This window comes from Zalophus californianus, chromosome 4, assembly GCF_009762305.2.
Source record: "Zalophus californianus isolate mZalCal1 chromosome 4, mZalCal1.pri.v2, whole genome shotgun sequence".
Taxonomy (NCBI): domain Eukaryota; kingdom Metazoa; phylum Chordata; class Mammalia; order Carnivora; family Otariidae; genus Zalophus; species Zalophus californianus.
In genome coordinates, this window is record NC_045598.1 from 191,401,468 (window position 1) to 191,463,803 (window position 62,336).

Sequence of the window (62,336 nt, forward strand, 5' to 3'; positions counted from 1 at the left end):
CGAGAGAATGAGAGACAGAGAGCACGAGAAGCAGACTCCCCGCTGAGCAGGGAGCCCGATGCAGGACTCGATCCCGGGACTCCAGGATCATGACCTGAGCCGAAGGCAGTCGCTTAACCAACTGAGCCACCCAGACGCCCCTAGCATACAGCTCTTGATTTTGGCTCAGGTCATGATCTCATGGTCCCGGGTTTGAGCCCCACGTTAGGCTCTGCCCTCAACACAGTCTGCTGGAGATTATCTCCCTCTCCCTCTGCTCCTCACCCTGCTCTTGCTCTCTCTCTCTAAAATAAAGAAAATATTAAAAAAAAATTATCCCCCTCTCCCTTTGCACCCTGCCCCTTCTAGTGCTCTCTCTTTCTCAAAACAAAAAGATCCTTTGGGGAGCTTGGGTGGTGCAGTTGGTTGAGTATCCAACTCTTGGCTTTGGCTCAGAACATGAGCCCTGGGTTGTGGGATCGAGCCCCCTCTGCGTGGAGTGGGCTTGAGACTCTCTCTCCTTTGATTCCCCCCCCCACATGCACTCTCTCTTTCTCAAAAAAATAATCTTTTTAAAAAAGTTATGTTTATGCGGTACCCTATTAAGTGTGCAATAGCATTATATCTAAAAAAGCAACATACACACTTTATTTTTTTTTAAGATTTATTTATTTATTTATTTGACAGAGAGATACACAGCGAGACAGGGAACACAAGCAGGGGGAGTGGGAGAGGGAGAAGCAGGCTCCCCAGTGAGCAGGGAGCCCAATGTGGGGCTCGATCCCAGGACCCCGGGATCATGACCTGAGCCGAAGGCAGATGCTTAAGGACTCAGCCACCCAGGTGCCCCAACATACACACTTTAATTTTAAAATATTTTATTGCTGGGACACCAGGGAGGCTTAGTTAGTTGAGTGTCTGCCTTCCACGTGGGTCATGATCCCCTCGCTCTGCCTGCTACTTACCCTGCTTGAGCTCTCTCTCTCTGACAAATAAATAAAATCTTTAAAAAATATCTTATTGCTAAAAAAGGTAAATCATTATCTGAGCTTTCAGCGAGTTCAATTACTGGTCACAGATCACCATAACAAATACAATAATAATGAAAAAGCTTAAAATATTTTAAGAATTGGGACACTTGGGTGGCTCAGTCATTAAGCGTCTGCCTTCGATCCTGGGGGTCATGGGGTCGAGGGCCCCCCCGAATTGGGCTCCCTGCTCAGCGGGGAGCCTGCTTCTCCTTCTCCTGTCAAAGAAATAAATAGATAAATAAATAAAATCTTTAAAAAAATTTTTTTAAGAATTATCAAAATGTAGGGGCGCCTGGGTGGCTCAGTCAGTTAAGCATCTGCCTTCGGCTCAGGTCATGATCTCAGGGTCCTGGGTCTGAGTCCTGCATCGGGCTCCCTGCTCAGCGGGGAGTCTGCTTCTCCCTCTCCCTCCGCCCCTCCCCCTGCTCTTGTGCTCTCACTCTCAAATAAATTTTTAAAAATCTTTAAAAAAAAAGAATTATCAAAATGTGACAGATGCAAATGAGCGAATGCTATTGGAAATAGGGCACCAATAGACTTGCTCAACTCAGGGTTGCCACAAACCTTTAATTTATAAAAAACACAGTATCTGCAAAGCACAATAAAACAAGCTATGCCTGTTTACATACATATATAACCTTCCAGCATATATATTCAGCTACTAAAAGCATGCATGAAGAAGTGATTTATCTTTTTTCACTTAAATTTTGTTAGGTTTGTCTCAACATGTATATTTTCCTTCATTTTTTGTTTTGCTTTGTATATTTATATGTAAGAATTTCCTTTTACTCCAACTTTACCCCAGGTATTAGCTGGGCTCCCCTTTTCTGCATAGAGATACAGGCTTGGATACCACCCCTCCCATAGCTTTTGGACATCCCAGGAATTTTTACCGGTTTTCATGCACATTTTTTAAAAAAAACATCATTTTTAAAAGTAGATACATAGAAAGGAATTACAAATACCTTCAGCATAGTGCACGATGATTTTTCACAAAGTACCCTATGAAACTAGCACCCATTTCAACAAGCTGATTTTGCCTGGAGACCTCAAAGCCTTGTGGGGCTCTCTTCTGGTCACACTCAGATGACCTTTCCTTTTTTTTTTTTTTTAAAGATTTTATTTATTTATTTGACAGAGAGAGACACAGCAAGAGAGGGAACACAAGCAGGGGGAGTGGGAGAGGGAGAAGCAGGCTTCCGCCGAGTAGGGAGCCCGATGCAGGGCTTGATCCCAGGACCCTGGGACCATGACCTGAGCTGAAGGCAGATGCTTAACGACTGAGCCACCCAGGCGCCCCAGATGACCTTTCCTGGTTGGTGCCCAAGTGTAGCCACTCTGACTTCCTTAGCCCTGATGATTTTTGTAGGCGCACTTTATGTCCTTTGTGTATATTCACTGATTTAACTCACAATAACCCTATGAAAGATAGTATTATTGTTCTCATATAAAAGATGACGAATAGTGTTCTGCTAAGGGCAACTGATGCTGGGCATGGGGAGTCAAGTGGAACAAGACAGGAGAGGGTCATGGGCACACATGTTTATACCAAATTATTCTTCTGTGTACGTAGCAAGAAACATTTTCTTTTTAAATAGCCTCCATGCCCAATTTGGGGCTTGAACTCATGACCCTGAGATTCAGAGTTGCATGCTCTACCCTCTGAGCCAGCCAGGCACCGACCCCTCTTTTTTAAAAAACAACTTTAAAAGGAAATAAAGAATTTCTTTTTCTTTCTTTCCCTCCTTTCTTCCTTCCTTCCTTCCTTCCTTCTTCTTTCTTTCTTTCCTTTCTTTCAGAGAGAAAGCATGAGTGGGAGGGGCAGAAGGAGGAGAGAATCTCAAGCCGACTCCATGCTGAGTGCAGAGCCAGATGCACAGCTTGATCTCATGACCCTGAGATCATGACCTGAGCTGAAATCAAGAGTTGAACACTTAACTGACTGAGCCACCCAGGTGCCCTGGAAATAAAGAATTTCAACGAATAAAGTTTGAATCGCTGGGAAGAGGTGACCTTTGATGGTTAGAAAAGGGTGGTGGGCTCACCAGCAGGAGTAAAGGTACCTTGTGGGGAGGGTCCCATCTGATGGTAGAGGCAAGTGGGCCCCTCTTGGAGGCCTGAGAACCCCATGCCCAGTGTGGCTGTCCCTAGAGAGGCCCCCAACATCAGGTGACTCAGATTTATGGAGTCTCTGCTGTGTGCCAAGCTTGCTGGCCTCTCACATTGAGGTTGACATTCAGGCTAGTGAGATGGAGCCAAGCAGAGGTCTCTGGACTTTGAAGGGGGGGGCCACCAGCCAGGAACCCCATCTCTGCAAGGACAGATGCACTGACCATGAGGCAGGGCACCTCCAAGAGCCCCAGTACTGGCTGCCCTCCCTTGAGTCCATGCCTGCCATCTCCAGGTAGGCCTTCAGGAGGAGCCCAAGCATACAAGCCCCCTGGAGCAGCACTTCTTGAGGGTTCCCTGGTCCCAGCTTTGGAACTCGGGCTGGCATTGCAGACCATTTCACCGCAGACTGTGGCACTGACTGATGTAGGAAAGATAGGGTTCGAAGCTGAAGACCAAGAAAGAATTCTTGAGACATCTTTGGTGCAAAAAGGTGGGTTTTATCAAAGCACAGGGACAGGATCCGTGGGCAGAAAGAGCTGCACTGGAGGCAGGAGTGGCCCACTATATACTATCAAGTTGGGAGGGGGTCAGAGATAGCCTAAGTCTCTAAGGAATTTCGGAAGCAAGGTTTCCAGGACCTCGAGGGGGGTAGCTATTGTTGGGAAAAGGTCATTTATTACTGTTTCATAAAACCTCAGTCATGAGACCCTTCAGATGTATATTGGTGGGTCATATGCTTGCGGGGGGGGGGGTGATTGCCAACATGTATCTTGGTGGGTAGAGACAAAGGAAGTTTCCAAAGGCTTTTTTTTTTTTTAAGATTTTATTTATTTATTTGAGAGACAACCAGAGAGGGAGAGCACAAGCAGGGGGAGTAGCAGGAGAGGGAGAAGCAGGCTCCCTGCTGAGCAGGGTGCAGGACATGGGGCTTGATCCCAGGACCCCAAAATCATGACCTGAGCCAAAGGCAGACACTTGACTGAGGCACTCAGGCACCCCTCCAAAGACATTTTTATATGTTCAAGTAGACTTACAAGATCCCGGGGGTCAGGCTAAGATTGCCTTTTGTCTTTAGCAAGGTATTACCATTGAGGCAGCTGAGCTCCTAGAGGACTATCACTCTGCCTGTTTTGAAGACTTGTCAATGGGCTGTAGGTAGTAAGGAAATTTAATGATTTTTCTTCTGCCTTTGTTTCTCACATAACTGACCATCTACCAATGGTAAGGCTCTGAACACTCGTCCTGCAGTGGGCCTGGTTAGTCACCTGGCTGCGTCCAGCTCCAGGAAAGGGAGAGTAGAGGGCCTCTCCCCTACCATATCCCATCGCGGAGACCCATGGGACCTTCTTCTGGACCCCGCAGTCTGAGTGTCCAAGTACTGTCCCCACCTCCATTCCACTCTCTCTCTCTGCCTTTCTGGTCCTCTGCTCCTATCCCAGGCTGACCTCAAAACCCCCAATTCTACCCCAAGGAGGCCCAGGTGCCCCTCAGCCCCCGGCCCTGCCTGGGCTGCGCCTGATCCCCCATCCCTGCCAACCCACCTGTTGCCTCTCTTGGGGCCTCACCAGTCGACGCTGCTCCTCTGTAGGTTCGGCATGTGGCCACGTGGCCCCCCCTCCTCACTGCCTTACCTTCCCACCATGTCATTCTTGCCGCCACCCCTCCAAGGCCCCCCTGACCACCCTGGTGCTAACAAACACCCGACCCCAAAGTCCTGAGTGCAAGCCTCTGTCCCCTGGGACCTCTGCCTTCACTCCCCTCCCACTGTCTCTCCCCTACTGGCCTCACCTGCACACCCACGTCCCTGGTCAAGCTCTACCTTGACCTGCCTGTGGGCAGTTCTTTCAGGGACCCCACCTCCAGGCACCCTCTCCTGAAGGCCCCTCCCACTCCTCCGTGTAACTCCAGGAAGCCCTCACTCAGCGGCTTATGCCCGCAAACCCAACCCCGCCCTGGCAGACCTGCGCTTTACCTCCAGTTCACACCCCCAGGGCTCTCGTTCCCGTTCTCCGCTCCAACCCCATCCACCCCTCCCCACAGGGTTCTGGGCAGGGTCATCGCGTTCCCTCACCCCAGGGTCACTTATCCAGTCTCCCTTTGCTCACCCCCTTCTTCTCCCCCCTCCCAACCCCCAGTTTTGCTCTATTTCCTGGGCTGGCTTCCCCTCCTCCACCAGCCTGGGAGGGGCCCACCATCCCAACAGAGATTCCCGCACCTCGCCCGTCGCCCAGTCTCTCCACGGCAACCATCTCCACCCCCACAGAGGTCCCATGCCGCGCCCAAGTTCTCCAAGCAACCAGGATGTCCCTGTCTCCCCAACACTCACATCCAGGGACGGCCTCTTTGAGCTTTCCGAAAACCCAGCAGGGCACAAAGTCCCAGCGTCCCCGGAGCGGCCGCACTGGCGGTAGTCGGGCATTTGCTGTCGTCCAGACCCCCGTTTTCTGTGAACCGTCACGTTCTCCCAAACGGTCCACCCGTTTCCTTAAAAGGGGGCCCTCACCCTACGAGGAAGCGCCTCACTCTAGAAAGGGGCCCTCGCCCTACCAGAGAGCCCATTATCTGGCAAGGAGTCTCTAGTCATAGAAGGGGGCCTTCACCAGGCCAAGAGGGGAGCCCTGCGACCCCACGCCCGGAGCGAGTCGCTCTGGAAAGTCGCTCTAGCTCTCCGGGCCTCCTCGGCTGCTCAGCGGGCGAGGGTCGCCCGCCGGGAGACTACTGTGAGGTCCCGACTGCCCTCCAACCTCCCTCCCGGGCGCGCCGCCCACACGCTAACCACGCGGCGGGAGAGCGGGTCTCCGGCCAGATATCCGCCAGACGTCCGGACAGCTGGACTCCGCTGGACCGGTCATCCCAACGCGCCTGCGCAGAGGCCCCCGGGCCGCAAGGCTCCGGCCGGAAGAGTACGAATCCCGGCGTGCACCGGGCACACGCCGAGCCGGAAGGTCAAGCGGCTCTCGGCCCCGCCCCGGAAGATAAGGCGGCTCTGGCCTGCCGCGTCTCCTCTTCCGGCCGCGCTCGGCAGCAGGTAGGATGTGTGTGTGGTATGGTGGCCCTGGCGCCATCCGCCGCCATCGGCCGCCCTGGGGCCCGCTAGGGACTCCGGCGGGACTCCGGAGAGAGAGCTGGGGCGCACGGCCAGGGATGGGGGCGCGGTGGGGTCGTGACCTGGAGGGAGGATGCTGGGGAGCTTGGACCCTGAAGCCGGGGTGGCGGGGGTGCCTGGGCCGTTTGGGCGCTGACCGTGAGCCACCTCCAGACCGCCATGGGCCGTGTCATCCGTGGGCAGAGAAAGGGCGCCGGCTCGGTATTCCGCGCGCACGTGAAGCACCGCAAGGGCGCCGCGCGTCTGCGCGCCGTGGACTTCGCCGAGCGGCACGGCTACATCAAGGGCATTGTGAAGGTGCGGGGAGCCCCCCTCGCCGGGCGGGTGGGGGTTCGGGGAGCCCCACGGGGACCCGCCGCTCATGCGCCCTCGGCCCGCAGGACATCATCCACGACCCGGGCCGCGGTGCACCCCTCGCCAAGGTCGTCTTCCGGGATCCGTACCGGTTTAAGAAGCGAACGGAGCTGTTCATCGCCGCCGAGGGCATCCACACCGGCCAGTTCGTGTACTGCGGCAAGAAGGGTGAGCTTCGTGTTGGAAGGTCGGGGCGGAGAGGGAACGGGTGCTTGCTTGAGGAGGCCCGTCCAGGCGGAAGTCTCACGTAGTGCGGCCGGTTTGGCTTAACGTACCGGCTGGGGCGCCCAGACCGCTGTAGGAGGCTGCCGGACGCGGAGTGCTGTGCCGGTCTTTCTGCGTAGCCGGGCTTTCCTGACCTGCAGTGCTTCTCCTCGCAGCCCAGCTCAACATAGGCAATGTGCTCCCGGTGGGCACTATGCCCGAGGGCACTATCGTGTGCTGTCTGGAAGAGAAGCCTGGTGACCGGGGCAAGTTGGCCCGAGCTTCCGGAAACTATGCCACTGTCATCTCCCACAACCCAGAGACCAAGAAGACCCGAGTGAAGCTGCCCTCAGGCTCAAAGAAGGTCATTTCTTCAGCCAACAGAGCTGTGGTCGGTGAGTGGCCAGCAGCCGTGGGATGCTCTGGGCGATGCGTTGCTTGTGAAAAATCAACAGCTGGACCCCGGCTAGTATCTGTGAAGTGGGCATCACTAGTTGGGAGTTGAGTGAGTCTGGGACTGGGACTTGTTAGGCAGACTTGTCTGTAGTCAAGCATGATACGGACTTCCACGATTCATACTCCCACATCCACAGGGATTAGTAGTCAGTCTTTTCAGGGATATGTGACCTTAAGCTACCTAGTAAGTGCCTTAAGAAGGATTTGAAACCTGATTTGTTCATTTGGTGTTACGACAACACCTTTGAATTGTGGCAGACCCAAGGAATGTTTGTTCTTTTTTCCTTCCTCTCTCTCCCTCTCTTTCGTTTTTTTTTTTTTTAAGATTTTATTTATTTATTTGACAAAGACACAGTGAGAGAGGGAACACAAGCAGGGGGAGTGGGAGAGGGAGAAGCAGGCCTCCCGTGGAGCAGGGAGCCTGATGCGGGGCTCCATCCCAGGACCCTGGGATCATGACCTGAGCCAAAGGCAGACGCTTAACGACTGAGCCACCCAGGCGCCCCTCTTTCTTTCATTTTTTAAAAGAGTTGTATTTTTGAGGGGCACCTGGGTGGCCAAGTCTGCCTTTGCCTCAGGTCATGATCCCAAGGTCCTGGGGTCAAGCCCAGCCGCAGACTGCCTGCTCAGTGGGGAGTCCGCTCTCTCCCTCTGCACCCCCGCAATGCTCACTCTCTCAAATCTTAAAAAAAAAAGATTTATTTGAGAAAGTGTATGCATGAGAGGGGTAGAGGGAGAGTATTCAAGCAGACTCCCCGCTAGAACCTATGACCCATGAGGTCACGACCAGAGCCAAGAGCTGGATCCTTAACAGACTGAGCAACCCAGGTGCCCCAGCCAAGGAACGTTCTTGGGTGTATGTTGAAGCAACACTGGTTGAGATGTGTGTGACAGACTGAGTCAGCCTTTTTGTTGGCATTTGGAGGTTAGATTGAGTGACCTGCTTGGTGAGACAGGGTAAATAAAGTGGGGCTTCCCTGGAGAGAACCATAGGTCGAGATAGCCATTGCAGATGGTGTGGGCAAAGGCCTGGCTTGGCTGCCCCAGCAATCTTGAAGAAACTTGATGTCATCTGCTAGACTGTAAAGGCATTTACTGCTTGGTGGTAGTTGGGAAGATGTTAGTGAGATTTTGGACACCATATGATCGTGTGTGAGTAAAGTGAGAGGGTGATCAGTATGGGGGTGGGGCACTGGTAAGGATGCTCTGCCTGATAGGGTCCTGAAGTTCAGGGAAGGTATGGTGCACTTTGCTGAGGTGCCTGATCTTCCCAACAGGTGTGGTGGCTGGAGGTGGCCGCATTGACAAGCCCATTCTGAAGGCTGGCCGTGCCTACCACAAGTATAAGGCAAAGAGGAATTGCTGGCCACGTGTGCGGGGTGTGGCCATGAACGTAAGTAGCCCAGAAGTGGGCAGTTGGGTGTTCAGGGATTGGGGACTGGGAGGCTAGATGGACCAGTCCTTTCCTGGAGTGTCTCCCTTCTATGACAGAAGGTCTGTAGTATAAGGCTCTGGGTTATGGTTTGTTGGCACAGGTCAGTTGATTCTGTTCTTACCCAGGTCCTGAGGTGGGTGGGTCCACGCTCCTATATTAATGCCACCTTGTTCTGTCTGCAGCCTGTGGAGCATCCTTTCGGAGGTGGCAACCACCAGCACATCGGCAAACCTTCTACTATCCGCAGAGATGCCCCTGCTGGCCGCAAAGTGGGTCTTATTGCTGCCCGCCGGACCGGGCGTCTCCGGGGAACCAAGACTGTGCAGGAGAAGGAGAACTAGGGCTGAGGGTCTCAATAAAGTCTGTCCTTTCACTAAGCTGTGCTTGCCCATGGTTTCAGAGGGAAGGATCCTTGCGGGGAGGACTGCCATGGAGCTTTTGGCGTAGGAAGGAGAAAGATGAAGTTGGATGTGCCAGTGAATAGTGAAAGCTCTGGAGAGAAGGGGGTGGTGCTAGGTATCTTCACACCCTAATTCCTGGAACACCTTCCCCTCCCCAGATACCAGCACAGGGAACAGAGGATCTCGTCTCACATCTGCATTAACTTGAGCACTTGGAGGATCTGGGTGAGGGTGTGGGTGCTTCAGGGTGAGAGTGGTGCTCCTGAAGCCACAGGTTGGAGAGCCAGGAAGCTGTTTTGTGGTGGAAGGACCAGGACGGAGTCAAACTAGTTTCTCAACAAATGGGCTTCCTGTTTTTGTCCATGGTACCTTGTCCCAAACTTGGCCTCATCAAAACTAGTAAAACCAGGGCAGATGCTGCTGAGCCAATGAGGCATAGAGATGGTAGTGGAGGTTCATTAGTGCCTCAGGACCAGGACACTTTGCTTCCCAGAGGCCACCCAGATTCCCCTGCCCCAGTGGTTCCCCTCATGAGCCAGTGCGAAAGTAGGGGCTGCAGGCCACTGTGCCAAACTAATCACAGAGACAAGAAGGTTGGGGGACCGGGATGCCTGAGTGGCTCCGTTGGTTAAGTGGCTGCCTTGGGCTCAGTTCATGATCCCAGCGTACTGGGATCAAGTCCAGCATCGGGCTCCTTGCTATGCAGGGAGTCGGCTTCCTCTGCTTGCCGCTCCCCCTGCTTTTGTGCTTGCTCTGTCTCTGACAAAAAGTTGCGGGATAACAGGGTTAAGTGGCTGGCAGAGGTAGAATGCCCCTTGTTCAGACTGCAGGTGGAAAGGCAGTGGACCCAGAGTTCCTGGAGACCCATCTACCTGAGAAGGATTTTCTGTGGCTGCCACGTAGCTCTTTGCTGTCAGGGTCCACACTTGTCTCTAGTATGAACCTTGCCGTTCTGGTTTCCACTTGACCACCCACCACAGCCTAGGTGTGGTGGAGAAAATAGGAGGGGCTGGGCTTGGTTCCCTGGATGAAGATGACCTGCCATTTTTTCACCCTCCTGGATGAAGTGGTCTGGGACCTTGGCCAAGAGGTGGCCATCAGGGAGGGTGTGCTCCAGTAAGCAGGCATCCAAGGAAGCCCAACCCCCTAGAGTGAACCCAGCTCCAGCTGGGGCTGGGTTCAGTGTGCTAAAACAAAGTGACCAGTAAGCGACCTCTTTTCCTGGTCATCACATGGCTTCTCTACCCAACTAAAGGAAAGGGACTGGTACTTTTTTGGCTGCAGTGCCTTTAGCGGCTCACTAGAGCGAGCTTCCCCCTGAAAATCAGCCGCTCACCCAGCCTCGGGTCTGTAGCTTCGGGGTTGTGGTTCCAGACTGCCACCTAGTGGTAGCGCACCCGACTTGCGACTGCATGTCCCATTCTTCAAGGAGGCTGGCTACCGAGACATGAAGTCCTTTCCTAGAGCGGCCCGAGGGTGCCTCCGGTTAGGATGCGGGGTGAGGGCGTCACTTCCGGTCGGTTTCGATTGGCGCGGCGGGTGGGGCTAGCGGGGCCTGACCCAGCGGCGGCTCCTCTGCGGCGCTGAGGTGAGTGTGGGCCGGGCGGGGGAAGTGGTGACCGCGAGGTCTCCCGGGCGCGGGGCACCGGCCCTTCCCTGTAACCGCCGAGATGCTCCGTCCGGGGCCCGCCCCGCGGTCCACAATATCTCTGGCCCAGGCGTCCGTCGGGCGGGCCCCGTTTCCACTCTCGGAGCCCCCTCGAGAAGCCCTGTCCCCGCTTCGTGGTTTCCGATGGGCCCCAAGCCCCGACTGGCGCCCTCCCCAGCCCGGCGTCCGCTGTCCGCCTGCTCCGGCCCGGGGTTCTTCCTTGCCGGGCCCCGGCCCCGCCCGAGAGTCTGAGGACTCGGGGAACCCCGGGGTCTCCCCACCGGATTCTCTTCCCAGGTCGTCCCAAGGGGCTGCTTCTGCGTCCCGGGGTGCCCGGGCCCCTCAAGGCCTGGTGACTCGAGGCCCTTTCCCTTCCCGGCGCCTCTCCGCCCGGCAGACGGTCACCAGCTCTCCAAACTCAGCCCGCGACCGCAGCCCCCAGCATGAGCCGGGCCTTTCCCTCGCTTCTGGGTCCAGGTTGTACTCCCCGCTCTCCCCCAGCCCTCCCCCCCGCCCCATTTCCCTCCTCACCTGGTCTCTAGCTTGGAGCAGTTAACGCCTAAACACACTTTCTTGTCCGCTCTTACATTAATCGTCTTCCCCATTTACCTGCCCCCATCCCGTGCCCCCTGCAGTTTCTGTGCTTCCTCGTGCCTTCAGTAATTCCCAAAATGCCTGTCCCACTGCATGTACCTTCCTGCCTTCCCACCCTTTTTTGCTTCTGATGCTCCAAGGCCTTTCTCCCAGTAGCCAGATTTTTGTTTTTCTTTAGAGCCTTTATTCAAGGTCTGACACTGAAGACTTTTTAAATAAAAAATGCACCGTGTCTTTGTTTTGAAAATATGTTAAAAAAAAAAAAAAGCTTTTAGAGAAAACTTTAAAGTACAGAGAATGGATTGCCAAACACTAGTGACTGGGTTCGCCACATGTATTTAAAGATTGTAGTTAAGGCGCGCCTGGGTGGCTCAACTGGTTGAGCGTCTGCCTTGGGCTCAGGTCATGATCTCAGCTTCCTGAGATCGCTTCCTAGGTCGGGCTCCCTGCTCAGCTGGGAGCCTGCTTCTCCCTCTCCCTCTGCCCCTTCACGCTGCTCCTGCGTGCTCTCTCTCTAAATAAATAAAACCGTGAAGAAAGAAAGGATTGTAGTTAGAAACAAAACAAAAACGGGCGCCTGGGTGGCTCAGTCGGTTGGGCATCTGCCTTTGCTTCAGGTCATGATCCCTGAGTCCCGGGATTGAGCCCTGCGCTGGGCTTCTACCCTGCTTGTCCTCTCTAGCTCTCTCTGTCTCTCAAATAAATAAATAAAATCATTAAAAAAACAAAACAAAAACATATATATAATCTCTGTGGCCAACGTGGGGCTTGAACTCACCACTCTGAGATGAAGACTCACATGCTCTACTGACTGAACCAGCCAGGCACCCCCCTCAACTTTTTTAAAGAAAGCTGTTGAAGCAGAATTGCTCTTAGATGCAGGCTCACCAGTCCCATTTTCTTCCCTAAGCAACCCTTATTTTGAACAACAGCATTTTTGTTTGTTTATTTTTATTGAGGTGTAATTGATAAACAGAAATTCTATAAATTTTAGGTGTGCACTTACGGTATATGCGTTCATTGTAAAATAATCACATTCAATCTAATTGGCATGTTCCTCATCTCACATAGGTACCATTTTCTTTTTTTGTTTTCTTTGTGGTGAGGATATTTAAGATCTACCCTCTTAGGAAATTTCAAAGTTACAATACAGTAATGTTGACTGTAGTCTCAGTGCTATACATTAGATCTCCACAACTTACTCACCTTGCATAGCGGAAAGTTTGTACTCTGACCGACCTCTCTCCATTTTCCCCAACCCTCAAACCTTGGCAGCCAACCATTCCACTCTCTGCTTCTATGATTTGGACTCTCTTGGATACCACATATCAGTGAAATCATGTAGTATTTGTCTTTCTGTGTCTGGTTTATTTCACTTAGCACAATGTCCTCCAGGTTCATCCATGTTGTAGCAAATGGCAAGATCTCGTTCTTTATGGCTGAGTAGTATTCCATTGTGTGTATATACCACATTCTGTATCCATTTATCTATCGTTGGACACTTAGGTTGTTTCCATATCTTGTCTATTGTGAATAATGCTGCAATGAGCATAGGAGTGCTGGTTTGTCTTTGAGGCAGTGATTTCATTTCCTGTGGATAGTATAACCAGAAGTGGGATTACTGGATCATGTCGTAGTTCTGTTTTCAACTTTTTGAGGCACCTCCACACTGTTTTCCACAGTGCATTCCCACCAACGGTGCCCTTTTCTCCACATCCTCGCCGACACTTATCTTTTGCTTTTTGATAATTCTCGTTCTGACAGGCGTGAGGTGATAGCTCATTGTGGTTTTTATTTGCAGTTCTCTAATTAGGTTGAGCACCTTTTCACGTACCTGTTGGTCATTTGTATGTGTTTTATGGAGAAATTTAGGTTCTTTGCCCATTTTAAACCCATTGGGTTTTGGGTTTTCGTTTTTTTTTTCTCTTGAGCTGTGTGAGGTCTTTATATATTTTAGATCTGAATTTCTAATCAGATACATGGTTTGCACATATTTTCTCCCATTCCTCAGTTGCTTTTTCACTCTCTTATTTTGCTGTCAGCACATTTTCTTACACCTCTACACACCTACTAGTGTTTTAAAATCTACATACATAATATACTATTGATATTTTACACTTAACTGTTTCACTCAGCCTTAAAGCATTCGCGGCCTCTGACATTGATGTGGTTCATTTCTTCCGACCACTGTGACCTTGACTGTTCCCTGATGATGGATATTGAGGTTGTTTCCCTTTTTTTCTTATACACAGGCACGTGGTAACATTCTGGTGTATTTTCTTGTGTTCATTAGCAAGAGTTTCTTTTGGGCACATACCTAGAATTAGGTGTCCTGACTGAATTTGCAGGGTTAAAGCTCTGCCAGGTGGTGCCAGATGGGTTTCCAGAGTGACTATACTAGTTTCCTATAGGACTCTGAGAATCTCTATTTTTCCTTATGTCTTCAACATTTGCTATTGTGAAGCATTTTATGTTTTCCCCAGTCTGTGGGGAGAGAGAAGTCTTGAATTTGCATTTCCTTAATTCTTAATGACATTGAAGATCTTTTCAGATTTTTCAAAAAGATTTTACTTATTTGAGAGAGAGAGCACGAGGGGGGCGGCCAGAGGGAGAAGCAGACTCCTCGCTGAGCAGGGAGCCTGATGCAGGACTCAGTCTCAGGACCCTGAGATCATGACCTGAGCCGAAGGCAGATGCTTAACTGACTGAGCCACCCAGGCGCCCCTCTTTGATTTCATTATCTGATTTCCCAAGTCATCCTGTGTTCATTTTTTTAAATAAATGGTCTTTTTTGGTGCACTCTGAAAGATATTTTATATATATATTTTTATGTATTAAGTATGTTTGCAAATATCGTTCACTCTGCATCTTGTCTTTTAATATTGTGGTGTCTTGTACAGAAATTTTTGGAGTAAAATTAAACAATTTTTCCTTCATGTACTATATTTTGCATACTATTTTCTTATAACAGCTGTAAATTTTAAACACTTAGGTCTTCAATGTGCTTAAAATATATTTTTGTGTGCCATAGAAGGCAGCGATTGAATTTTACTTTCCTATGGAAAATCAGTTGTGTTGGTACCATTTTGAATAGCATGCCATTATGTCATTAACATATACATGGATCTGTTCCTTATTTTCTTTACTGTGCTTAAACCTCACTTTTATTACCATAGCCTTACGGTAAATCTTGATATGTGGTAGGGCATGCCTCTGCCTACCTTATTTCTTTTTTGGCATTGCCTTAGTTAATCTTGGATCATTATTATGATATTGAGTCATTTTGGTCAGATTTCATGTTATGTCCTGTTGTAATTTTGATTGTACAGAATTAATAGATTTATTTGGGGAGAATTGACTTTTTTTTTTAAGATTTTATTATTTATTTGCAAGCGAGAGAAAGAGAGAGAGAGAGAGAGATTGAGTGCACAAGCAGGGGGAGCAGTAGGCAGAGGGAGAAGCAGGCACCTCGCCGAGCAAGAAGCTGGATGCGGGACTGGATCCCAGGACCCTGGGATCATGACCTGAGCCGAAGGCAGATGCTTAACGACTGAGCCACCCAGGTGTCCCGAGAATTGACATTTTTATGATACTGAGTTCTCCTATTTATGAACACTGTTTCTCCATAAGTCTTCTTGATGTCCTTCAATAAAGTTTTATCATTTTGTCCCCAGGGTCTTGGACTGCACTCTGATAACTGTTGCTGCATGTATGGTATGTAGAATTATGTCCCCTTTTTTGTTCTTAGTATTTCTTTTTCCATCTCTTTTCTGCCCACCCCCCATTGGACTTGCCAGATGTTCATGTGTTTTATTAGCAGTGTTGAGATTATGTTCTGTTTCTTTAAATCAAGTATTCTTTATTTTCCTCCATCTTTTCTTGAATCACTTTTCTTTGTGTCTAATTTCTTATTGAATGTTTAGATCATTTATTTCAGTCTCTCGTGCTAAAATAAGGGCACTAAGAAGGCACATTTTTCCTTAGGTAGCCTCTGTTTCCATTTCTGTGTTTTTCTTGGAGGGGGTACTTTGTATTATTTTTTTCTTAAGATTTTATATATTTATTTGAGAGAGCATGCATGAGTGGGGGGGAAGGGCAGAGGGAGAGGGAGAAGCAGAATCCTCGCTGAGCAAGGAGCCTGACTTGGGGCTCCATTCCAGGACCCTGAGATCATGACCTGAGCCAAAGGCAGACGCTTCACCGACTGAGCCACCCAGGCTCCCCTGAGGTGGTACTTTTTTATCATATATTTCCAGAATAACAGCAGTGGTGAGAGAATATTTTGCTAAATGGTATCAGTCTTTGGAATTTGTTGAAACTTTCATTGTTGCGTCATTTGTGGTATTTTCTTAATAGTTTTGAATATATATCTGGAAAAATGTGTATTCTCTATGTTTCGAGTAACTGTTCTCTACTTGTTCCACTTGTTTCTGAGGGAAGTGTGTTGAAATCTCTCATTCCAGGGGAGGTTTGCCAGTTGCTCTTTGCTACTTCAGTTAGCATTGGCTTTCTACATTTTGAGTTTCTTGGTAGATACACACTTGTCTGTAATTACAGCTTCTGGGTGGATTTTCCTTTTATTAATATGTATTATTCATTTTTGTTCCTATTAATGATTTTTACTTTCTGTTCTGTTTTGATTGGTATAAATACTGCTAAACCACACATAGCAATGCATATTTAAGCTCAGAAGCATCACGATGAAGGGAAAAAGCCAGAGGAGTATAGACAGCATATTTGCTTTGATAAAGTTCACCAGAAGCACAGCTGGTGGAAGTCAGGATGCAGGCTCACTTTTGGGAGTTGAGGAAGGAAGTAGAGCCTGCAGGGGCAGGAGGGCTGACGTGGGTGCTGGTTCTGTGGGTGCAGGCCCTTTGTGACTGCCCCTTGATCTGTGTGGTCAGGATTTGTCGACTCTTCTGCATAAATGTCATATTTCAATAAAGAGCGTTAAAGGTAAAGAAAATGTGGGCGCCTGGGTGGCTCAGTTGGTTAAGCAACTGCCTTCGGCTCGGGTCATGATCCTGGAGTCCTGGGATCGAGTCCCATATCGGGCTCCCTGTTCAGCAGAGAGTCTGCTTCTCCCTCTGACCCTCTTCCCTCTCATGCTCTCTATCTCTCATTCTCTCTCTCAAATAAATAAATAAAATCTTAAAAAAAATAAAAAAATAAAAAATAAAAAAAAAAAAAAAAAAAAAAAAAAAAAAAAAAAGAAAATGTAGGGGCGCCTGGGTGGCTCAGTTGGTTAAGCCTCTGCCTTCAGCTCAAGTCATGATCCTGGGGTCCTGAGATTGAGCCCCACATCTGGCTCCCTGCTCAGTGGGGAGTCTGCTTCTCTCTCCCTCTGCCCCTCCCCCGGCTCGTGCATGCATGTAGTCTCTCTCTCTGTCTCTTAAATGAATAAATCAAATCTTTAAAAAAAAGAAAAGAAAAGGTATATAGCTACTTTTTATTTTAATTAGCGTTTGTGTGGTCTAGCTTATATTCAGCCTTTCTGTGTTACTTTATTTTAGGTTATGCAGGTGCATTTTGTGTATCTGTCAGAGAATCTTGTGCTTCTAGTGGGTGAGTTTAATCCTTTTATTTCTTACCATTACTCAGCTGCTGAGCTTGTTTCTATAGTGTTGTATATTTTACCATCTATACTTTGACTTTGTTCTGTACCTTCTATTGTTTTTTTGTTTTTTGTTTTTTTTTTTTACTTCTTTTTCTCCTCAACACTTAACAAGTTGTCTTTATTCTTTCATATAAAGTGAGTGAGTATCGCCATCTTCCTCCTGAATGAGACAGCTTGGTGTGTCAGGTTGAGGGGAACAGATGACCTGAAGAGTTGGGCACCTGTACCTGCAGTGGGGGCAGGGTAGGGCAGGACAGCCCCAGGCAGGAGCGGAATCTGCCCGGGAGACCAGCTGTGCCCCGATGGGGATGAGTGTGGCTCTGAAGTTGCCCTCAGGAGGGGCCAGGTTGGGCCTCCATGTGTTCCTTTCTCTTCCCTCAGCACCAGTGTGACTCACTGCTGACTCCTCCCCTGGGAAGTCCAGGGTACCAGGTGATGGCGGCTTTGCACCTGTCTGCCCTGCCCCAGGTGAGCATCCATTTTCCCTGAGAGGTCTGAAATCTCCACATAGGGCTTCCCTGCCTGCTCTGCCTTAGTAGACACTGTCAGGCATCTTGGTCTGGGGTATTGAGCAGAGGATGGTTGACGCTGGGACTCCCCCAGCCTTCTGGAGTTACTGGTTTAGTGACCAGGGGCTCAGGCCACTCCCCTGGGCCGTACTGGGGGATCATGCCTTTAGTCACCCCTGTGCTACTACTTCTGGTATGCTTCTGCTCCCACCCCCAGGGCCCACCCTGAGCCACACCTGGGCCTGCAGCAGCCCCTGTCATTCCAGGCTGAGGTGACCTTTGAGGACGTGGCCGTGCTATTCTCCCGGGAGGAGTGGGGCCGTCTGGGCCCTGCTCAGAGGGGCCTCTACAGGGACGTGATGCTGGAGACCTACAGGAATCTGGTCTCCCTGGGTAAGGCCCCTCACTAGGATGCTGGTCAGGAGCCCTCGGGACTGATGGTTCAGCAGGGGCTGGGCTGGGGGCTTCACCCTCTGGTCCTAGGCAGTCCTGGTCTATACAGAGGAGGGGCCAAGTGGGGCTGGGTCAGTGATTCTCTATCTCTGAGCTCCCAGATAAGATGGCCTCCCTGCCCCAGGCCCAAGACAGACCCCTCTCAGGAGGGATTGCATACCTCCAGGTGGAGAGAGCAGGGCTCTCTTGTTCCCTGTGCTCAGGTCTCATCTTCACGACCATCCCCAACCCTCCAGAGTGTCCAGACTTTGCATCACCCCACTTTGCCTGTGGTTCTGCTTCCCGCCACAGTTCCAGATGAGAATCCACTCAGCGCAGCCCTGCATCCTTGGGACCAACCCTAGGCCCCGTTTTCTTCCCAGGAGCTGGACCTGCAGGTCCCAAGCCTGGGGTGATCACACAGTTGGAGCGAGGGGATGAGCCGTGGGTCCTGGATGCACAGGGCGCCAAGGGGAAAGAGCGACTGAGAGTCAGTATCTCAGGTGCGTGAGGGGGGCCACTTCCCTAACAGTTGCTGAATAAGCATTTGTTAGGGTCCAAGATGTGCAGTTAATGACTCAGGCATTTAGAACAAGGTGTATCAGGGGCAGCATGACAACCCTGGGAGTAGCCTGTGCTGAAGTCCAGGTCACCTCCATCAGCCTAGGTGCCTCAGTGTGGTGATTTTTGAGCTGAATCTTCTAGGAGGCTAAGAGGGGGCGTTGTTGGCAGAGGAGAGGAGGGAAGGCTGGACCCCCAGGACCCCATGGAGCCCTGCCCTTCAGAGCTCATGCCCTGTGAGGAGGGTCAGATGGGGCCATGGTGATAGAGACCATTGCTTCATTCTCCTTTTCTAAATTACCCACTTGACAATTACAGACTGTTAAAAGAAAGAATATCTCATCACCCACATACCAGTGTGTTCTGTCGTGTGCCTGCTATCCCCTTTCTAGTGCTCTCTGTTCTACACCCATATACGAAGGTCACTTCTTGACAGGAATGCAGCGATCCTATGTGTACTGCTGTCATCTCATGTCTTTTTTCACTCAGTGAGTGTCCATTTTTATACACGTGAGTCTCAGTCGCCACTTTTGCTGGAAGTGCCAGTGGGAAGGGTGCTGTCTAGTTTCATTGCTGTGGACAACTCTGATAAGTATTATTTTGCACGTCTTAATGTCCTAAGAAGCATCTACTGGCTAAAGGACTTGAATTTCTCTTTTGTAAATTTGTTTATTCAGATACCAATACTTAGTATTGGTATAAATAAACCAATTGGAATAAAATAAACCAAATCCTAAGTTTATAACTCAGTGAATTTTTATAAAAACCATCTTCCAAATCAAAATGCAGAACATTTCTAGTTCCCTGGGAACCCACTAGGCCTCCTCTGTCATTTCCCACTGCTCCTCACAGGGTCCTTCTCTCTGACTTCTGGAGGCCACTCTGCCTCTTAGCTCTGTGTCTGGTCTCATTTGGGGCATCTGAATGTTGTGAGGGCTGCCATGTTGTACAAAGTATGTTCTATTCCATTGCCATACGGTGTTTTATCATATGAATATACCACAAATTATTTTCCATTTTTGTTAATATTTGGTTGTCCCCATTTTGGGATTATTGTGACTGTTTCTCTTCCTCACAGAGAATGCATTTCTGGTGGTGTGTTTCTGCAAGTGGAGTTGATGTGTGAATGTCTAGGCAAGAAGTAAGGAATGGAGGCTTGAGGGTATCAGGAGGCATTCTGTATGGCATCTTGAGTTTAAGGGGCTGGTGGCTAACTGGGTTGCCTCTCAGGCCTCTGAGAAAAGCCCAAAGAATGGGTTCAGCTTGCTAGGGAGAGCTCAGGGTCATGGTGTGCCCTTCTGTCCATGGTTGGCACAACGTTGGCCCTCTGCTGTTCTGGGGAGGCAACTGATTTTCCTACCATGGATTTTAGGGTGGATTAGCTGTTGTTAGGTAGCCTTAGGTTCACTTTTTTGTCTGTCAGATGTCCTCCGTGACTTTCAGGGCCCCTCTGGTGGTACAAAACTTCTGTCTTCTTTCCTTTTCTAGTGAGGACTGGAATCCTACAGTCCCACTTAGGCAGAAGGCAGGCAGGAAGAATTGGTCAGGCCTGGGTTGAAATACTTGCACTACTGCAAGATTGCAGCCTTGGGTGAGGTCTTTAAGCCTCTGAGCTGCAGGCTCTCATCTCTGTAAGGCGTTGTGACTTTGGAGATGATGGAATTGGTACTGTACAGGTAGTCAGCAGCATCTCCACATATTCCTTCTCAGGTCAGAACAGGTGGTCCTAAGATGTTGTGTTCATTGTTCCAGGTCATGGGACCAGGACTGAGTACAAGGAGTTGTCTTCAGGGGAGATGCTTGATGAGGAAGAACTGGATCAACTCCAGAGGGCTGTTCCCCAGGGACCTGATCCTGGAGAGACCCATGCATGTGTCTGGGAGCCAGAGGAGAGCCTGGACAAGCTTGTGGAGCAGAGAGGCCCGAGGCCAGTCACATTGACCAATGAGGATAGTGTCCAGGGGTCTGGGGGAAGCCTCAGGTTTCGGTCAAGCCCTATCTCTGATCAGAGACCTCACAAATGCGATATATGTGAACAAAGTTTTGAACAGAGATCATACCTTAATAACCATAAGCGAGTACACAGGTCAAAAAAGACAACTACAGTCCATGATTCTGGGGAATTCTTCCCTGCAAATTTAGTTGTTAAAGACGATCAGAAAATTCCTCTTGGGAAAAAATTGCATTATTGTGGTTACTGTGGGAAAGCCTTCAGGTACAGTGCTAACCTTGTCAAACACCAGCGGCTTCATAGTGAAGAGAAGCCCTACAAGTGTGACGAGTGTGGGAAAGCCTTCAGCCAGAGCTGCGAGTTCATCAATCACCGAAGGATGCACTCAGGGGAGATCCCCTACCGATGCGGTGAGTGCGGGAAGACATTCAACCAGAGGCCCAACCTCATGAAACATCAGAGGATTCACACCGGGGAGAAGCCGTATAAGTGTGGTGATTGTGGGAAACACTTCAGCGCCTATTCGTCCCTTATTTATCACCAGAGAATCCACACTGGAGAGAAACCCTATAAGTGCAACGACTGTGGGAAAGCCTTCAGTGACGGCTCAATCCTTATCCGACATCGTCGGACCCACACTGGGGAGAAGCCATTTGAGTGTAAAGAATGTGGCAAAGGCTTTACCCAAAGTTCTAACCTTATCCAACATCAAAGAATTCACACTGGGGAGAAACCCTATAAATGTAATGAATGTGAGAAGGCCTTCATCCAAAAAACCAAACTTGTTGAACATCAGAGAAGCCACACTGGAGAGAAGCCCTATGAATGTAATGACTGTGGCAAAGTCTTCAGCCAGAGCACACACCTTATCCAGCATCAGAGGATCCACACAGGAGAGAAGCCGTACAAGTGTAGTGAGTGTGGGAAAGCCTTCCACAACAGTTCCAGACTCATCCACCACCAAAGGTCGCACCATGGAGAGAAGCCGTACAAATGCAGCGATTGCAAGAAAGCCTTTAGCCAGGGTACTTACCTCATCCAGCACCGGAGGATCCACACTGGAGAGAAGCCCTACAAGTGTAGCAAGTGTGGGAAGGCCTTCCGGCACAGTTCCAACATGTGCCAGCATCAGAGGATTCACCTCCGGGAAGACTTCTCGAGGTGACCGTGGAGAAGGGCCCATGAGTTCCACTGTGCAATTCCTCCTTATGACCCACCCCACCCCTTTATTTATTGTCCACACAGTGTTGTTACAGATGAAGGGCATTTCTAATTAAAAACAAACAAACAAAACTCTTTTCTTAAACCAAAAGTAGTGCATGTTCATTTTGGAGAAATTGAGACAGGTAAGCAAAAAGTAGTTCTCCCCCACTTAGAAAAAGAATCCATCACTGTTGATTTAATATACGCTTCCTTTCACACATAGTTAAGAGCATTTTAAAAAAAGTACTGTGTGCTTGTCATTGCAGGACATAGGATCTTTCGCCTTTGCTATTTCCTCAATCCTAGAAAACACTGGAAAGAATTCTACATATTTACATATCTTTACATGTTGTAAATTTAAAAAATTAACAGTCATACTTTTCTGTGTGTCTTTATAATAGAGTTGATAATTGCCATTTTTATTGTGGTAAAATATACATAACAAAATTTACTATTTTAACTATTTTTAGGTGTATAGTTCAGTGGCATTAAATACATTTACAGTGTTGTATAACCATCACCACTGTTTTATTATCTGAAACAGAAAATCTGTACCCATTAAAAATAACTCTCCTTTTCCCCTTTGTCTCACATCTGCTGACAATCTCTGTTCTATTTTCTGTCTCTGAATTTGCCTATTCTAGTTTTCTCATAAGTGGAATAATACAATATTTGCCCTTTATAGCTGACTTATTTCACTTTGCATAATGTTCTCAAGGTTCATCCATTTTGTAGCCTGTATCAGAATGTCATTCTTTTTTATGGCTGAAAGAAATGACCTTGTTTGTAGATACCATGTTTTGTTTATCCACTCATCTGTTGATGGACACTTGGTGTTTCTGCTTTTTGGCTGTTGTGCATACTGCTGCTGTGAGTGGGTGTACAAGTATCTTTTTGGATCCTTTTTTGGGGTGGTGGGAGAGTGCATGAGCAGTGGTTGGGGACCTAGTGGCAGAGGGAGCGGGAGAGAGAATCTTAAGCAGGCTCCACATCCAGCACAGAGTCCAACGTGGGGCTCGATCTCATGACCCCAAGATCATGATCTGAGCTGAAATCAACAGTTGGATGTTTAACTGAGCCACCCAAGCGTCCTGTGGATCCTTACTTTCAATACTTCTGGGTATACTTCTGGGAGTGAAATTGCTGGGTCATATGGTAACTCTATGTTTAACTTTTTGAGGAACAGCCAAACTTCTGCACAGTGGCTGTACCATTTTACATCCCCATCAGCAATGAATAGAGGGTTCTAATTTTCTTGCCAACACTTGTTATTTCCCATTTAAAAAAAAATAATGTCCATTTTAATGGGTGTGAAGTGGTATCTCATTGTGGTTTTGGTTTGCATTTCCCTGATGACCAATGATGTTGAAGTGCCTGATGTTTCAGGCACTTATTGACCATCTGTATGTCTTCTTCAGAGAAATGTCTGTCCAAGTCCTTTGCCCATTTTTGAATTGGGTTCTTTGTGTGGTTTTTTTTTTTTTTAAAGTGTTGAGGTATAGGAGTTCTTTGTATATTTTGCATAGTAATCTCCTCTATCAGATACACGATTTGCAAATATTTGCTCTCATTCCGTGAATTCCTTCTACTCTCTCGTTCATGTCCTTTGATGCACAAAAATTTTTAATTTTTATGAAGTTGAGTTTATCTTTTCTTTTGTTGCCTGTGCTTTGGGTATCATAACCAAGAAATCATTGCTAAATCCAAGCTTAGGAAGATTTGTGCCTGTGTTTTTTTCTGAGTTTTATAGCTTTAGGTCTTAGGTTTTGGTCTTTGATCCATTTTAAGCTAATTTTTATATATTGTATAAGGTAAGGGTCCAACTTCTTTTGCATCCAGTTTTCCCTACAACATTTTTTGAAAAGACTGTTCTCCCCATTGAATAGTATAGGCACACCTCAGAGATACTCTGTGTTCAGTTTCAGACCCACTGTGATAAAGCAGATGTCTCAGTAAAGCGAAGTTATGTTTACATTATGGTGTACTAAGTGTGCAATAGCATTATGTCTAAGAAAACTGTATAAACCTTAATTTAAACACTTTTTTTCTAAAAAATGCTGTCATCTGAGCTTTCAGCAAGTCATAATCACTGATCACAGATTCCCATAACAAATATAATAATGAAAAAATTTGGAGTATTGAGAGAATTACCAAAATGTGACAGACACAAAGTGACTAAAAGCTGTTGGAAAAATAATGCCAATAGACTTGCTCACCATAGGATTACCACACATTTTCAATATGTAAGAAACACAATAAAGCAAAGCACAATAAAACGAGGTATGCCTGTATTGGCTCAGGCTGCCAAAAAAATAGCACAGACCTGGTGGCTTAAAAAACAAATTTATCAAAAGAAACAAATCTTGGGGCGCCTGAGTGGCTCAGTTGGTTAAGCGACTGCCTTCAGCTCAGGTCATGATCCTGGAGTCCCAGGATCGAGTCCCGCATCGGGCTCCCTGCTCAGCAGGGAGTCTGCTTCTCCCTCTGACCCTCCCCCCTCTCATGTGCTCTCTCTCTCTCTCAAATAAACAAAATCTTTAAAAAAAAAAACACAAAAGAAACAAATCTCTCATAGTTCTGGAAACTAAGTCCAAGATCAAGATGTAGGCTGATTCAGCCTAAATGAGGGTTCTCTTCGTGGCTTAAATACAGCTGCCTTCTCACTGAGTCTTCACATGGTAGAGTAGAAGATCTCAGATGTCTCTTCCTTTTATAAGGGCACTAGCCCTATCAGATTAGGGCCCCACCTTTACGATCTCATTTAACCTTTATCAACAGTTTACAGGCCCTATCTCCAGTACAGTCACATTGGGTTAGAGCTTCAACATAATGAATGGTGGGGTGTGGGGGGGCGGGGGGGGGGACTATAAACAGTTCATAAATGGTCTTGGCACCCTTGCCTAAAATCAATTGACCATATATGTAGGGGTTTCTTTTTGGGTTCTATTCTATTCATATATATGCCTATCCTTATGTCACCACCATACTGTCACTGTAGTTTTATAGGGAGTTCAGAAATCAGGAAGGGAGTCCTTCAACTCTATACTTATTCAAGATTATTTTGGCTATTTGGGATCCCTATCTGGGATTCCATATGAATTTTAGGTTGGGGTTTTCTGTTTTTGCAAAATCACAGCTTTTGATAGGGATTGCGTTGGATCTATGAATCAGGGTGGTATTGTCATATTAATCCTATCAGGTCTTCATGAGTATGGGATGTATGTTCATTTGTTTATATGTTCTTTGATAGTGATCATTTCTGGTTTTCAGTGTACAAGTTCTTTGCCTCCTTGGTTAAATTTATTCCTAAGTATTTTATTTACTGTAATGCTATTGTGAATGCAATTGTTTTCTTAATTTCTTTTTTTTTTTTGGATTGTTTATTTTTAATGCATAGAAATGCAACTAATTCTTATGTCTTGATTTTGTATACTGCTAGTTTGCTGAGTTAGTTTGTTCCTACGCTTTTGTTTTGCTTGTTTTTGTTTTGTTTTTTGGTGTGTGCACTCTTTAGGGTTTCCTCATATAAGATCATGTCATCTGTGAACAGAGATAGTTTTACTTCTTTTCCAACTTGGGTGCCTTGTATTTATTTTCCTTGCCTAATTGCTCTGGCTAGAATTTCTAGTACTTTGTTGAATAGACATAGCAAAAGTGAGCATCCTTTACTTGTTCCTGATCTTAAAGCCCAGTCTTTACCATTATGTATTACATTAGGTTTCTCTATATAATTTTCATTATGCTGAGGAAGTTTCCTTTTATTTCTAGTTTATTGGGTGCTTTTATCAAGAAACCGTGAAGTTGTTTTGTTTTGCTTTGTCTTAAAAGATTTTTTTATTTGTTAGAGAAAAAGAGCACAAGCAGGTGGAGCAACAGGCAGAGGGAGAAGCAGCCTCCCTGCTGAGCAAGGAGCCCGATGCAGGACTCAATCCTAGAACCTTGGGATCATGACCTGACCCCAAGGCAGACGCTTCACCAACTGAGCCATCCAGGTGTCCTAAGAAACCGAAGTTTTGTCAAAAGCTTTTTTTGTATCACTTGAAAAGATCAAATGGGTTTTTTTCTTCATTCTTTGTTGGGAGGTTTTTGATAATTGATATAGTCTTCTTACTAGTTATTAATCTATTCAGATTTTCTCCTTAACGAGTCAGTGGTAGATTGTGTGTTTCTAGGAATTTGTCCATTTCATCAAGGTTATCTAATTTGTTGGCATACAATTCATAGTATTCTCATATAATCCTTTTTATTTCTGTAAGGCTGGTCACAGTGGCCCCACATTCATTTCTGGTTTTTAATAATTTGAATTTTCTCTACTTATTTAGCTAAGTTTGTCTTATTTAACTAAAAGTTTGTCAATATTGTTGATCTTTTCAGTGAGCTAACTTGAAGTTTTGTTGATTTTCTTTATATTTTCTAGCTCATTATTTCAACTCTGATCTTTACTATTAATCTTTTTTCTATTATCTTGTATTTAGATTGCTTTTTTTTCCTGGTTTAGTTTTTCTTTCTCTCTCTTTTTTCCTTTTTTTTTTTTTGAGAGAGTGATCGTGTGTGTGTGTTGGTGGAGAGGGACAGAGGGAGAGGGAGAGAGGAATCTTAAGCAGACTCCACACTCAGTGTGGAGCCCAACATGGGGCTTGATCTTACAACCCTGAGATCATGACTTGACCTGAGCCAAAATCAAGAGTTAGATGCTTAACCAACTGAGCCACTCAGGCACTCTTTTCTTTAAAGTATACAGTTAGGTTATTGATTGAGAACTTTTAAAGATTAATTAATTTTTTTTAAGAAGGTTATTAAGAACTTTTAAAGATTAATTAATTTTTTAAAAAGATTTTATTTATTCATTTGAGACACAGAGAGAGATCATGAGCAGGGAGAGAGGCAGAGGCAGAGGGACAAGCAAGCTCCCTGCTGAGCCAGGAGCCCGATGTGGGGCTCAATCCCAGGACCCTGGGATCATGACCTGAGCCGAAGGCAGACGCTTAACCATCTGAGCCACCCAGGCGCCCCAATTATTATTTTTTTTTAAATAAGCTCCCCATCCAGCATGGAGCCAAGTGCGGGAGCTTGAACTCAGGACCCTGAGATCAAGACCTGAGCTGAGATCAAGAGTTGGACACTTAGCTGACTGAGCCACCCAGGTGCCCTGAGAACTTTTTTTTTAATGTATGCTTTTATTTATTATTTTTTAAAGATTTTATTTATTTATTTGAGAGCGAGCAAGAGCGAGAGAGTTCACAGATGGAGAGGAAGAGGGAGAAGCAGACTCGTCGCTGATCAGAGAGCCCAAAGTGGGACTTGATCCTAGGACGTGAGTCGAAGGCAGATGCTTAACTAACTGAGCCACCCAGGCATCCCTATGCTTTTAAAGCTGTAGATTTCCTGAGGCGCCTGAGTGACTCAGTTGTTAAGCGTCTGCCTTCGGCTCAGGTCATGATCCCAGGGTCCTGGGATCGAGCCCCACATCGGGCTCCCTGCTCAGTGGGAAGCCTGCTTCTCCCTCTGCCACTCCCTCTGCTTGTGATCCTGCTCTTGCTGTCTCTCTTTGTCAAATAAATAAAATCTTAAAAAAAATAAAGCTATAGATTTCCTTCTCTGCACTTTTTTCACAACATCCTATAAGCTTTGGTGTGTTGTGTTTTTGCTTTCATTTGTCACTGGGTATTTTCTACATTCCCTTGTAATTTCTTCTTTGGCCCATTTGTTGTTTAAGAGTTTGGCTTAATTTTCCAGTTTTTCTTCTGTAATTGATTTCTAATTTTATTCTATTGTGATTGAAAAGTATAATTTATGATTTTAATTTTTAAAAATATATTACAAGGGGGCGCCTGGGTGGCTCAGATAGTTAAGCGTCTGCCTTCGGCTCAGGTCGTGATCCCAGAGTCCTGGGATCGAGTCCCGCATCAGGCTCCCTGCTCTGCGGGGAGCCTGCTTCTCCCTCTGCCTCTCTCTCTCTCTCTCTGACTCTCATGAATAAATAAATAAAACATTAAAAAATATATATTACAAGGGCACCTGGGTGGCTCAGTTGGTTAAGTGTCTCTCTTTTTTAAAATATTTTATTTATTTGAGAGTGAGAGCATGAGTGGGAGAGGGAGAGGCAGACTCCCCACTGAGCCGGGAACCCTGACGTGGGGCTCTGTCCCAGGACCCTGAGACCATGACCTTTGCTGAAGGCGGATGTTTAACTGACCGAGCCACCCAGGCGCCCCTCTGTCAGCTTTTCTTGATCTGAAATGTCTTAATTTCACTTTCATTCTTGAAGGATAGTTTTGCTGGATATTGAGTTCTTGGTTGACAACTTTTTCCTTTCAAACTTATTTAATACACCATCCCACTACCTTCTGGCTTCCATAGTTTGTGAAGAGAAATCAGCTATTAATCCTGCTGAGGCTCATTTGTGCATGTGGAATTGGTTCTCTGTTGCTGCTTTCAACATTTTCATTGTCTTTGGGTTTTGACAATTTGACTACAATGTGTCTCAGTGTTGATCTCTTTTAGTTTATCCTGTTTGGAGTTCATTGACTTTCTTGGACAGGCATATTCATGTCTCCTCAGATTTCATAAGTTCCTAGCCATTATTTCTTCAAATATCTTTTTTGCTCCTTTCTTTCATTTCGTTCTTGTAATTGTATAATGTATACGTTAGTACTTTTGATGGTGTTCCATAGGTTTCTTGGATTTGTTCATTGTTTTTCGTTATTTTTTTCCCCTGCTCCTCATACTGGATAATTTCAGTTGTCCTATCTTCAAGTTCATTAATCCTTTCTTCTGCCTGTTCAAATCTGTTGAACTGCTCCAGTGAGTTTTTTTTCATTTCAATTACTGTACTTCCAGCTCCAGAATTTGTTTGGTTCCTTTTTTATAAGTTTTGTCTCTTTATTAATATTCTCATTTTGTTTATATATCATTTTCTTGATTTCCCTTAGTTTTTTGTCCATGGCTTCCTTTTAGTCATTCAACATATTTAAGGCCATTAATTTAACATCTTTGACTAATAATTTCAGTGTCTGGACTCCTCCAGGAATGGTTTCTTTTTCTTTTTTTTAAAGATTTTATTCATTAATTTGACAGAGAGAGAGAGAGCACAAGCAGGGGGAGCAGGAGAGGGAGAGGGAGAAGCACACTCCCCATTGAGCAGGGAGCCTGATGTGGGACTTGATCCCAGGACCCCAGGATCATGACCTGAGCCACCCAGGCGCCCCTCCAGGAATGGTTTCTGTCAAGTTATTTTTACCCTCTGAATGGGGCATACTTTCCAGTTTCTTTGTATTTTTGTAGTATTTTTTGTTGAGAACCAGATGTTTTGAGCGTTATGTGTGGTGATTCTGGAATTCTAAGTCTCCCACTTCTCAGAGATTGCTGAATCTTACTTGTTGATGGCTGGAGCCACCTGTAACTTTTTCAGTTTCGTAAAGTGTTTATTCTTCAATGTGTGTGGTCCCTGAAGTTTCTATTCCACTGTGTGGTCATCAAGCATCCTGAAGGAGATTTCATTGTCTCCCAAAAAGGGAAGAAACAAGTATTATGTCTTTAATCCCTCTACCCCACCCCAGAAACTGTTTCAGTAGTTAAAACGATGGCAGATAAACCTGTGCTAGCTTCACAGTGATCAAAAGTGGCAATAAACCATCAAAACACACAACCCTGGTACTTGGAGGACAACGTCCTTATGTAACCTGGCTCCAGCAAGCCGTACCAGGAATGAAGGCTGCTATCCACATGGCTGCATGCCATGGGGTAAGGGATGAGCATGGTAGGTGCTGTGCTAGACATGGAGGTTCACTGAAATTTGCTGATATTTACTACCTTCTTCATCAAGCTCACTCCTGGAAGTTGCAAGTAAGTGTTTGACTAAACTTTACAGTTCCAGAATAGTTACTTCAGACAGTTCCTGCCAGCCAAATAGCTGTCTAGCTGGAGGGATGGATTCCTGCATGACATTACTCCATGGTAACTGCCTTTATAATAGCAACAAAATTCTATCTAATTGACATACTTTAGTTTATAAAATGTATTTGGACATGTTACTCCCCAGTCACTAAATTTCAGGCCTTATTTATTTATTTTTTTTAGGTCTTATTCTTTTTATAGAATATAATCTTTTTTTTTTTTTAAAGATTTTATTCATTTGAGAGAGAGAGAGAGTGAGAGTACAAGCAGGGGAGGGGGAGGGGCAGAGGGAGAAGGGAGAAGCAGGCTCCCTGTTGAGCTGGAAGCCTGACATGGGTCTTGATCCCAGGACCTGGAGATCATGACCTGAGCTGAAGGCAGATGCTCAACCATCTGAGCCACCCAGGTGCCCAGGAGAAGGATAAACTTTTTTTTTTTTTAAGATTTTATTTATTTATTTGACAGAGAGACACAGCGAGAGCAGGAACACAAGCAGAGAGAGTGGGAGAGGGAGAAGCAGGCTTCCCGCGGAGCAGGGAGCCCGGTGTGGGACTCGATCCCAGGACCCTGGGATCATGACCTGAGCCGAAGGCAGACAGTTAATGACTGAGCCACTCAGGCGCCCCAACAGGATAAACATTTTAAAGGACACTGATGTATATAAGCAAATGCTTTCCAAGGTGGTTGTAACCAATACGTAATGTCGCCACACTGAATCATTGGAAAACATTTACCTTCCGTGTCAGGATGCAAAGTTGAGTAGAGCACGGTCTGAGTTCCACACAACCTCCCTGTCCCACATACTGTAATTTTCACCTCTGCTTGCTAATTAAATAGGCACGACTGTGGCTGGTATTGCATTTGACTGTCTGATTACTCAGGAAATTTGTATTTCTCTGTGTTGGTTTTAACGAAAACCATCTCTCACATCCTCTGCCCTATCACTGCTAATGGCCCCAATACTTTCTCATTGGGTTTGCTTGTTAAGAACCCGTGCTCTGGGGGTCCCTTCCTCCTCCATGGATGTCCCTTCAGCCAGGGCACCACCAAGAGATTGTGGCCTTGAAGAGAGCCCTGAAGCCCTGGGTGGGAGGGCTAGGGGGTGGTGGGGAGGTGTGCTGGGGCAGTGCAGTCTGAAGAAGCATATTTAATGGAAATACCCGGGAAAAAATATGCTGGTAGTTTTCATTGTGCAAAACTAGAGAACATACGGTTTGACAAGTTTTCTTGGCTGTTTGGTTTTGGCTGAAGAGGGCTGGCACCATCCATTGGTGACACACTCACAGGAGCCAAGTGTCAAGCTCATCTAAGGATGGGAGGGAGAGCATTAAAGGGACTTGTTGCTTCTCAATTGGACAGTCTGGGTGTCTGGTGGGTTAACTGTCCTCTTCCCTCCTCAGCTTACAGGATCAAAAACCTGAGTTGTCAGCCTGCTGATGACAGAGGGTCTTTGGGAGCAATGTCATCTCAGACCACAGGCTGACTGTTAATAATTGTTAATAGCTGTGGGCAGTTACCAGTCAGGAGATGAACTGCTGGTGTCAGAGGATCAGACAGCTGAGGACTCTGGCCTGTTAGGGGAGGCTTGAGTCAGCACCTCCAGGTAAAATAGAGAACAGTTTACCCCAAAGGTAAAGGTCATGCTCACAGTGTGTATGTGTGGTACCCATGCCCACATCTTTGTGGCTGGCCCGATACACACCCTGAAGCAGAGGGACCCAGGCAGAGCATCAGATCTGAGCCAGAGGTCAGAGCTGGATCTGGGTCCTCCCACCGCTGTCCTCAAGGGCTGGGTCAGTCTTCAGGTGCTCCCTGGGGTTAGTGTCCTCTAGGCTGTCCTGGAGTCCCTGCTGGAGGGGCTGTGTGGCCTTTCATGCTGAGGAGGGAGTGAGTCCTTGCTCAGCACCAGCTGTACCCTGCCCTGCCCAGCCTGCTTCCTGCATGGGTTATGTGACTGTGGCCTGAACTTCTCCAAGATCCCTTGGGGGTGGGGAGCATTTCTGTCTTCTTGCGGCAGGTGAGCAGCTCCCCTGGCCTGTTGCTCTGCCTGGCCCCCGGCCTCCCATGATAGCTGCACCTGTTCTGTTGTACTAACTCCCAACACACAGACTACACAGAACTGAGCGCTGGGCTGGTCTTCTTGTAGATTTCATTTCATTTTCATGGCAGCCCTGTGATGTGAATGGTGATATTTTCATCTACAGATCAGAAGCTGAGGCTGAGGAAGGGAGGTGATTGGACTGAGGTCACGGAGCAGTTGGAGGTGGGCCTGGGATCTGACCCACTTTTAACCACTTGTGCAGAAAGGATTAACCTGACCCCAGGGGAGGGATGGCCTTTGTCCTACTTCTGGGTGGCTGGAGTGTCCTGCCTGAGAGTCTTTGTTTACTCAGAGCCAGAGCCAGGGACTCTACAGGAACAGTGTGGTGTACGGGAGGGGCTTTGGCCATGTGACACCTACTCAACCTCTGGAGAGGCTGCAGACTCAGGTGTCATGCAGGTGGCCATCTGTATCAGTGTCATCAAGCCTCAAAAAATTCTGGATACTGAAGCTTGGGCGAGCTTCCCTTGTGGGCAATACTCCAATCACACTGTCACACATCAGAGCCAGGGAAGTAATGTCCATGACTTTACAGAGACCCCGCATTTGGTACTTTTCTGGATTCTGCCCCCAAAGCAATCCCTTGTCTGATTTTATCTGTCTGTTCCCTGTAATATACTGTAACCATGTATCAGGTTTCAAGGCGAGTTCTGAGTCCTTGTAGCAAATTACTGAACTTAAGGGTGATCTTGGGAGTTCCCAAATTTGTGACTGGTGTCAGAGGGGAGGGCAGTCTTGGGAACCCTTATACTTGACCTGCATTTCTCAGCTCAGGAACTTTTATTCTTCAAACACCCAGATGGGGCAGAATAGTGCTGTCCCACCCCCAACCCGGGATTTTCCTCAGCCCTGGAGCAAGCCCGTCTCCCAAGAAAGATCCTCCTGGGCCTTCACCACCAAACCCTCTGCACAGAGTGGCTTTTGGTGGCCAGAGCTTCCCCAGCCCGTCCCCTAGGAGTGCTCCTGTCTCCCTCAGGGCCATCTCTGGACTGCATGGCACCTGCCAAGCTGGGTCCTGCTGTGCAGGTATCTTTCGCCAGAGAAGTGACGGGTCCTGACATGCCCTATACTTGACACAGGTGGATTGTACTGATACCACCAGCAAGGCATGAAAGCACCCATGCCCCTACACCTTCAGAGCTCTGTGTGTTACAGGATACCCTTTACTAATTGATCAGGAGGTGGTATGTTTTTATTTGAAACTGGCACATTTAACCTTTTCCAGGCTCTCCTCATTGTACTTCCCTTTATTGGGAACTGTCAGCTCATGTCCTCTGGTTGCTGATTTGTTGTAGGTCCTTATAGCAAAATCATTCATCTCCCTTCACCCACAAAAAGGTGTTCCAGTCATTCCTTTTTTTATTGGGAAATGTCAGATTATACATAGTACACAGAAATAAAATTCTGGATGTTTTCTAAATTATAGAAAATTTGAGAACTAGGTGTCAAATTCTTGGTAGCAGTAAGGAAAAATAGGATAAAGATTTAAATGCATAAAATGTAAAAACGTCTAAATAAAAATTAAAAAATCCAAAATAAGTGTGGTATATGTTGCTGATCAGTCAGAGATGGGCAGTTAATGGCTGAGAAGGCTATTAACAGGGTGAAGGGACCCCAAAGGTCATTTTGGTGCCTGATGCCACTTCCCAAAAACATAGACTGCCCATATGTTCCAGCAGGTTCTGTGCTACCTCCTGGTCTCTGGAGAGGTAGGTGACAAAAATGCATGGCCCAGGGAGCCTCCCCAGGGAGAAGGGCACTGAAGCTCACCTTTCAGCTCCATGGATACCTGAGCCTGTACACACACCAATGGGTCAATGGCAGCTGATAGGAAGAAAAGGCAGAATGATATTAAGTACACTTCATTTAAGAAGGTTGAAAAGTGAACTATACATTTTGCAGATTTCCCCAAAAACCCTAGATTTGGTGGATTTATCAATCCAGAATGACTTGTACTGTATCACTTACATTGTCCTGTGATATAGTGTCTTTCCAAACAAGTATTTCTGTATATTGTATTTAACTGAACTCTTATTCTCGTCTCAACTGGAACGTGACTATTTCTTATTCTAGCTCTTTCACAGGATTAGGAATTGTGCCCTCAACAGTGGTGAGCTCTGAAGGGCAGTCACTGAGTCAGACGCCAGCTATAGACTCAGCCAGCAAGGGCTGTTGGCTTCCCTCTGTGGGGATTTTCGAGCTAGCACCTCGCCGGTGCCAGCTGCTCTCTGCAGTAACACTTCTATTGATCTGCAGTTTGGCTCTAGTGATTTCAGCTACTGTCTGCAGTAACATCGGAGGGATTTCAGCTCCTCTGAATCGCACCATGAGCTTGGCTTCTACAGCATCTCCTCAGAGGTTTCAGCCATCTCTGAAGTAATACCTCAGCGAGTTCACCTCTCTAGCATCTACCTTAGTGATCCCAAGTCCTGTTTTTCCTTCAATTGCCTTAGCTCCTGTTGTCCCAGCTGCTCTGCAGTACACATCAGTGATGTCAGTTCCTTTCAGGAGCCCATCTCCTCTGTGCAGTACACCTGCTACCTCAGCTTCCAGAGTTTCACCTGTGATGCTGGCTCCGCTCACCTGTATCACAGAGAGGGGAAAACAAGCTTTTATCTGCATCAGTGTATTGCTGTGGACTTACAGGTCAACACTACAGTCCTTCATTTCTCCCAAGAAGCTGATGTTTTTGAGAGGAAAAAAACCTCTTAAAAATTATGAATAAACCAGATTCATTACAGTACATGAAAAGGGATACTAGACACTCTTGCAATCAGGAGTAAAAAATAAAAACCTCAAACAGAAATGGGAATTTTAAATAATAAAAAAGCTATTTGAATTTGAGAATTTTAGGTTTTAAGACTATGTACCAAAGAACTGTCTTTTGAGTAATACAGCAGCTATGAGGTCTGGGCTCTGCATGCAGAGCGCCCCTCCAACCCACATGGGGTCTGGAGGCCCAAGGCATCCCATGATTTCTGGGGCACAAGGTCTCTAAGTCATAAGGGTGGGTTTTGAGGCAAAGACCCATTTTTGAGTCGAATTTTCACTGAAAGAGTTAGGACATCCCTTCTGATCCTGAATGAAGTTCAAACACCAGATGAAGTGTTTTCTAAGTTTACATCATTTCTCACTAATTAATCCTTAGACTTTTCCTTTGTTCACACAAAACAAGTGGCTCCACACACTTAGGATTTCTAGCCATATTACTTGATGACAATCTTTTTTTATATCATTTTATCCACACAACACTTTAGTGGTCTAACAGAATACTGCAAATAATCCAATTCAAATTTATGTGCAATAATTAGCATAACTGTTTTTAGGAAAGGCATGTCATGTTCTAAGAAAAAACTTTATTTGGAATGTAAGAAATCCTTAAGTCTTAACTTCCTTCAGTTTCTTACTTCAAATAGATGGTCTCATGTTAAGGAATGAATGATGGCTGTCTTTACCAAAATTCACTACAATTGTGTGATTACTGTGCAACAGAACTTCAGGGTGTGGGGGTAAACAAAACAGGCATCCTCTGGTTTTTCCACAGGAACATGTGCTTGGGACACTGAATTGCCAGAGAACGGCACCTGGCAGAGTTGCCAGAAGCTTCTCCTGGGTGGGGGCTCCCGGGGGCCAGCAGGGGTCACAGCTTCCTGTGCACCTTCTGGTGCTGGATCAGGTGCCCGTGCTGATTGAAGGCGCGGCCGCACTCGCCACACTCGTAGGGCCGCTCGCCCGTGTGGATCCTCTGGTGCTGGATGAGCACCGAGTACTGGCTGAAGGCCTTGCCGCAGCGGCTGCACTCGTAGGGCCGCTCGCCGGTGTGGGTCCGCAGGTGCACGATCAGGGTAGCCTTCAGGCTGAAGGCCTTGCCGCACTGTGCACAGCGGAACGGCCTCTCGCCGGTGTGGATCCTCTCGTGCTGCACCAGGGACCGGCGGGCGCTGAAGGCGTGCCCGCACTCGCCGCACACGTAGGGCTTCTCCCCGGTGTGCACGCGCTGGTGCTGCGTCAGGTGCGAGTGCTGCACGAAGGCCTTTCCGCACGCGTAGCAGCCATACGGCTTCTCCTCCGTGTGGATGCGCTCGTGGTTCATGAGCGTCGAGCGGTGGCTGAAGGCCTTGCCGCACTCGCCGCACTCGTACGGCTTCTCGCCGGTGTGCACGTTGTGGTGCTGGATGAGCACCGAGCGGTCGCTGAAGGCGCGGCCGCACTCGCTGCACGTGTAGGGCTTCTCTCCCGTGTGCACGCGCTGGTGCTGCAGGAGCGTCCTCTTGACGCTGAAGGCGCGGCCGCACTGCGTGCACTCGTGCGGCTTCTCCCCGGTGTGCACGCGCTGGTGGCTGCGCAGAACCGTGCTGTGGTTGAAGGCCTTCCCGCACAGCGGGCACACGTACGGCCGCTCGCCGGTGTGGATCCGTTGGTGCTGGATGAGGTGCGAGAGCTGCGTGAACGCCTTCCGGCACTCCAGACACTCGTGGGGCTTCTCCCCCGTGTGGATCTTATGATGCTGAGCGAGATCCGAGCTCACCCGAAAGGCCTTTCCGCATTCGTTACACTCGTAGGGCTTCTCGCCCGTGTGGATTCTCCTGTGTTTGCTGAGGACGGAGCTCTGGCTGAAGGCCTTCCCACAAACGCCGCACACGTAGGGCTTCTCTCCGGTGTGGGTTCTCTGATGCTGCAGCAAATGGGAGCTCCGGCCAAAGCATTTCCCACACTCGGTGCACCTGTAGGGTCTCTCACCACTGGGAACAGCCTGATGCTGAGGGAGAGGCACACTCTGGCTCAAGACCTGGGCTTCAGGCCCGCCGACGGGACTTGGACTCACACAGAAGCTCTGATCACGTTCATAACGTCTTTGATCAATCCATCCTGTGGATGTTTCCCCCAGAATCACTGATACTTCCTCTGAAATAAACGGCTTCAGACTCAAATCCCTATTTTGGTTCTCTCCCTTGTTTTCATATTCTGAAACAACAAATCCAAAGTAAAAATGTTAACTGCTAACCCACTCAAAACAGCAAAGCAAGTGTAACCAGAGGTGGCCAGCAGGGCTGTGGTCCCTGAATGCACCTGGTTGTGTGAGCTGCAGAGGAGCAGAAAACTCACATCTGTGTCCAGTAACTAGAAACGTGCCCAGGCGGACAGGGCAGTTTGAGAGGCAGGTGTCAACGGACATAAGGCACACAGCAGCTGGTGGCAGCCCATTACTGCCCAAGTCCCACTCTCCCTGGAGTCTTTGTTTTTTAAAATTTTATTTATTTGAGAGAACAAGCGGGGAGAGGGAGAGGCAGACTCCCCACTGAGCAGGGAGCCCAATGTGGGGCTCGATCCCAGGACCCTGAGATCATGACCTGACCTGAGGGCAGATGCTTCACTGACTGAGTCACCCAGGCGTTCCTCCCTGGAATCTTTATGTACAGGGCTTCCAGAGGCCATCATCTAACCCTAAACCCACCCAGGGCTGCAGAGAGCCTTGTTGGGCTGACAGCAACACCTAGTGTGGAGCTGGTAGAAGTGTGAGCTCTTGTGTGCATATCCAACAGACACAGGAAGGGAAGACTTGTATGTGGGGGAGTGTGACCTCCTCTTTGTGGAGAATGCACTGGGAAGAGGAGAGACACAATGGGAGTCTTGCCACATCTAGGCTGGAATGTGGCCTGCAGGGCAGCAGGAAGTATTGCAGAGAAGGCTGGGGTAGATGTTTTTAGTATCAGGTTGGGGACTCTCTGGGCTGTGAGTGCGGGAGGACGGGGTGTGTTGATTACTTTTTTTTTTGGAGAGCTCTACGGCCAATGTGGGACTTGAACTCATGACCCTGAGATCAAAAGCTGCATGCTCTACCATCTGAGCCATTCAGGCTCTCCAAAGAACAAGTGTTTAGGAGTTCAAGACATTGAGATGACAAGATGCCGGTCAGAAGACCAAGACTTCTCGAGGGGCTTCATCAGGGACGTTGTGAGAGGACGGGCTATTCTCATGGAGTGATCTTTATCACTGTCACCCAACAGGTGGAGCGGATGCCATATCAGGGCCAGAAGCAAGAGGATGACTGCATGACAGCAGCCAGGCCTCCTCGTGAACTCTCAAGTGCCCAATCTCAGCGCTGCAGCTTAGGAGGCCAACTCCAAACACCTTGCTGCCACCCCCAGCTTCCCAAAGACCTCTGCCAGGAACAGCATTAAAAACTGTTGCACTTCGACATTCCAGAATTCAAAGCCTTCTAGGCAGAGGAAGATCTGAGAGAATTCTCACAGACACACTCAAGGTCTATGACAGGTAGTGAGGGGTCAGCAGCCCAAGGGGAAATTTACAAATGCTGATCCAGCAATATTGAGATCAGGAGCTAGGATGGCATCCAAATGTGCATGTGCGCATATGTGTTGACTGCTTCTTTGCTCCCCCTTCTCTCCAGGGTAGGTGGAGTAACTTATTTCATTGGTTCATGTGCGTAAGAATTGGGCATTCTCAGCTCAGGGAACCATATTCTGCTCTGCTCCTTCACGTTCAGAGGCAGTCCCCAGCATGGGGGCCTGTGGTGGTCCTTCACTGCCTCAATCAGTTGGCAAGTAGGTCTCATTCTGCGGTTATTAGAAAGCATGCTGAATAGCACCCAGTCATTTTCCAACTGTGTTCTATCTAGAATAAGGATACTGTCAAATCCCCCACACCTTGCTGGTAACAGCATTATTGAGGGATAAGCTTCATTCTTTAATTAGTTCCTAACTTGGTCTGGGGAAGACAGATGCGATATAATGGGCCACCTGGAACCCCCAACATGGACCCTTGAAAAATAAGATTCAGAAGCCAAGTAGTCCCGGGGCCCTGGGTGGCTCAGTCGTTAAGCGTCTGCCTTCAGCTCAGGTCATGATCCCAGGGTCCTGGGATCGAGCCACATATCAGGCTCCCTGCTCGGCAGGAGCCTGCTTCTCCCTCTCCCACTCTCCCTGCTTGTGTTCCCTCTCTCACTGTGTCTCTGTCAAATAAATAAAATCTTAAAAAAAAAAAAAAAAAGCCAAGTAGTCCCTCCACAAAGCCAAGGGACCTTCTAAGATGGGACTTCTGACTGGCGTTCGGAGAAAGATTTGGGCCAAGGTGGTCAATAAATAAAATATGCTTGTTTTGATCTGTGTTGCCTTTTGACAGCTAGGTACCTTGGAGGGGCAAAGACATACCAAATGCTCATACTTCTTGCAGAAGTTGGTGGCAGCCAGATGGAAGGAAACCCTCAACAGCTGATCATCCGAGAAGCGGCAGGAGTGGGAAGTGGGAGACTCCCCTGAGTGAGGGGCCTCCTTGTAGAGGGGGAGTCCTGCTCCAGGCTTGAACTGGCTCTTCACACCCACCCTGAGATTCAGCTGCACCTCCAGACACAGACACTCTGACTCCTCCATCTCCCAGTGCTCTCCAGGCTCAGGTGGGTGCTCTGCTTGCTGCCAGACCTTGCCATCTAGATGGCCCACCAGCACATCCACGTCAAGAGTCCGAAAGAGAACTTGGCTCTTCCTTCCTCCTAGAATAAGCCCCTACCTCTTGTGGCTGGTGGGCCTTCAGGATCCACGTCTCTTTTTTGATCCCTTATTGTCCTCTTTCCCCACCAGTGTCCAAGCCCTTGTTCCTATCAGACTACCATGTGACAGCTTACCGTTTTAAAAAAATTTTTTTAAAGATTTATTTATTTTTGAGAGAAAGAGGGAGAGAGAGAGAGGCCGAGGGGCAGAGAGTCATAAGCAGACTCCGTGCTGAGTGTAGAGCCTGATGTGGGGCTCGATCCCAAGACTCATGAGATTGTGACCTGAGCTGAAACCAAGAGTCAGATGCTTAACCGACTGCGCCACCCAGGTGCCCTGGGACAGCATACTGTCCCGTGTCCCTCTGCCCCAGCACTGCCTGCTCATCATGGCACTGGAGAGCTCCTCACTATGACCAACAGAAGCACATAAACCCCAGTCTGACATACAAAGTCGGGGGGATACACTGACCAATTCCATGTCCCTTTTACTGTTAATATCACCATTATTATACATTATGTAAAACAATCTATATTATTATACTACTTATTATTAATTATGTATTAACTGAATTCCCCCAGGAGGGAGAAAGCTGGAAAGAATATCACTTCCACCCTAACAGCAAGAAAAAGTCAGGTAATCTATAAAATTGTAACTTTCGGGGCACCTGGGTGGCTCAGTCATTAAGCGTCTGCCTTTGGCTCAGGTCATGGTCCCGGGGTCCTGGGATCGAGCCCCGCATCAGGCTCCCTGCTCCACGGGAAGCCTGCTTCTCCCTCTCCCACTCCCCCTGCTTGTGTTCCCTCTCTCGCTGTGTCTCTGTCAAATAAATAAAAAAATTATTTATAAAATTGTAACTTTCTTGAATCTATCATAGAGCCAAGGTCATGGTGGCAACCAAACGACCTGAACCCTAAGGAGAAACAGGTGTGTCCTGGGGAGACAACCGCACTGATGATGGAAGGGAGGGAGATAAGAGGAAGATGGAAGACAGGCTACCACCCAAGCAAGGAAGAAGCACCTGGCTAAAACATTAATGAATTTCCAAAGAACCCCGGGAGGTCCAGACACAGGGGCTCATGTCCCCCTGGGAGCAGGTCCAGAAGAAGCCTCTTTTGGTGGCTTAGGCCTACAAGAGGAGAACAAAAGCACCCACATGAACCCTTCTCTACAGAACAAAAGCTGCAAGTCACTGTGCAAGGGAAAGCAAACTTCTCATTCTAAGGCACAGATAAAAATTCCAATGGCTGGGAAGGGAAAAGAAAACTATCTTCTACTCCTGAGGGAGAGGCAGGAAATGATCATAAGCCCAGCAGTGAGAAGTCGGCTTCACCCAGGGGAAGGGCTTTGACCCAGGAATACAAACCTGCCTAAAACTGAGGATGGACGAGGACAGTGGAACATTCTCTCATTTCTCCCTGCCCCTGCCCCAAAGGCCAGCAAGCCCTGAGTAACCAGCAACTGCCTACTACTGCTTGGGTGGGGTCAAGAGTATAGAAGAAAACCCTCTCCTGTAGGCACACCTGGAAGACTGAAAGTCCTCACCCTAAGCACAAGGAAGTGCCACAGGAATGTGGACCTAGTGGTGCACTGAAGGCAATTCTGGGAACAACAGAGCCCAGCCCATCTCCTGACTAGATTGACTCAGGCTTTCATACTATCAGCCTATTAGGACAGGTTACATTTCCAGACAGATATACTATCTACCTCTATCTCTACTGTCCCAATTAATGATAGCTGACATTCAATAAAAAATTATGAGACACCCAAGAGAAAGAAGACTGCGTGTGTGTGTGTACATGTACACACACATATAGTCAAGAGCCTAAGTGATCAACAGAACTAGAATTAGAGATGACCCATATGTTGGAACAATGTGAATGATCAGATGGGGAATTTAAGCAGAGAGATACTGTAAGAGTCCAAATGGAAATGCTAGATGTAAAAAACACAGCAACACAAGAATGCCTCTAATGTGCTCATCAGTGGACCCAACCCAGCTAAGACCAGTGAGCTTAAAAACAGGTCAACAGAAATTACCCAAAAAAACCCACGACAGGGTGGCTCAGATGGTTAAGCATCTGCCTTTGGCTCAGGTCATGATCCCAGGGTCCTGGGATCAAGCCCCATGTTGGGCTCCCTGCTCAGTGGGGAGTCTGCTTCTCCCTCTGCCTGCTGCTCCCCCGGCTTGTGCTTGCTCTCTCTCAAATAAATAAGTAAATCTTTAAAAAAGAAAAAAAGAAAAGAAAGAAAGAAAGAGAGACAGAAATGTATGAAACAAAAAATAAAACCAGTATGGGTCAATATCAAATGGCCTAACCTGCAAGTAGTTGGAATTGCAGAAGAGAAAGAGAACAGGAAGCAAAAATATCTGAAAAGATAATGGCTGAGATTTTTCTAAAAATAATGGAAGACATCAAAAGATCCAAGATATCAGAATCACAAACATGTTATTTTAAAATACCACTTAGATACATCATATTCAAACTGCTAAAAACCAAAGAGAAAATCTTGGAGGCAGTTTGAAGAAAAACACACAGGACACAGAGGAACGAATGTAAAGAGTTATAGTGGACTCATCATCAGAAACAAGCCAAAGACAATGGACTGACATCCTTAAAGTGCAGAAAAGAAAAAACTTGTCAATTTACAAACACCACTGGAGAAAACATCCAACAATCAAATCCAAACTAATGTTAAAGGGAATTCTTCAGGCTGCAGAAATATACCTGACAGAAAGTCGGATTTACACAAGGAAATAAAGGCTTTTGGAAATGGTTAAAATGAAAGTAAATATACAAGACTATGTAAAAAAGGTTTTCTAAATCACTCTAAAAGAGAACTGTCCAAAGCAAAAATAGTTATGTGCTGGGGAACAACTCTTGATCTTGGGGTGGCGAGTTCAAGCCCCATGTTGTGTGTAGAGATCACTTAAATAAATAAACTTAAAAAAATAGTTATGCACTGTGGGTTTCTAACATATGCAGGAGAACTTATGACGACACGATCACAGAATCTGGGACAGAGGAACAGGGCTGTAAAAATGTTTGTTGTGTCTTTGCGTTCCCCCTCCCCCAAATGTACACGTTGAAGCCCTAACCCCTCATGTAATATTTGGTGGTGGGGCCTTTGGGAGGTGATTGGGGTTAGACAAGGTCACTAGGGTAAGGCCGCCACGATGGGATTAGTGCCCGGTAAGAAGAGACACCAGCGAGCTTACTCGCTTCCCACCTCCCCCCACCCCACACTCACAGGCTCACAAAGAGGCCATGTGAGCACCAGAACGTGGCTGTCTGCAAGCAAGGAAGAAAGCCCTCACCACAAACTCCACTGCACTTTTGTCTTGGACTTCTAGCCTCCAGAACTGTGAGAACAAAATTTTTGATGTTTAAGTCACTCCATCAATGGCCTTTTGTTATGGCAGCCTGAGCGGACTAATACAGAAGCCTACTGTTCTAAGTCTTATGCTACCTATGAAATGGTGTTGACGTTTTTGGAAGGTAAACGATGGTGAGAGATGTGTATTGTAAACCCTAGAGCAGTCACTAAACATCCGTGGTTTGTTTCCTCTTCTCTTTCTCCTTTAAAAAAAAATCAAGTTACTTTTCATGATTCATCTCCTTTGTTGGCTTCTTAGTTATAACACTTCTTTTGATTATGATGTAGTTTAGTGTAATTTTATTCATTTATTAGGTAGAGGGTTCCTTGAGTTTCTTAGATCTGTGAAGTTTTTATACTTTTCAACAAATTTGGAAAATTTTCAACCATCATTTCTTAGAATATTTTTTCTGACCCTCCCATCCCTCCTTTGTTGGCTTCAGCTACATGTATTAGGCTATTTCAGATTGTCCCACAGTTCCCTGATTTCCTGTAGTCTTTTTTTTTCCTTCTGCTTCCTTTTCAGTAGTTTCAAAATGAATCTGTTTTCACTAATCTTTTCTTATGCAATATCTACTCTGCCACTAATTTTACGCACTGAACTCTTCACCTCAGACATTGTTGTTTTCATCTCTAGAAATCAGAACCGGGGGGGCGCCTAGGTGGCTCAGTCCTTAGGCGTCTACCTTCGGCTCAGGTCATCTCAGGGTCCTGGGATCGAGCCCCGCATTGGGCTCCTTGCTCCAAGGGAAGCCTGCTTCTCCCTCTCCCACTCCCCCTGCTTGTGTTCCTTCTCTCACTGTGTATCTATCAATAGAGAAAAAAAAATCAGATCTGGGTCTTTCACATATCTTCCATGCTTCTACTTAATATGCTCAGTATTCCCTCTAGTCCTTGAACATATGGAATAAATTTATTTTAATATCCTTGTCTCCCAATTCTATCACTGATGTCATTTCTGGTCAGTTTAACAGGACTGTTTTTTCTTTTCTTTTTTTTCTTTTTTCTTTTTTTCTTTTTAAGATTTTATTTATTCATTCATGAGAGAGATAGAGGGGGGGAGAGAGAGAGAGAGAGAGAAGCAGAGGGAGAAGCAGGCTCCCACGGAGCAGGGAGCCCGATGCGGAACTCGATCCCAGGACCCTGGGATCATGACCTGAGCCGAAGGCAGACGCTTAACCATCTGAGCCACCCAGGCGCCCAGGACTGTTTTTTCTTTTAATTATGGTTGTATTTTCTTACTTCTTTGGATGTCTGGTAACTTTTTATTTGATGTCAGATGTTATGAATTTTACCTTGTTTGATGCTGGGTATTTTTTATTTTAGAAATATTCTTGAGCTTGGGGTGCCTGGGTGGCACTGCTGGTTAAATGTCCGACTTGGTTTTAGCTCAGGCTGTGATCTCAGGGTTGTGAGACTGAGATCTGTGTTAGGCTCCTAGCTCAGTGCAGAGTCTGCTTTAGTTTCTCTCTCCCTGTTCCTCCCCCTGCTCTTTCTCTCTCTCAAAAATAAATCAATCTTAAAAAAAAAAAGAAGAAATATTCTACAGCTTAAGTATTCTTGGTTAAGTTACTTTGAAGTAGCATGTATGGTTCTTGCCTTTCAACTTTGTCAGATCAGACCAGAGTAGTGGTTAGGGCTCTTTTCCCCCCCTAGTTAGCTCTCTAATTGATGATCCTGTGAGTTACAGGTTTCCCACTCTTGCTGTTGGGAGCAGACAGCATTCCCGGCCTCTGTGAGCACTGGACACTGTATTTACTAGCCCATAGTTCTGTAGCTATATGGCACAAGTGAGTTCTCTCCTCAATCTATCACAAGGCTGAAATAACGTGTTAGTCTGAATTCTTGTGTGGAGGATCAGGCAATTAATGTCTATCACAAGGCTGAAATAACGTGTTAGTCTGAATTCTTGTGTGGAGGATCAGGCAATTAATGTACTTCAAAGCTCTTTCTTACTGTTGTCAAAATTTAGCCCCTTGTAGCTATGGGACTAAGGTGCCTGTTTCCTTGCCACTCTCAGCTCCTAATTGCTACCTGCATTCCTTGCCATGTGGCCCCATCCCCTTCAAGGCAGCAATGGTGCATCAAATCCTTCCCATTCTGACTTCTGTCTCTGACCTCCAGACCCATATTTAGAGGGTTCTCCATCCCTTAAAAGCAAAAGCTTAACATAACATAATCATAAGAGTAAAACCCATATTCACAATCCTGGGGATTATGCAGTAGGGCACGTACATCATGGGGCAGTGGTCTGGGAGGTTGTGTGTGCCAAGAAAGAGAGCTCTGGTCTCTCTTCTTCTTTTTTTTTTTTTAAGATTTATTTATTTATTTATTTGAGAGAACAAGAATGAGAGAGAGAGAGAGTACATGAGAGGGGGGAGGGGTAGAGGGAGAAGCAGGCTCCTCGCTGAGCAGGGAGCCCGATGTGGGACTCGATCCCGGGACTCCAGGATCATGACCTGAGCCAAAGGCAGTCGCTTAACCAACTGAGCCACCCAGGCGCCTCTCTCTTCCTCTTCTTAAAAAGACACTAATCTGGGGTGCCTGAGTGGCTCAGTCGTTAAGTGTCTGCCTTCGGCTCAGGTCATGATCCCAAGGTCCGGGGATCCAGCCCCACATCGGGCTCCCTGCTCAGCGGGAAGCCTGCTTCTCCCTCCCCCAATCCCCCCGCTTGCGTTCCCTCTCTCGCTTTCTCTGTCGAATAAATAAAATCTTTAAAAAAAAAAAAGACACTAATCCTAGCAAATCAAGGCCCTACTCTTATTACCTCACTTAACCTTAATTACTTCCATAAAGGCTCCATCACCAATACATTCACATTGGGGTTTAGGGCTTCCTCAGATAAATGGGAGAGGGGCACAAACATTCATTCTATTATGAAGACCATCTTAAATCCTGGCTACTGTAGCTCCACTCCTTCTAAAGAGGGGGCTCTTTCCTGGCATTTGACTGTTTCCTTGCAAGTGCTAATACTCAAGGGCTCTCCCTGCAGATCTCCAGAGTTCTCTTTGTCAAATGGACTCTTCTGTGGGACTTCTAGCCTCCCTGGTGTCTCTGGACTCCTGGCTATGTGTCCTCAAGTCTGGGAGACCACTGTGCTCTGCCAGAGTTCCCCTCCCTGCACTGTAATCTTCAAGCTGTGAGCTGGGGCAACTGTAGAGATCACCCCTTTGTTTCCTGTCTCTCGGGGATTAATTTCCTTCACTGATTGATTTCCACTGAGAGAATGATGCCCAACACCTTGAGAGCTGTGTTTTCATGTATCTTGTCGTTTTTACGTTGTTTTTTCAATAGTTTTATCTCAGAAATTTGTATCTTTAACCAATAACTTAATTAGGCATATTTCCAACATTTTTATAATTTCATGGTACCTGGTCTTCTTCAATTTGCTTTCCTCTCTCAACACTGTGTTTCTGATTCATCATATCGTTCCTTAGCAGTTATTAAACCATTTTCACTACAACACGTTCTTTCCTATTAAAACACCAGTTTATTCTGTCTATTCTACTGCTGATGGACATTGGGTCATTCCCAATTTTTTCTATCATGAAGCATGCTTTTTTTTTTTTTTAAAGATTTTATTTATTTATTCATAAGAAAGAGAGAGAGAGGCAGAGGGAGAAGCAGGCTCCCCGCGGAGCAGGGAGCCCGATGCGGGACCCGACCCCAGGACCCCGGGATCATGACCTGAGCTGAAGGCAGACGCTTAACCATCTGAGCCACCCAGGCGCCCCATGAAGCATGCTTCTACTAAGATTCTTGTGTATGTTTCTTGGTGCTTACAAACAAACACCCTTACTATATACAAAAGAGTGGAACATTTGACATAGGGACCTGTATTTTCAACTTCGTTAGATAATGCCAAACTGGTTTCTAAGGTGAGTGTGCATATGTACATCCTCGTTCACTCTTGATAGCCAGATCCTTCCATTGTTTCCTTCATTCTGAAGGTGTTAACATGGTAAATCATTATGGTTTTGATTTCCATTTTACTGATGAATAATGAGGCCAAGCATGTTCTCACATTTATTGGTCCTTTGGTTTTCCTCCTCCGTCAGAACTTGTTCAAGTTTTGTGCCCATTTTTCCTATTGGATATTTGTTTATTTTTTTCTCTTCAGAACAATTATTAAGTGTATACTATTTCAAAAATGGTAACACTGATAGGTTCTTCATTAAAAAAATCTGGGTTTAGGGCGCCCGGGTGGCTCAGATGGTTAAGCGTCTGCCTTCGGCTCAGGTCATGACCCAGGGTCCTGGGGTCGGGTCCCGCATCGGGCTCCCTGCTCCGCGGGGAGCCTGCTTCTCCCTCTGCCTCTCTCTCTTATGAATAAATAAATAAAATCTAAAAAAAGTTAAAAAATAATAAAAAATTTGGGTTTACTTTCATCTATTTAGTAAAATTTTTATACATCTTATTTTTAAAAGATGTATATTTTAAATTATATTATTTATAATATATTAATATTATATATTATATATAATATATAATATTGTATAATCAATTATATAATTATTAATAATTATATATTATATAATATATAACATATTAAATTATTTTATACATCTTATTTTTTTTAAACTGGGAAATAGTTTGTTTTTTGACTTATAAAGCCTCATTGTCATAGAATAAAGCTAGTAAATCAAAGCCAAAGAAATAATTACCCATTTGCACTGAAAAATATCATTTCTACTGTTTGAAGTTTCCTGAATAGGTAGTTTCTTCCCTGATGCCAAAGTAACAAGATGAGCAAGATGACTTAATAAGTTAAAAACTAACTGTACAGGAGGTTACTCACTCAATCATCCATGGCATCAAATCAACGCATGATCAAACTTTCATGTTCACAGACAGACTCAAGTTGCTGTCAGTGCCAGCGCCAGGCCATCCTGTGCCTGCGTGGTGCAGGAGATGGCCTAAGCAGAGCCCTCACTTTCAGAATCATGGCTTCAGTTGTTTCAAGGACAGACTAGGGAAGAATGTTTTACATGTGACAAGACAAAGGGAGAAAAACAATTCCGCTGAAACAAATTTTTAATTTAGAAAACCCCTCCCAACAGTTTTGTAGAGATTGTATGTGTTGTGTAACAAGAACATTTTCTGCATCAGAGCACCCCAGGAAATTTCTTTACATTCTGGTGAATCATGAGCATTAACACCTGCAGGGATTGTATGGATTAAAAAGATGAGACATACACCTACCCCACGGACAGGGTGAACTGTCTTGTCGCATACGAGCTGTCATGTGGTCATGTGTGTAGTTGTCTGCAAAAGGAAAAGAGAGTTGAAGAGACAACAAAACACTTCTCGGAGAGTAGTGCAATTCACTGAGTTAAGCCTCTGCCAGAAGAGGCCCCAGGTGGAAGCTTCTCCTGCTATCACCTGTCAGTGCCCACAGCCACCCGGAACTGATTAACCCCAAGTCAAAGAGGGCCAGCTCCTTTCACTCACCTGAATGGCCACTCCCCAGGCCCCTAGACTCCTCAGCCCCTTGCCCATCCAGGACCCATGGCTCTTCTCCTCGCTCCAGCTGAGAGATCACATTGGGCTTTGATCCTGGAAGTCCTGCTCACGGGAGGGAAGGCCTTTTGTCACTACAGTATCTGTGAACACCCCCACCCCGCCTGAGTGACCTGCAGGCATGAGACAGACAGGACTAACATTCCTCTAGAGCTGAATACCTGGAGGTGACCCCAAAAGCCCCAGCACAGGGCCCCCACCCCTGGCCAAGCACATAGACACAGAAGAGGGCTGCTGAGGGGCCATACCCAGTGATACCACGTTCCCATAGGTCTCCATCATCACGTGTCGGTAGAGGCCCCGCTGAGCAGGGCCCAGGCGGTCCCATTCCTCCTGGGAGAGAAGCACGGCCACATCCTCAAAGGTCACCTTGGCCTGGAATGACAGGGGCTGCTGCAGGTTGGACTAAGTCTCCACATCTGAGATGGAGCAGTGTGGGGTGGGGGGAGTGGAGATGCCCTTGGTTAGAGGGTAGGGGAAGCACATGTGAACAGCTTGATGGGGGTGGGAGGCAGTAATAGGAAGAGGCCACAGAATCTAATAGATGCAGTGACACTCAGGCTACCACCTGGAGCCCCGGGCATGGGAGGGCTATGAGGAAATGGAGAGGCCTCGGGGGCAGCTCACCTGGGGTCCTGCTGGTGGTGGCAGGAGCCTGGCCGCTGCCATCCCTGATCCTCTGAGGTTTCTGAGGAAGATGGAACTCAGAGGAGCCTGTGGGGCTGAGGAAGAGGTGGGAGCACATGAGGGGCCCAGCCTTGCCCTCACAGATCCTGAGTTCTGGGAGTCCAGCAGCCTCCCCACCCCCGCAACTCTTACCCCACAGTTCAGGAACCATGGTCCCTGGACTCTAACCATGAGGCCAGGAACATCCCCTTTGAGATGTCTGGGGACACCTGTGTACCCCAAGGCTCCAGCCACAAGGTTTTGTTCTCCAGACCCTGGGGTCCTCATGGTCAGCTGGGAGCTAACAAGGACTCGGAGCCATCTGCTCAGGCTCACAGTCCACGCACAAGGGCTGGTGCCAGAGTATTCACAAAGAGGCCAAGCCGTCATCAGGTCCAGTGTGCGTGCCAGGCCAGGCTGCCTCCAGAGATAATCTCCAGGAAAGACAGGCTGAGAATGGATGGTTTTGCTTGAGGTCCACACTCCAGGCCCTTCATATTTCACTTGACCGTAACTCCTATGGGTCTGCTGATGCCTCAGTCTCCCCTGGTTGCCATCGTGCTCTAGTGAGGCTGGGGCCATCAACCTGGTGGTAGCTCCACCAGGGATTGGCAACGGAGGCATGACATGGTTGATTCTGGTAGATTAAGTCCAGAGTCATCCAGGGATTTGGTTTGAGCACTATGGGGAGGCCTGGGGGTGGGCAGGTTCTGGAGACATATCAAGACAAATTAAGCTGAGGTGTCTGTCATATTCAAATTACTGGAAAAAACGGGGGGGGGGGCATTAAGACCTCTCCTAATGGGGGAACGGGGCTCACATCTTTTGGAGTGTCACAGGGGGTCTGCAACAGGGACACAGAAACCTAGCAGGCAGATCACGCTAGGAAAAATGGTACAAGATCACCTTGACAAACAGGATGCCTCACTGTGGACTGCCTAAAGGGAAAGCTTGGGGCCAGGAAGTCAGGAAGCACTACAACCCCATTTTCTTTGTAGAACATCAGATGTATGCATATGTTTGCATAGAGAGCTTTTGGGAATATACACATGGAACTCCTAACTGCAGCTGCCTCTGAGGAACATGATAGTAGACTCGGGTAGAGAGAGGCTGGCCTCTCTCCATCCCTCTGTTCACCAAGAATGCCCATTCCTGCCATATCTGTGTGTGGTTGTGTCAATGCAACAGAAATCTAATTCTAATTAGATTAGAACTGGGATTCTAATAGGAGTCTTAAAAGAGTAAAACTACCTTAACATTCATATGAATAGATGCTGGAAAACAGGTAAGAATAAGATTTGAAAGAATTGGGCGGGGGGGGCTGCCTCACCAGGTCCCAGAACAACGATGAGAAAGTCACTGCCACCACCTGCTCTGCCTCCTGCCCTACTGATGGTGTACCGGACACCCACACCCTCTCAAGCAGCCCACAGACCTGCCATCTCTCGTAGTCAGTCATCTTCCCCGTGGCATAGTCCAGCTGCTTCCCCTGTGTGGTCTCCACCCTCCTCACCTACCCCAAAGCGCCCCTGGTCCAGGCCTTCTATGACCTCTGTGTGGCCAGATCCTTGTCCACTGTTGGCAGTGGTGACAGTTGGTCACCCTGTCCTCCTGCAACTCAGTCCCCACTAGGTCTCCTGGACATTGTGCCCTCAGCCAGGGCCTCCATCAATCCTCATCTGCATGAGAATTTGACCTTCATGGATAATCCAGCCCTGGTCCCCTGGGGACCTGGTGCAAGTAGGCAGTCATCTGCACTATGGCCCCACTGCAACTGGGCCAGGATTAGGAACTCCATTCAGGATCTCCCCAGTGGGTGCTGGAGACGGGTACGGCTGACCCCAGGAGGAATTTTTTTTTTTTTTTTTTTTAAGATTTATGTATTTGAGGGGTGCCTGGGTGGCTCAGTAGTTAAGCACCTGCCTTCGGCTCAGGTCATGATCCTGGGGTCCTGGGATTGAGCCCCGCAGGAAGCCTGCTTCTCCCTCTGCCTCTGCCCCTGCTTGTGTTCCCTCTCTCACTGTCTCTCTCCCTCTGTCAAATAAATAAATAAAAATCTAAAAAAAGAAAAAAAAAAGATTTATTTATTTGAGAGAGAGTGCACGCAAGTGTGCACAGGCAGGGGGAAGGGCAGAGCAAAAGAATCTTCAAGCAGACTCCACTTAGAGTGGAGCCTAACACAAGGCCTGATCTCATGACACAGAGATCATGACCTGAGTCAAAACCAAGAGTCAGATGCTCAACAGACTGGGCCACCCAGCCACCCCTCCTCCTCACTCTTTCACTCCTAATCCACCCTCCAAATACACCCAGAACCCGGCCCTGTTGCAACAGGGTTGTGCACCTGCCCCTCCCCCCAGTGGTGGGAACAACGATTGTCCTTGGCTTTAAACCCTTCTTGGCCCCTCCACGGCTGCTCCAAGGCTGCTCAGAACCCTTTCTGGGCTTCCCTTCTGCTAGGGAGGCTCCTGCCCTTTGGCTGGTGCTTGGCCATTTCACCCTCTCGCTGAGGCCCTTCCTGAAGCCCAATCTTGAGGGCCTCTGTGTCGTCCAGTCTCTTTCTCCCTCCGCGTCCCAGCAGAGCAGCCAGCAGCCCAAGGTTTGCTGAGGAAGTGAATGAAATTAAAGAGCTATGAGACCATACTTCACACACTTTCTCCGGAAAGCAACCTGGCAGTATGCAGATGAAGCAGATATACCATTCAACAGTGGGTGCTCCCCTGGAATGGACGGACTCAAGGATGGTGCCACTGCCAATCCATAGTCCTTCCAGACAGGCCATGCACCCCGAAAGATCTAAGCTGTGCGAGACAGCCAATGGGTAAGTGAAATGATGGAACGCAAAGAGCATGTCCATAACATCCTTTTTCAGAAACAATGCCCCCAGGGCCAAGAAGTGTGTGTATGTGCTTTCTCCTCACCTATAAAACAGGGAGATCACATCCCTCCTCTTCGGGCATCCAGAGGACAGCAAGAGGCAGAGTCAAATGCTGCGGTGCTCAATTAGATGAACTCAAAAAACCAGGCTGTCAGTATGAGTGAGGCATGGAGGTGGGTGGAGAGGGCAAAGGGGAAGATTCCTGGGGATGGGGGGCGGGGGGGAGTCCTAGAAAAGCACGGAAACCAAGGCTCTCTACCTAGAAGGACCCTCACACATTACCAAGTAAAAGCATACCAGGATGCTTGTTACTAGGGTCAGAAGGGTTGTGTCCTTCCAATATTCATATGGGGAAATCCTAATGCCCAGTGGGATAGTGTTAGGAGGTGAGGCCATTGGGAAATGCTTAGGTCATGATGCTGGAGTCCTCACAATGGGATCAATACCCTTTTAAGAGACCTGACAGAGCTTCCTCACTCCTACCACGTGAGGACACAGCAAGAAGTCTGCAACCCGAAAAGGTCCTCCCTGATCTCAGACTTCCAGCCTCCAGAACTGTGAGAAATGTCTGTTGTTTTACAGGCTACCTAGTCTACAGTATTTTACCATAGCAGCCCAAAGGAACTAAGACACCTGTATTCTGATTAAAAAAAAAAAAAATGAACAAAACAAATACAAAAAGTGGTACTAACTAGTTTTGAACAAGTCTGTGACCGCATGCAAAGATGTGCTAAAACTGTGGCCCTCAAACCTGACAACTGTCAGGCAGGTAAAAAGAGCCATCCAGGGCACCAAAACCGGCTTTTGGTAAGATACCCTCTCCTCCACCCTGACCCCCATGATTCTGATGCCCACCTCCAGCCTTTGCTCTGTGAGAAAAACACAGGAGCTGTTTTTGTTTGTTTGCTTTTTAAATAAGGGGAGGGAGGAGCAGAGAGAGGGGGAGAAAATCTTTTTTTTTTTTTAAACATTTTATTTATTTATTTGAGAGAGAGAGAATGAGAGCCAGAGAGCACGAGGGAAGAGGGTCAGAGGGAGAAGCAGACTCCCCGCTGAGCAGGGAGCCCGATGCGGGACTCGATCCTGGGACTCCAGGATCATGACCTGAGCCGAAGGCAGGCGCTTAACCAACTCAGCCACCCAGGCGCCCCGAGGGGGAGAAAATCTTAAGCAGGCTCCACACTCAGCACAGAGCCCAATGCGAGGCTCGATCTCACAACCCTGAGATCATGACCTGAGCCAAAAATCAAGAGTTAGACACTTAACCCAAACCAGGAGTTTCGACAGGAAGGGAGAATAGGTGGGCATGCCCAGTCCTGTTCAGATAACCCCAGAGCCAGAATCACCATCACTGAGTATCAGAGCAGGGCTATGCCACCCCCAACACATGGCCAAATACAAACCGCACCCGCCCTGGGGGTGCCTGCACCAGTGCCCACCCATCCATCAGCCACAGTCATTCTTCAGATGCAGGAATTTCATTTTTGGAAATCTCCTCAGGGAATAACCCAAACAAAACCAGAATAGATCAATGTTCTCAGCAGCACTGGATGCTTAACGGGAAAGAAGCCACACTGCAGTGAGACATTCTGTGCCAAGCAGGCTTTGGCTCTCGTGATGACTGAGCAGCCAGCAACAGACAGGAACTAAAGAAGGGACTGCAGAGACACAAAGAGCTTAGAATTTAACATTTATTATTATTTTGTTTTGTAAGCTAAGTTTTAGGAACTTAACACCCTGGTTGAATTCCTCATGGGCTGGATGTAAAAGAGCTAGCAAGCCTATCCTCCAAAGACCTTGCCCACAGGGACAAGCTAGGACAGGCACTCCGAGTCCCTGGTCTGGGGTGGGTGGCTCCCAGGATCTTCCTCCCTCTGTCCTCACCATCCTCACCTATCGGTTTTCTTGCTGGAATACTCTGCCCTCCATGGTGGAAGCATCTTCAGAAGAGGCACCTCCGAGACACTTGTGAACACAAAGCATAACCCTGCAATCTTTTCTTTTCTTTTTTTTTTAAGATTTTATTTATTTATTTGACAGAGATATAGCGAGAAGGAACACAAGCAGGGGGAGTGGGAGAGGGAGAAGCCGACTTCTCACCAAGCAGGGAGCCTGTGGGGCTTGATCCCAGGACCCCGGGATCATGACCCGAGCCGAAGGCAGACGCTTAACGACTGAGCCACCCAGGCTCCCCAACAACCCTGCAATCTTCCATAGTGAATGACTGCGCATCCAAACCAATAGCTTTCCTATACACCAGCAACACCTAGTCAGAAAATATACAGGGAAAAAGATGCTGTTCACAAATGACACAAGAAACAAGCTTAAAACAAACTTTAGAAATGACATGTAAATTCTCACTGTATCCACAAAATCAAGGTGCCTAGAGCCAAGTGGGCCTGGACGAAAAGGGGTGACACAGGAATGGGGCAGAGCAGGGCCAAGTCTATATAAACAAATGGAGAACAGAGGAGGCAATTCAAATTGCTGAGGAAAGATGATTCAGTAAATGGGGCTAGGACCAGTTAAATGCTTTAGAAAAAGTAAAATTAGGCCTGTACATAAAGTTCAACACATCTCCCAGAAAGTAGAGCAAAAAGATTAGAAAAAAAAAAAGGCCCAGAAAAAAATTAGATCATATCAAATACTACAAGTCTAATGAATGAATAAGAGTTGAAATTTTAAAGTACATTTTATAAAAAGAACTTGATGCAAATAGGTAAGTTTTTATTATTTCAGGTGGGAAGGGCCTTTCTAAGCAAAATACCAAAAGCAGAAATATGGGGGCAGAGACTTCCAGATCTGCTGCATGAAAATTAAGACCGTATGCACATCAAAGCCGCCAAAATCCAGAATGGACCCAAAATCATGTAAGAATTTAATGCATGACAAAGGTGGTTTTCCAAATCAATGGAAAGATGAATTATTCAATAGGTGATGTTAGAAACAGCATCGTGAAAAAAAACGAAGCTGGAGTCCCCTCACCCCACACCAAAATAAATTCCAGATGGATCCAACATTGCACAAGTACCAGAGAAAAACAAGGGTTTATTTTTAAAAATAATCTTGGCAAGGGGAAAGCCCTTTAAAACATAACAAAGCTCAAAAGCCTTAGGAGTAAATATTTTACCATTAAAAACTTGAAATCTCTTCAAAAATCCCCAAACCAGAACAAAACACCGTAACTGGAGTCAAATGTCAGTCTGTGAAGAATATTTTCAACATATACGGAAAAGAGTATGAACTGGTAGATCACAAAGGAAATACAAAGGCGAAAAAACGGGGGGCAGCACAAAGGCACACGAAGAGTTTCAACCTCACCAACCACCGGGGAACGGAAATTAAAACCTTCATGTGACAACAATGCGGGGAGGGCGATCTTAGGGCCCCAGCCTCCCCTCACTCCACCTCCGGGCGCACCCTACGGAGACAGCGGGTGTGCAAAGCCGATGGAACGCACGGCCACGAAGACAGTTTTTACGTGAAAAATCTACAAGTATCGGCCAGTAGAGCACGGCCACCCCTCTGCCCCCGAGCTTCCCTTTCAGGCTAGAAGCGGCAAAAAGCGCACCCAAAATCCGGAAAAGGGTACAAAGCCAATCAGCCAGAGCCTCCTCTGCGCACCCTGGCAGGCTGCTCCCGACGACCACGCTCACTTTTTATATTTCTCTCACATGTTTACATTTTAAGAAATGCGTATTATTTTCTACTGAAATGTGAAAAAACAAGAAACTAGGGAAATATTTGCAAGCCATGTGAGGAAAGATTGGTCTCATTCATTAAGAAAGGGCTCTTACAAAGTAACAGGGAAAAGACAGCATGAATACAACCAGGGAGGAAGAATGTAAAATTAGAAGTACTTTTGGCCGAAGAGACACCGACGCCGCTCGGACGCGGGGACGGCCGACTGCGAACCGCGGAGGCGTTGCGGCCGCCGCGGGGTCCGGTGGGCTTCTCAGCCTCCGGCTCTGTTTTCTGGGGAGCCCTCGAGAGCGAGCCCGGGACACGCGGGTCCCTGGCCGCCCTCCCCTGCGCAGTCGCGCCGGATCCTCTCGGCCGAGGCCCCGCGGCATCCCCGCAACTCCGGCCAGGGCTCGCAGTCCGCGGGGGAGGCGCCCGGGAGATGGGGACCGGTGTGGGGGGGTCTGGGCTGTCCCGCGGCCTGGGGGGAGGGAACCGGGGCGTGGCAGGGGCGGTGGGGTGAGGGCCCCGGGTCCCGGTCGCGGGGGGCCTGGGCGTGTCACGGGTAAGGGGAGGGGGGCCCGGGGCGTGGCAGGGCCCGAGGGGTGGGGGTCGGGAGAGGCCCGGAAGCGAGGAGCAGCCAGGGGACTGGGGTGTGGCGGAAGGCGGGAGGCTGGGGGCTGAGAGAGGGGTCCGCGCAGGGAGAGGACGCCACTGCACGTCCGCAAAAGGGAACCGGCGCCAGGGGCGGGGGCAGAGCGTGCCCGCGGGGAAGTGCCTTGTCCGTGAGGAAAACGACCCGGCTCCGGCTTCCGTGCGGGCAGGGGGTCCCCGGCGGCCAGTGCCCACACGCACCTCCAACTCACCTTCCACGCCGCAGGCTCACGCGCGAAGAGACTGACGCCCGCAACGCACTCAGACAAAGGGGGCGCCCCGCCTCGACTACGCATCCGCCAATCCCGGGGGGCCCCGCCTCCTCAGTCCCCGCCCACATTCCGGGCCACCAGTCCTAGCGTGCGACATCCCCCAGTGCGGCCGTCGGGCCCGCCTTCCCCGCCTGCGCCATTTTCCTGAGTGACAGCTCTGCGGCGCGCTCCAGAGCCACCGAGAGGCGAGACCTCCGGCGCGCCTAGAGAGGCCACACCGTGCTCCGGCCTTGCACGAACTGCACTTCCGGCGGTCCTGCGGGAGTTCGTAGCGCGGCTCCCCAGCGTCGGGACTGCGTCGCGGTTGAACTGCGGTTCCCACTTCTGTCCCACTGGTCCCTCTGCCGCTTCAAGCCGGTGTCACGCCCCCCCGACCGCCCCGAACGTGCCTTCTTGTTGCTGCGCCCCAGGACCCGGCAAGGGCCGGGCCGTGGTCGTCCCGTGTGACAGTGCCTCTTCGACCAGCGGCACTGGTGTTCACGGGCTTTGTGGGGGGTGTCGAAGCCTACGCCCGGGAGGGCGGTGAGCCGTTCAGCCGGAGCACCCCCGGGAGAGGAGGCTCAGGCAGCCAGCACTAGGATGCCCGAGGAGAACGGTCGGGAGGAAGAATTGGCCATCTCGCCTCTCCTGAAACGCGAACCCCTGGATCGGGAGTTCCAGTGACCCCTCAGGCAGCAAGCGTGCTGGGATGGGAAGAAAAATGAAGCGGGCTGGGGGGGCGGGGACGGCCCTCTCGCTCTTTACTTTTCACATTTTAGCTTCTTACGATGGGAACTTTCAGCGCTATACAAAGGCAGAGAAAGTAGTTTGTCCGTCAAACACCTAAAACAGTTACCCGTAGCGAGTCTCTTCACCTATCTCCCTGTCTAGTTACTTCCTTCCCCAATCCCATAAGGGCCCTTAAAAGGGTAATTACAAAACCATTATCCTTTATTATCATCAAATAGCCAGTGTTGAGAGTCTTCCCTCTGTCTCCTACTGTTTTTATTCTTAATCGGTTTGTGTGAATCGTGATTCAAACTGATGAGGGAGCAGAAGGCAAACTGAGGACAAAGCAGAAGCTGACACCCCACAACACGCCCTCCCCCCGCCGTGAGTTGTATGTGACATTCTTCAGGCACTCCTGGCTGCCCTTAAAGGAAAAACAAATCATTTATAGAGATTACAATCCTGCGAGACACGAGTCTCCCTCAGTTTATAAATGTTTTAGCAATCTACAAGAACAAAGCATTTCTATCAACCTAGCTTCCAGAAGGAAATGTAGATACAATTAATTGTCCTTATAATCTGCAGCCCATGGACAGATACTTGAGGCGGGGAAAGTACTGTTCCTCTGGGAAGCTCCCAACTATCTTACTGTTAATGCCTTACTAGAAGGAAAAACAAATTTAGCTTGACAATGGCAAGGCTCTGGTATCCTGTGAGTCTTCATTAACATACGATAATCCTTTCGAAACCTCCCTTTTCCATACCTCCCCCAATTCCGAAGTATATAATGAGCCACGCCTCACAAACCCGGGGCTGCTTTTTCTGCCCATGAGTTCTGTCCCCATGCTTTAATAAAACCACCTTTTGCACCAGAGATGTCTCAAGTATTCTTTCTTGGCCATGGGCTCCAGACTTCACCCCACCGAACTTCATCTATATTCCAAAAACCCCATCAAAACTAGGAACGCACAGTGCATTTGGTCTACAGACTTACGTTTTATCTTTTTTTAAAAAACTAGAATCTTATTTAAAAATTTTAAATCCAGTAGAGTTAGCATGCAATGTTATATTAGTTTCAGGTGTACAGTAGAGTGAGTCAGTAATTCCTTGCCTTACTCAATCCTCATCAAGAAAATTGTACTTTTGGGCGCCTGGGTGGCTCAGTTGGTTAAGTGACTGCCTTCGGCTCAGGTCATGATCCCGGAGTCCTCAGATCGAGGACTGCTCGGGCTCTCTGCTCGGCGGGGAGTCTGCTTCTCCCTCTCCCACTCCCTCTGCTTGTGTTCCTGCTCTCGCTGTCTCTCTCTCTGTCAAATAAATAAATAAAATCTTTAAAAAAAAAAAGATTTTATTTTTAAGCAATCTCTACACCCAACGTGGGGCTCGAACACACAACTCTGAGATTGCATGATCCACTGATTGAGCCAGCCAGGTGCCCCAAATTTTTCAGGTTTTCATGTAATTTTGTTTTATGATTATGTAAAACATTTATATGGTTCCAAGGTCAAGTCTACAAAACAAAGTACATTCAGAGAAGTCTGGCTTCTCTCCCTGTCCCCACCAACCTGTTACCTTCCTCTCCCTATTGGTAACCATTTATTTAAAATCTGAGTAAATTTCAGTGAACAGTAGCATCCTGTACCTACTGTTCTGAATTTGGGTTTTTTCACTTAACAGTGTGCTGCAGACCTCTCATTAGCAGCGTCTAGGAATATTCCTTATTCCTTTTTGCAGCAGTATACTCCCCTTCTTGTGTGAATGTACCATAGTGTATTCAACTAGTCTGCAATTACTGGACATGTGGGTTGTTTCCCATCTTTTGCTATTAAAAATAGTGTTACAGAGCACCTATGTGACTCAGTCAGTTAAGCGTCTGCCTTTGGCTCAGGTCATGGTCTTGGAGTCCCAGGATCGAGTCCTGCATTGGGCTCTCTGCTCAGCAGGGAGCCTGCTTTTCCTTCTGACCCTCCCCCCTCAAGTGTTCTCTCTCAAATAAATAAATAAATAAATCTTAAAAAAATTGTGCTACAATGAATAGTTTTTGTGCAGGTCTCTGCATAGTTTTGCCAGTTTAATTTTGAGACAGATTCCTACAAATTGGTCAGTGGGCATTTGTTTTGTCATAAAGATTTTATTTAAAGAGAGACAGCACACACAAGCAGGGGGAGGGACAGAGGGAGAGGGAGAAGTAGACTCCCCACTGAGCAGGGAGTCTGACATGGGGCTCGATCCCAGGACCCTGAGATCATGACCTGAGCCAAAGGCAGGTGCTTAACTGACTGAGCCACCCAGGTGCCCCTTCAGTGGGCATTTGTAATTCGTTTTTGCTGTGTGTTGCCTAGTTCCCTTCCATAGGTTGCACCATCTTGCATTCCCACTGGTGATGTTTCCTCACAGCCTCATAAACAAATATTTTGTTAAATATTTGGAATTTTGCCAATCTGAGAAGAGATGGCATCTCAGTGTGGTTTCCTTTTGAATCTTTGTGGGTGAAGTCAAGCATCTTTTCATATATTTAAGCACTGTTTTCGCTTATTTGTCTGTGACGTGCTTCTTTTCCTAGTTGGTGGTCTCTTCCCTCTGGTTTTAGAAGTGCTATTATGTTAACCCATTGTGACATAAGTTGTAGATACATTTTTTAAAAGATTTATTTATTTTGGAAAGAGAGAGCACGAGTGGGAGGGGCAGAGTGAGAGGGAGAGGGAGTCTCAGGCAGATTCTGTGCTGAGCACAGAGCCTGGCATGGGGCTCAATTCTACCACCCTAAGATCATGACCTGAGCTGAAACCAAGAGTCAGATGCTCAACTGACTGTTGAGCCACCCAGGTGCTCCAAGCTGCAGATATTTTTAATGCACCAATTTATCAATTGTTTAAGATTTAAAAAATTTTAAATAAGCCCTGTATAATCTTTTTTGATGCAACCGTACAAGTTGTAATAAGCAATTTGATAACAGAGAAATAGTTACAAAGAATAGACTTAGAGCGTCTGGGTGGCTCAGTTGGTTAAGTGTCTGCCTTTCGCTCGGTCATGATCCAGGGTTCTGGGATCGAGCCCTGTGTTGGGCTCTCTGCTCAGTGGGGAGTCTACTTCTCCCTCTCCCTCTGTCCCTCCCCCCTCCTTTTTGTAAAGATTTATTCATTTATTTGAGAGAGAGAGAGAGATAGAGAGAAAGAGCACACACGCACACAAGTCAGGGAGGGGCAGAGGGAAAGACTATCCAGGTAGACTTCCACTAAGTGTGGAGCTGGGCATGGGGCTTGATTCCATGACCCATGAGATCACGACCTGAGCTGAAACCAAGAGTCAGTCACTCAACTGACTGAGCCACCCACATGCCCCACATTTTTCTAATGCTTAATGATATTGAGTGTCATTTCTTGTGCTTATTTGCCATATATTCTTTGGTAAAGTGTCCATTCATATCTTAAGCCCAGTTTTTATTGGGTCATTTGTCTTCTAATTGCGTTGTAGGACTTCTTTGTAGGATGGGCTACAGGTTATTTGTTGGATATATGTTTTGCAAATATTTTCTCGCAGATAGTGCTTTGCCTTTTCATATTATTTCATTTTGGGGAACAAAAGTTTAAAATTTTGATGAAGTCCTATTCACTGATTTCCCTCCTTGAAATGTCATGCTCTTTTGTATCCTATTTAATAAATATTTGCCAAAGTCAAGGTCACTAAGGTTTTTACTATATTCTTCTAGAAGTTTCTACTTTGCATTTTGATGATATATATATTTTAGTCCTCCCCGCTCCCCCTTTTTTTAGTTGGTTGATGATACCTTTTAATTTTTGTATATGGTGTGGTGTAAGGGTTGAGGTTCATTTTGTTGGTATGAGGTTATTTAATAATAGTCCAAGTACTGTTTGTTGAAAATAAGGCCCTATTTTAAAACAATCTTTTATACATTAATTTTATACAAGCTATCTGTAATATGAATTGTAAATATTTTCCCCAGTTTGTCATTTGTCTTTTTACTTTGATTATATTGTTTTTAATCAGGCAAATATTGATTTCTGTGTAGTCAAATTTATCGCTGTTTTCTCTTATTGTTTCTTGATTTTGAGTGCTAGTACAATTTCCCTAACTTCCAGGTTCTACAGGAATTCATGTTTTCATCTACTACTTGTTTGGCTTTGTTTCTTTACATTTAAAAGTTTTCCATTTAGAATTTATTTTGATATATGATGTGAAGAATAGCTCTATTTTTTTTTCCAAACGGTTATCTGATTATCCCGACACTACATACTTTGAAGTTTATCCTTTCCCCCGTAGTCTTTTTTTTTTTTAAAGATTTTATTTATTTATTTGAGAGAGAGAATGAGATAGAGAGAGCATGAGAGTGGGGAGGGTCAGAGGGAGAAGCAGACTCCCCGCTGAGCAGGGAGCCCGATGCGGGACTCGATCTCGGGACTCCAGGATCATGACCTGAGCCGAAGGCAGTCACTTAACCAACTGAGCCACCCAGGTGCCCTCCCCCATAGTCTTGATAAGAAGATTGGAGATGCCACCCTTTTCTTATATCAAATTTCCATATGGGAGTGGTCTTCTCAGCTGATGTTGTAACGTGGAAAGGCTCAGAGCCTAGCCCACGGGCACAGAAGACATGCAGAATAAGCCACATGGGGTACCAGGGAGCCAGGCTGCTCTCATGCCTTCATGTTACTTCCAGGAAAGCCCCATAGCCAGTGATGACTGTCTGGATCTTGCCTGCCAAGCCCCAGGAGAATGGTCCAGCTAAGACTCTGCTCTCACAGCTGTCCTGGCATGGCCTGAATTGTTTGCAGTCATCAGGGCCCTGTTCTCCCCTCAGACTCAGGAGTTCTCTTCAAGCCATGGAGGCTTCAGGATTGGCATATAACCTGGCCCTGCTCTACACATACCATGCTCCAGAGTTTCCCAGCTTCACCTCATGTGGAGGGGTGCCTGTGGACATTGGGGGAAACTCTTTCTTCCCCTTCATCAGTCTTTGACCCCAGAAGTTTCAGGACCCACTTGTGGGGCATGAACTGTGGGGTTATATGAGGGAGATCTCCCAGGACTCTACCAAGCACATGAATCTTTTGGCAGTTTGTACCAGGCCAGGTACAGCTGTTAGAGCCGCTTGTTTGTTGTTCTTAACGGAATTGGGGTTGTTGGTTGAAGGTGGGAATAATGTCTGGGAGTGGAAGTAAAGAGCAAGGAGAACACCCTCCCAATCTCCAGTTCCAGTGGTACATGGGGGAGGGAGAAGGCTTCAGGCGACCTGTGTGATCGGGAGACAACCAGGTTTTAGTTAGAACAGGAAGTTGAGGAATGCTTGGGTGGCTCAGTTGGTTAGGCATTTGCCTTCAGCTCAGGTCATGATCCTAGGGTCCTGGGATGGAGTCCCACATCAGACTCCCTGATCAGCGGGGAGTCTGCTTCTTGCTCTTCCTCTGCCTCTCCCCCTGCTCATGATCTCTCTCAAATAAATGAATAAAATCTTAAAAAAAA

General features: G+C 47.4%; 3 protein-coding genes across 19 annotated transcripts; 2 read left to right on the forward strand and 1 right to left on the reverse strand.

Annotated features, from left to right (window-relative positions):
- Positions 1-6,035: 6,035 nt before the first annotated feature.
- On the forward strand, positions 6,036-9,054 carry RPL8 (ribosomal protein L8). Its single transcript, XM_027623856.2, has 6 exons — positions 6,036-6,150; positions 6,382-6,525; positions 6,609-6,750; positions 6,963-7,181; positions 8,520-8,635; positions 8,860-9,054. The coding sequence occupies exons 2-6, from the start codon at positions 6,388-6,390 to the stop codon at positions 9,016-9,018; spliced, it is 774 nt and encodes a 257-aa protein (XP_027479657.1). The 5' UTR covers positions 6,036-6,150; positions 6,382-6,387; the 3' UTR covers positions 9,019-9,054.
- A 1,541-nt stretch (positions 9,055-10,595) lies between these two features.
- ZNF34 (zinc finger protein 34) lies at positions 10,596-23,945 on the forward strand. 11 transcript variants are annotated; one of them, XM_027623745.2, is made up of 8 exons: positions 10,618-10,666; positions 11,024-11,203; positions 14,995-15,034; positions 16,834-16,885; positions 17,319-17,405; positions 17,713-17,839; positions 18,262-18,381; positions 20,192-23,942. In XM_027623745.2, exons 5-8 carry the CDS (start codon positions 17,373-17,375, stop codon positions 21,553-21,555), a joined length of 1,644 nt encoding a protein of 547 aa, XP_027479546.1. In that variant the 5' UTR covers positions 10,618-10,666; positions 11,024-11,203; positions 14,995-15,034; positions 16,834-16,885; positions 17,319-17,372; the 3' UTR covers positions 21,556-23,942. The 11 variants fall into 11 exon arrangements, with proteins under 11 accessions (XP_027479584.1, XP_027479569.1, XP_027479523.1 ...); XM_027623783.2 differs by lacking the exon at positions 11,024-11,203 and having other exon boundaries at positions 10,596-10,666; positions 17,664-17,839; positions 18,191-18,381; positions 20,192-23,943; XM_027623768.2 differs by lacking the exon at positions 11,024-11,203 and having other exon boundaries at positions 10,596-10,666; positions 17,664-17,839.
- An 8,951-nt stretch (positions 23,946-32,896) lies between these two features.
- Positions 32,897-56,147, reverse strand: ZNF250 (zinc finger protein 250). 7 transcript variants are annotated; one of them, XR_003524887.2, is made up of 7 exons: positions 56,088-56,137; positions 48,624-48,718; positions 48,245-48,386; positions 47,928-48,041; positions 47,679-47,741; positions 34,998-36,555; positions 32,897-34,173 (listed from the first exon to the last, which is right to left on the reverse strand). XR_003524887.2 is itself a non-coding variant. In XM_027623825.2 (6 exons), the coding sequence occupies exons 2-6, from the start codon at positions 48,663-48,665 to the stop codon at positions 35,231-35,233; spliced, it is 1,671 nt and encodes a 556-aa protein (XP_027479626.1). In that variant the 5' UTR covers positions 48,666-48,718; positions 56,088-56,147; the 3' UTR covers positions 34,927-35,230. The 7 variants fall into 7 exon arrangements, 6 of the variants coding, with proteins under 6 accessions (XP_027479626.1, XP_027479604.1, XP_027479635.1 ...); XM_027623825.2 differs by lacking the exon at positions 32,897-34,173 and having other exon boundaries at positions 34,927-36,555; positions 48,245-48,371; positions 56,088-56,147; XM_027623803.2 differs by lacking the exon at positions 32,897-34,173 and having other exon boundaries at positions 34,927-36,555.
- Positions 56,148-62,336: the final 6,189 nt, after the last annotated feature.

Bases quoted from the DNA above. Each gene is read 5' to 3' on its own strand.
- ZNF250 (XM_027623803.2), bottom strand. From the start codon at position 48,665: ATGGCAGCGGCCAGGCTCCTGCCACCACCAGCAGGACCCCAG. The intron at 48,387-48,623 runs GTGAGCTGCCCC...AACCTGCAGCAG, and splicing joins CACCACCAGCAGGACCCCAG to CCCCTGTCATTCCAGGCCAA. The intron at 36,556-47,678 runs GTAGGTGTATGT...TTGTTGTTTCAG, and splicing joins CAGTTCACCCTGTCCGTGGG to AATATGAAAACAAGGGAGAG.
- RPL8 (XM_027623856.2), top strand. From the start codon at position 6,388: ATGGGCCGTGTCATCCGTGGGCAGAGAAAGGGCGCCGGCTCGGTATTC. The intron at 6,751-6,962 runs GTGAGCTTCGTG...TTCTCCTCGCAG, and splicing joins CGTGTACTGCGGCAAGAAGG to CCCAGCTCAACATAGGCAAT. The intron at 7,182-8,519 runs GTGAGTGGCCAG...TCTTCCCAACAG, and splicing joins AGCCAACAGAGCTGTGGTCG to GTGTGGTGGCTGGAGGTGGC.
- ZNF34 (XM_027623713.2), top strand. From the start codon at position 17,295: ATGTGTTCCTTTCTCTTCCCTCAGCACCAGTGTGACTCACTGCTGACT. The intron at 17,406-17,712 runs GTGAGCATCCAT...CTGTCATTCCAG, and splicing joins ACCTGTCTGCCCTGCCCCAG to GCTGAGGTGACCTTTGAGGA. The intron at 18,382-20,191 runs GTGCGTGAGGGG...TCATTGTTCCAG, and splicing joins ACTGAGAGTCAGTATCTCAG to GTCATGGGACCAGGACTGAG.